The sequence below is a fragment of the Aristolochia californica genome, unplaced genomic scaffold, assembly GCF_029961685.1.
Source record: "Aristolochia californica isolate CCGP_79_NKW_82.1479 unplaced genomic scaffold, dmAriCali1.0.hap1 SCAF_6, whole genome shotgun sequence".
Classification (NCBI taxonomy): Eukaryota; Viridiplantae; Streptophyta; class Magnoliopsida; order Piperales; family Aristolochiaceae; genus Aristolochia; species Aristolochia californica.
The window spans coordinates 34,464,041-34,536,129 of record NW_027182257.1 but is presented as its reverse complement, the minus strand read 5'-3'; the positions used below and the strand labels follow the sequence as shown (position 1 = coordinate 34,536,129).

Here is a 72,089-nt window from a genome sequence, read left to right as displayed (position 1 = left end):
AATGAGGTGTCCTCAAAAAAATTTACATCCTGAGATGCAAGTAATCTTCAAAGAGTAGGATTGTAACAGACATAACGTTTTTGGGTGCGAGAGTAACCCAAGAAAATGCACTTCATAAAACGAGGAGCAAGTTTACTTTTCTGAGGAGATATGATATGGACAAAGCATGCACAACCAAAAACTTTAACGGGAAGAGAAAATTGGTCTCCACTAGGAAATAATACAAAATATGGAGTCTTATGACTCAGTACTAATGAAGGTAACCTATTGATAAGAAAACAGGTTGTAAGTAGAGCATGAGGCCAATAAAAGTAAGGTACTTTCATGGAGTAGAGGAGGCCCCGAGCAACCTCAAGGAGATGACGGTTCTTTCTTTCAACAACACCATTCTATTTAGGAATATAGGCACAAAATATTTGATGGATAAGGCCATGACCTCACAGAAGGATTGAAACGCACTAGACAAATATTCTTCAGCATTGTCAGACCTAAGTATTTGAATTTTCTTGTCAAACTGAGTGAACACCATAGCATGAAAGGCTTTAAAGATAGTAATCATTTCAGATCTTTCTTTAAAAAGATATAACCAAGTAACCCGGGTAAAATTATCAACAAAAGTAACAAAGTATTTAACATGAGAAATATTAGAGACACACAAGGGTCCCCATACATCAGAATGTACTAAAGAAAAAAGAGTTAGGCTAGTAATTTTAGGCTGAGGAGAATATGTACTCCTTTGGTGTTTGCTTAATTGACAAACCTTTCAATTGAAAGTAGATAAATTTAACGACGGAAGTAAAAGGCGAAGGGATGGTGTAGACGGATGACCAAGCCGGTTATCCCAAAGTTGTGCCTAGGATGTAGAGGATGAAAGTGCAGCTAACGGAGGCATGTCAAAGAAATACAAACACCCTTTTTCATGGCTGCCACCAATCACCCGCTTCATAATTAGATAAAAAAATACACAAGAAGAGGATGAGAAAGTGATAGAGCAAATTAGATGTTTTGTGAGTTGGCTTACCGAGAGTAAGTTTAAAGGGAATTGAGGAATATATAGGACATCTTGAAGTGGGATAGAAGGTGTAATAGAAGATGATCCTTTGCCATGTACTTTGTTTAGTGTGTCATTAGCAATAGTAACAAATTATTGGGAATACATGAAGATAACGAATTGAGCATGTGTTTGTAACCTGAGAGATATTCGGAGGCCTTGGATTCTATTATCCAAGATGAAGAGGAGCAAGAGGGAGAAAGCATACCTGAAGCAATAGTAGTAGCAGCTGTAGGTAAAGGTGGAAGGGAAGATTCCAAAATTGACTTCATTTTCTGAAATGTGTCATAGTCTTCAGCAGTGAGAGTCATCTTCCTGGATTGTGAGTCTGCCTTATCTTCCCATTTATCAATTTTAATAGAGGCTAGGGTAGTTGTGGCCCAATCTGGTTTGCCATATAGCTTCCAACAACTTTCCACAAGATGGTTCTGACCACCACAATAGGTGCATATGCAGGGCTCTATGAGTGAGTGGGTAGGACTGGTTCTACCACCTCTTGTTCGACCTCCTCTAATATTCTATCGTGTCCTCGATTGGAGGATGATGTGCCTCTATTACCGGAGTACATAGCCGATGGAGCATCATTATGTGAAGTAAGAGATGGATCAGGGATTCACAACAATGTGGTACTGATTTTATCAAAGGATGGAAGTGGGGAGGAGCTAAGAAGTTGAGTCTTAGCAACTTCAAGGTATGGCTTGATATTCGTCAAGTAAATTACTGCCGTTTAAGCTTCCCGTTGCCTCTCTCGAACGAAAATATCGGTAGAGTATGGTTGAGCAATCTTCTGCTTTTGAAGGAGATCCCACAACCGAGCCAAAAACTCATGAATATTATCCCCATGTTTAGTATTTAGCAAGTTATACAAGACATCAAATATCTTTTGCAAAAAGGTTGTGCTAGAATACAACTTAGCACATATGTCCCAAATGACTTTGGTTGTTTCCAAGTGGACAACATTGTTAGCTACACGTTCTTCCATACTATTAATACGCCAACTAATGACCAAATTATCATTCTTAACCCACTTGAAGTAAGATAGATTTTCTTCATCAATCAGTGGAGAAGGTTTGTTTAAGTGACCGAGAAGGTCATGAGTAATAAGAACCCTTCATACCGATTGAGACCAACTAAGAGAGGCTCCTTAAGGGAATAGTAGTAATTCCGAGTTTGTCACTCTTACTACTTAAATTTCTATCATCCATCTTGAAGTAAAACAAATGCTTAAACCACACTCAAGATAAATTATAGAAGCTCCAAGTATAAGAGTGAGTAAAATCAAAGTGGGAAGGCACTTTAAATCATGTATAGGCTGCCAAATAAGTCAATCTGAATGTCCCAAATAGGCCAAATAAAAGAAGATCTTCTCAACAACAAAACAAATCCACTAATTCAAACTTGAATGATCCGTGTACTAAATCAATCACTTGCAAATTGAGATATAGAATCTTTTCCACAAGATCAGGCTCTAAATCATCAAAAAAAATGTGCCTATGTCCAGTGGAGTCACCATCTAGAAATGAATAAAATCCTCTTATATCCTTAAAAAAATCTCAAGAGGATAGAGTGAAAACTTATGCCTTAACCCAAAATTCAAAAATCGTAGCTAACCACTTTAAGAACCACAATTTTCTTTTTTTGAGATCCTTTGTAGAAAATAGGGTCTCTTATAGATCTCAACTCATAGGGACAATCCAACTTTCAAATAACTAAGTGTTGGAGTTCAAGAGAGTAGAGAGGGCAATAGAATAGTAGAGGGTCTCTTATAGATCTCAACTCATATGAAGATCATCTTGTCTTGATGTAACCCAGAGATCAAACCCTCAACATATAGCAAGGAAAATGTGTAAATAATAACCAAAAATGACTTATCTCTTCATGGTTGGACTCCTTCCTTCATGAGTAATTTCATGGATAGATCTTCATAAATATTTTTTTGTATACTTTATCAAAGGGGATCCTAAACTCTATGCTCTAATACCATGTAGAATTTAGGATCCCATGATAAGAACTTCAACTAAACTAAGATGAAGGAGGAGAAGAGAGAGAGAAGAGATCGATCACTAAGGGAGAGAGCTTGAATGCTCTACCTCTTAGCCAAGGCCTCTATTTATAGCTTTTCCAATGCCCTTTTATGGCTATAACATTATAAAAGAAGAGACATAAAAAGGACAACTTCATGCAATCTTTATGAAAAGTCTTCTTATTTACCCATATGCCACCTCTTAGACGTGTGGACTTTCTTTTCTTGGACGTGTGTGCTTGAGCTCAATCTTCTAACACTTTTCTTGGAATTGTGGGCTTGAGCCCACTCTTCTAACATTCCTCATATCGACCTGCTCGACCAAGAGATCGAGCATTTTGTTGTCTTCTTCGAAGGTCCAAATGTCATATGATCGATCATTTTGTTGTCTTCTTCCAACCATTTATAATCTAAATCCGAGATGGTCCTCATGAAAAAAAAAACTTTATCAAACAACCTTTACCCGTCATAGTAACTAGGGACACTTTGAAACACAAAAAACACTGGAAAAAAAAATACCATGTGATGGATATTTATAACACACGAATCTCCTCACACATGGCAAGATCATTTCATAGCACATCAAAATTATTCAACAACATTCAATAACAGTTAAAAATTAATCAAACTAATTCCATTGCAGATGACTAGAACAGTACAAAAACACACTCATCAAGTCTAAATTCACTCAACACCCCTAGTAGAACCCCATATGACTTTGCAGTCACTACGAATCACACCTCGTCAGTGATGGGGGTCGGGTTTCATTGGCTAATGGACATCCATGTAGGCGACTCAACCTAGTTTGAACTGGACTCAACCCACCCTCCATTAGCCCCTAAACCTTGAACCCTAATTCAAGAAAGTACACCACCCTAAACCCTAAACCTAACTTCTATTAACCCTAACCCTAATTCCAGAAAGTAAACTAAACCCTAAACCTTAAATACCATAAACCCAAAATTATACCCGATAAAGACAAAATTGAACCCTAAATACCATAACCCTAAATCCAAAAATTACGTAGTAACTAAACAATAAATTCAAATACCACACACATAAATTAAAATTAAATCAAATACAATAGTAAATTAATTGAAAAAAATTAGGGTTTAACATTCTGAAATTTGAGGAAAACTGAAGCCGAATGGGGAAATAAAGGGAAATTGAAGTTGAATCTAAGAAATTGATGCCAAAATGGTGAAAATCAAAGGAAATCGGAGGCATTTTTAGGGGAAAAGAGAGCAGCAGGAGGGAGAAGGGAGAGAGAGAAGAGAGGGAACCCGAAAGGGAGAAGAGAGGGAGGCCAAAAGGGAGAAGGGAGAGGGAGGCCGAGAGGGAGAGCGAGTGCGAGAGAGAGAGAGAGAGAGAGAGAGGGAGACCGAGAGGAGGAGAGCAGAGAGAGGGAGAAGGGAGAGGGAGGCCAAGAGGGAGAAGAGAGACGAGAAGGGAGAATTGAGAGGGAGGCCGCGAGGGAGAAGGGAGTGCAAGAGAGAGAAGGAGACGAAGAAGCCTAGAGGGAGAAGAGAGTGAGAGAGAATAAAAAATTCAGGAGGAAGAGACGCATCCTGACTACTTCAAGTGGATGACTCAAAAACTACTGTAGATTCCTGATTCCACCGCTTTAGCCTTGGGCAGCTTCATCCCAATTACATGCTTCATTCACTTGAAGTCGGCGCTGGTGCACCACTAACGGGTTCAAGTGAATAATCTAAATAATCAGGATGAACTTCATCTCCTAATTCCTGTTGACTAGCCCCCCTATTCCTTCATCACCTGGTGGAGTTCAATAATCTATTCCTCATGTGTTTTTGCTTGAGTCATCATTGCGTAACTTTGTTAAAAGTGACCATTGTGAATAATCTGCTCCTCATGTGAAGCATTCTTTGAGGGAGATGAACATTTATGCTCAAAATACTTGACCATTGTAAATGCCAATATTGGTCCAGGTGGCATCTCAAGAGGGAGGGGGTGGTGAATTGAGATACCAAATCCAATTTACGTGTTTTTAATGCAATTACAAATAAATAGATCGGGAAAAAAAAAAGACATGCACATGACCAAAAAAGGGTAACCATTTTTGTTATTGATGTTCCCATAGTGGTAATCATCACCTAGGGATCCTTGGTCGGGAAAAATTTAGTATATTGCTCTAGTAGCAAAAGTACAAAGAGATTTTCTCTCTTTAACCCAATTATACTATCCAAAATCTCTTCACAAGAGATTTCACAAATTAAATTCAGTCTCTAGTAGCACTCCCTTTATACATTCAAGGCTCTGGAGTGCCAATAGTTCTAGCTTTCATGGTACTAGAGAACCTCTAACAAATAAAGTGAAAATATAAAAGAGAAAAATGAAACTTACAACTTTGTTTTAGAGAGATAGTCTTCTCCTAGTGAGATCCAAACACCCAAATCTTTAAGCATGTCGAATGAAATATGTGGACCTTAATGGAACTAGGAATCTTAATAAATTTGCATATAATATGGAAGATATGCAAATTTTGGCCTTTTTTCTCATGTAATGGGTAAAATTAGAAATTAAAGTATAAAAACATTTTATCAAAGTCTTGGTATGCCACTATAAGTCAATTTCATTATTCTCTATGAGTTAGGGAGTTACATACAAGTTTCCTTGCCAAAATAACCATTATTTGACCATTTTTAAAAAGTTACACAAAGAGTTGATTAATCAATGGAAAAGTATGATCGTTAAATTCAACCCCAATGGCTAGATTTATAATCGATCATGCTTAAGGGTTGATCGATCAATGCTAGAGGTTGATCTATCATGCTGCTATGGTTAATCAATCATGCTTTATACACTAGTTTGGTAGGATTATTATAAATCTATTATACTTTATATGAGTTTATCGATCAAGTTGTTTTCAAGTGTGTTCAATTAAGTTATATGCATGATTTTGGTCATTTCAAGGGATTTAAAGTTTCTAAAACATTTATAGGCATCATAAAAATATGGTTTCAAAAGATGTTACATGTTCTAATGTTTTTTCTTGAATTCAAATATCAGTCTGATACAAAAACATGAGATTTGAGTTTCAAGTGAAGTTTATATTTGGTGGAAACTTATGTTATAATTTCTAAACATTTATATACATGTATATGATGATGCCGAGTATGGTTTTGAAAAATGAATATCTTAATGCTCCGATGAATATTTGTTGTTGAGAATCAGAATTTTGCTGCTTATACACTTATATACCTAGATTTCTTGAGATTTTTTATTTGACTTTAACACTTGGTCTTCAAATACTCAAGCGTCCACGTAATGTAAGTTATTCTTCACATAAACAATCACTAATCAGTTTTCCTTCAGGTCTTCACTTGGCAACTTGATTGATCATTCTTTTGTCCTATGCTTTTTCCATATATCTCATAATTTTTGTGATGGTAGGCATGTGTCTAAAATACACTAACAACACTATAGATTTTAGGATTTCATACTATTAAGATCTTCAACTAGAGTATTGGAGAGAAGAAGGGAAAAGGAGAAGAGAAGAGGAAAAGAGGAGAATAGAAGGAGGAGAGAAGTGAGGATGACTGAGAGAGAAAAAGAGAGGTGGTCATGTAGAGGAGAGAAGAGAGGAAAGAATTAGGGTTGTGGAAGATATCCAAACCCTTCATCTTAGCCTTGATTTATAGATGTCAAGAGTACATGAATTACAAGTACACTCTTCACCCTAGAGAGAGTGAAGAGATAAAAAACATAAGATATTTACAATAATAAGACCTAAGCATGTCTATGTCTTTCAAAAAACCCTCAAGTTGGTGGTGAAAAAAGATCGTATATCCCCAGCTTAGTACATGCAATCGAGAGAATTTTGGAGTTGGTTGACTTTGTGAACATACCAGTAAGTTGTCTATGAGTTGAGACATGTTTAAGACTAATGATTCTTGCTTGCAACTTTTCTCTCACAAAGTGACAGTCCACCTCGATATGCTTAGTTATCTCATGAAAAACTGGGTTGGAGGCAATGGGGATTGCTACTTGATTATCATAATAGAGTTCTATAGGGCCTTCTTTGTGGAATCCAAATTCTGATAGAACAGATTTAATCCATAAGAGCCCACTTACCGCATGTGTCATGGTTCTATATTATGCATCTGCACTAGACCTTGCAACCACATTTTATTTTTTACTCCTCCATATAACAAGGTTGCCTCTAACTAGAGTACAATATCATGAATTAGATTTTCTATCATTTGGTGATCCAACCCAATCCACATCGGCAAAGCTTTCAATATTGAGGTGACCATGTCACTTATATAAGAGTCCATGTCCCGGGTCATTTTTCAAGTACATGAAAATCCTCTCCAATGCCTGCCAATGAAACATCCGAGGATTTATACATATACTGACTGACCACAATGACTGCAAAAGAAATATTTGGTCTAGTCACTATGAGATAGATAAGCTTGGCAACTAGCCTCTGGTACTTGCCCACATCAACTTCTACTCCCAGGCCAACACATAGTTTTGTATGTCTCCATAGGTGTGTCAGCAGGGCGGCATCCCATTATTTTTGTTTCTTCAAAAAAATCAAGCTATGATAAGATAATACCATGTTTGGACTGAAGAACCCTAAGAAATTACTTAAGGAATCCCAAATATTTTGTCTTGAATTGATTGCATATCTTGTTTTTTATTTGATTGATACTACCGGTATTACTACATGTCAAAATAATATCATCCACATATACAACAAGTAGTACGACTCCTTTCTCAGTATGCTTGACAAATACAGAATGGTCTATAGAGCACCTTATGAACCCAAATCGAAACATTCCTTGACTAAATTTGTCAAACAAGGCCCGCGGAGATTTCTTAATACCATATAATAATTTTTTAAGGTACCACACCAACTCCCCACAACCATATATCCAAGGTGGTTGTTGCATATAAATTTCCTCCTTAATATTGCCATTGAGGATGACATTCTTTACATCCAACTGAAAGATAGGCCATCGAGAATTAGCAGCAACAAATAATAAGAGACACACCAAGTTGAGCTTGGCAACCAAAGAAAAAGTTTCCTTATAATTAATCTACATTGGATTAGTTTTTAACCACAAGGCGGGCTTTAAGATGGCCCATTGTGCCATCCATATTTTGTTGGATAGTGAAGACCCGTTACTACCCACTAGCTTTTTTCCCAGATGGTAGGGAAACAAGGCACCTCATTTTATTATCATAAAGGGTTGTCATCACTTCGTCCATGGCTTCTTTCTATCTTGGATTCTGTAGGGCCTCCCCAAAAGACTTGAGGAATAACAATAAAAGAAATAGAGGCAAGAAATTGATAGCAAGATGGTGATAACGGATGGGTGGATAAAAAAATAGTGGGGTGAGATTTAGAAGGTTGGATGCATGCCTTAAGATCTTTCCGAAGAGTAATGGGTTGGGTATCAAATGGAGGACGAAAAATAGGGGGTGGAGAAGGAGAGCTTACCTCAAAGGGATCTAGAGACTCCACAGGTGTAGTGTCTGGAAATGCTTCAGGGGGCGGGGCTGGTACATCAATACGGCCATGTGTTGCTAAGTCATCAATCGACATAATAGGTATGGAAAACTTAGTTGCTGCAAAAAAAACTAGGTGGGGCACCGATGGACAGATAAAAGGGTTGCTCCTCGAAGAATGTGACATCACTAGACACAAACAGCTTTCGAAGAGATGGATTGTAACACACATATTCTTTATGAGTACCCCAAAAAAATATTTAATTATATCGAGGTCCATTTTAGTAGTATTGGGGGAAGTATCATGAACAAAACAGGTACGCCCAAAAACTCTCAAAGAAAGAGAGAATAGCTTATCACCAGGGGAAAAATGAGAGTATGGAGTCTGATTACCAAGCACTGAAGAAGGTAACATGTTAATAAGGAAATAAGTTGTGAGGATGACATGGGGCCAGTAGAAATGAGGCACATGCATATGATGTAGCAGAGCATGAGCAACCTCAAGAAGGTGTCTATTTTTTCTTTCAGTCACACCATTTTGTCGTGGTGTGTAGACACAAGATGTTCGGTGAATGATGCTTCTTTCCTGGCAGAAGGATTAGAAGTTTGTAGATAGATATTCCTTGGCATTATTGGAGCGAATGATCTTTAAGGTAGTGTTAAACTGAGTATACACCATGGCACAAAAAGACTTAAAGATGTGTAAGACTTTTGATCTCTCTTTTAATAAAAACAACCATGTAGTCCGAGGGAAATAATCCACAAATATAATGAAATACTTTGGAATGGAAACATTTGTCATGTTCATAGGGCCCCAAATATCATTATGAACTAAATAAAATGGGGCAACACTTTTGATTTCATCGCGAGGAGAAAAAGTATTGCATTGGTGTTTACTTACTTGACAATCTTCACAATTGAGAGAAGAAATGGACTATAATGTGGGAATAATTTGTTTGAGAGACTGAAGAAATGGATGTCCTAACCTATTGTACCACTGAAGTGCCCTATGATGAGCACTAGTTGTGGCTATTAGTGCTGGTGAATCAAGATAATAGAGCGCCCCTCTTTCATGGGCTCCACCTATAACCTGCTTTGTCTTCAAATCCTGAATAACACAAGAAGTAGGATAAAAGGTGATGGAATAGTTTAAAAAATTTGTTAGGTAGACAAGGAGATATAGAACTCAGGACGGTACCTTTATGTGTCAAGTGCTCTGAGGCCTAAAGTCAAAGATCCATGATGGAGAAGTAGCAACAATAGGAGAAATTTGTTTGGAGGTGGTGTGGTTGTTTGTATAAGTCATCAAATGCTTTATCTTTTGAAGTAGAGCAAACTCTTTTGTAGAGGTAGTCTTCTTACCTCTGGTATTCTTAAGACCCATCATAGTGTTGATTTTGTGAACAAATGGAACCCCCCTTTGTTTTAGAAAAAGTGTATACCAAGCAGACAACAAGTAGTAATGATCCAAGGTAATCAATCTAAGGATTTTCTTCTTCAACACAAATATCTCAATTAAAGGGACATAATATCAATTGTGGTAATGAACCAAGGCCCAAATGCTACTTATGCAACAACAAGGGTAACTAGAAGTATCAACAGATAATGAGACACAATAGTTGCTTTGATAATGAGCCAATCAAGCCGAGTCATTGGTACCGAGTCAAGACCATATACAAGCCGACCAAAATGAGTTAAGTGAGCGACAATAAAACCAGTAATACATGAGATCAGGTTCCCATGGAATTCTGATGAACATTGAAGTGTTAATTGATGATGCCACATCAAGATACTAAGGTTAAGCAATATTCTTAAGAATCACAACTACTGACTTAGTTTTAGACTTCGGATGTAAGCCAGACAGTAAGCCACCAACTGGAGACATCCAAAATCAGCAATGAAAAACGAAAAAATTTGTTGCTTAAAGAGATATGCTCTAGTGAGGGGACATAAGAGGTAATGTACTGACACGATTTGACTCGGGAGACGGTTACAAGATGTTCAAAAAATTGTGTCCAATATGTTTGTCAATTAGAGTCTTTTTCCATAGATACCAGTTTAATTTGAGCAACACTATAAATCAAGGAGAAGATCAGTTTAGAAATCCATTATCACACTTTCAAACTACCCATTTGTTATCAATAATTGAAACCAACATGATTTTACCATTGGTTTAACAATCTCCCACATTTTTTTATGATGACAAAATCCATAGCTTGAAGTTTATATATATTAAAAGTACATGTTAATAATTTTTTGGAATGGTATGATATTGCCAAAATTCATATCTTTATGCATGTTCCATACTTCATCAGCCATATGAAATAAAGTTGTAAAAATGTTCTAGCATTTCATATTAAGGACTTAACTCTCTAAATATAGGCTCCCCCTAGAGTCTTACATGCATGGTATTTACTTCCCCTTGATTTGTGCATGCATGGGGTTTTGTTCTAATGCATGGTATTTACTCCCTCTTAATCTATGTTATACCTTTTCTCCCTTTTTTGTCTGTTGACCATAGGTTGATTCCCATGTTGCTTTTGATGATAACAAAAGTATGATCATTTGTAAAACCAAGTAATTTAGATACGTCACCTTCAAGAATGAATACATCTCAAGGTCTAAAGCTTCAAAATGATCACGCCTACTCAAGACCTCAAGCATCAATGAAGAATGTCTCTTGAAGAAGCACCCACAAGGAAGAGGACAACAAAAAGACTAGAGTTCTATTGAAAGTCATAGACAAGCTTAGGTGGCATTATTGTAAATATTTTATATTCATTGTCCTTCCTCCCTCTCACTAAGGTGAAGGATATACTTGTAATTTATGTACTCTTGATATCTATAAATAAAGGTTAAGGGGGAGGGTATGTATATCTTCCACAATCCTTATTTTCCCCTCTCTTCTCTCTTCTACATGTTCATCTCTCTCTCTCTCTCTCTCTCTCTCTCTCTCTCTCTCTCTCTCTCTCTCTCATCTGTTCTCACCTCTCACTGCATTCTCCTCACTTTACTTCTTCTTCTCTTCTCCTTCCTTCTTCTTACCTAGACTCTATAAGTTGAAGATCTCAGTATTATGGAATCCTAAAATCAACATGGTATCAGAACCACGATTTTAGAATTCCAGAATTTTTTTTGGATCATGATTTATGAAGAAAATTATTCGGCATGAAGGAGCTGCATGATAGAGAGAAGGATTTTTTTCTCTTGTTTTTGAATTCGGTGATTGGAAAAGGAGAGTTGTCCTTTTGGTATGCTTCATTCTAGTAGTGAAAATCTATGCAGACTCGAATGTGCCCGTTCTTCTTCCTTACAAGATCAATGTTGGAGATCCACTTGGGATACTTGATTTCCCTGATGAAGCCAGCTTTGATTAGCTTGTTAACTTCCTCCTCAATTTGAGAGGGTAGCGTTAGATAGAAGCTTCGTTGAGCGTGTTTGACAGGCAGACGAGATATTCAAACTATCTTTGTTTTAATGGGCTCGAGGCCTAGCATTTCTAAGTAAGTCCAGGCAAAGATATCATTGAATTCCTAGAGTTACTTTATATATTATATATTTGTTTCATTCAACGGTCGGAATATTGATGCGGAGAAAGGTCAGACAAGGATTGTTAGAGCTTCCAAGGTTGATCCATTCGAACAATGCAATGATATCTTCTCTTCATCCCTACTTGTTAGCAATATTCCATCATCTCTTCTTGTCAACAACAATCCATTATCTTTGGTTGATAATCTTTGCTTCTCATCATCCCACTTCGGCTACTCGGTGACAATCATTGCTAGCAAGCAGCTTATCTCCTCTGATTACTCAATGACTTGTGATATGGTGTGATCCCATCAATACTCGCTGCAAGCATATTTATTTAATTCCAAAGCTATCAGAATCATCTTCTTGGACTCATGCTAATACTGGCACTAGCCACGTTGACATCTTCCTTAATTTTAGAAGTTTTTTGCTACTTGGATTTATCTTGTTGGCTTCTTGAAAACGTGACTTCTGAACCAACTAGTTATAGCTATATATTGCTAGTCGGATTATTTTTTTTGGTTATGTTTCCGGTATAAGAAACCAGATTGGTGTCATCGTATCATCAGATTTAAAAATAGCACCAATCATGTGGAAATTTATTTTGTATCTCTCTGATTTATCTCTACGTGGTTTAGTTCTGGAAGCTTGGCCTATTGCAGACTGGAAAGCTGTAGTTGGAATAACTATTCTCCTGGAACGTCTCTTTTGGTATCCCTCCTGCCTTCTACCCTTATTCATGTGATCTCTGATTGATTCTGTGAGATTAATTTGGCAATCCAAATCGTCTAAAGATCTAGCTTACTATTGCCAACTCAAACTCGTATCTAAATCATCTAAAGATTGGTAAAGTCATATGCCTAAACTCGGTCACAATGTAAGAGAGTATTCCTAAACTCCCTTCTTTGACTACAATAGTGAATATGAATCTGCAGGGCATAAATTGCATGTAGACATGTTTAGGAACATCATAAACATTCCTTAAAACATGTTAAAGCACTTAGATAAAATCATTCCCATGATTTGAAATTTAACTTAGTTGAACTGGCACTGGAATGATTGATCAGACTTTGCCAATAATCGATCATCAGAAGTGTGCAAGCCAAGATTATAAAGCATGATCGATTAATCATAATCGATTAGTCATTTCATGCTATAAAGCATGATCAATTATCCCATTTGAATTGATAGATCAATAATGCCCAAGCAAGCAAATTTTGCATGGAATGATTGATCATCCCACCTGATTGATAGATCAAACAAAATCTTGCCATTTAGGGACATAAAGTATGATCAATCACCATAGGAAATGCACTGATCCATCATACTTGTATTGCACGAGCTAAAAAAATTTTTGATTGATTGATCATCCCTTGGCAATGATCAATCAACTTAACTTTTCTGGTCCAATGGTAACATATTGATCGATCAGCTTATTGATCAATAAGTCGCTATCTGATAGAAAAAAGTCATTATGATCTATTGATCGATCAATCACTTTATAGTGATCAGTAAATCAAAGTACTGACTTTTAAAAACGAGAAAAAAAATAGCTAATTTGGCTTGGGGAAGTTATAAATATCCCACTAAACCATGTATTGAGAACTCAATGAGTACTTATTGGCAAATATTTTGAGTTTTTATTCTCTATCTTGAAAATCTCTCAAAAAGTGCTTTAAAGTAAAATAGTGAGTTTTACCCCTGAAAATTTCATAACTTTTTCCTTCTTTCCTTGCACTCATAGTAGTTAAACTCCTACAATTAGTCCACATTATGCTGCTAAAGAAGTGAAATCTTGGATTTCTAAATGAGAAGGATTTTTTTTCCAAGTAAGGATGTTTATTTTCCTTTTTTTTTATTATTTGTGAAATTTCATTTGGAACCTTAAAGCAACATAACCGCTAGAGCTCTTGGCCTAGATATAATGGCCCACACAACTCTCCCCATAAAATGAAAAAAAAATGTTGCTTTTTATGTACAAGAAACCCATTTAATAAGTTATTTGAGATACATAAGCGTTCTTTCACAATTTTAATCAAATGTGTATTTGAGTATAAATATTGTAATTCTCTCAATGACTCCAAGAGGAGTAAAATCACCATTCTAATTAAATTGAATACTACTTTATAATCAACTAAATCAACATGCAAGAATCGAATATTTGACCAAAAAAATTATTCCATTTCGTAATATAATATACTCCAATTGCGCTTAATTTGATATATAAGAAAATGGGTCACATGTGGTCACATCCAATCAGCAACAGTTATGGGAGAATAAAATATTAATTCATGCAAACCTGATTTAATCCACAATAGTGTGTGAGTCAAAATTTTGATACACAATTCGCAATCGATCATGTGTAGATCACGTGGTACCCATGATAATACTCCCAATCGTAACAGAGGGGGGGTTAGTCCAAAATGAACCAGAATGAATTATTTCCGCGTTACTTAGTTCATTAGATTAAGGTGTTAGTGTGGAATGAATTCCACTTCTTTCGAATCATGTCACTTCATTCACTCAGGCAAAAAAGGAGAATCCAGATTCGGAGCTTTTTTCCGAATCATTCACATGAAGCGCAAGCGGGGACGCGCTTTTTCTGCCCCCTCACCAGCGAAAAATTCCTCCCGCTTGGTTTTCCTCCCCCAATTTTTTTTCTCTTCTCCCTCTCGATCTCTGTCGTAGAGCATGGGAGGTCGAGCCTCCCGGCCTCTCTTCTCTCTCGACCTCCCTCTCTTCTCCCTCTCTTCTCCCTCTCAGCGTACCGTCGTCGTTGCCAGCTGGCCCGTCGTTGAGGAAGACGACGCGCGCTGTGAGGAAGACGATGGTTTAATTTTTCCTGAGTTAGGAAAAATTAAACCATCATCATAAAAATAATAATTTATATTTTTTATTTATTCAATATATTCATTTTATAATTAATCTATTAAATTAGTGATTTAATAGTCATCATTAAAATATTATTAAAATAAATATTTGATAAATTGTTTTGGTTTAATTATCCCATTGCTATAATTAATTAAACAAATAGTTTTAAATTTTGTGACAATATATTACTAATTAGTAATACATAAAAATATATATTATGTTATTGATAAATATATATATATATATATATATATTTATTATTGTATTATATTAGTGGTTTTTAATGTTAAAATATATCTTATGTTATTGAAAAATAATTTATTTATTTATTATATTCGCATATGTTATTTTTAGCTTTATTTATTTATTTTTAATAATTTATTCTAGTGACACATAATTATTGTATTAATTTATTATTTCTAATCACTAATCACTAATCACTCACTTATCATTTATTTTAATTTGCATTTAGAGGAGGCAAAATTAATTAAAAAAATGGTATTTAGCTTACTTCCACATTTTTACCTTTCACGCGTACTCCTCCTGCTAGGGGTGGCATCGAGCCGAGCTGAACCCGAACCTGCCTATGTTCGAGCCGAGCTTAATTTAAATATTTCAACCTCGAGCTCGAGCCGAGCCCAATCTCGAGCCTAAAATTGTTATCGAGCTCGAGCCAAATAATTTTAATTGAGTTCGAGTTGAGCTTCGAGTCGAGCTTGAGCTTCAACATACATTTAAAACTTTTCAAAAAAATATATATCAAATAAATTGTATATAAAATTATGCATACATTTTACATAAAATTGGGCATAACCAATGTATATAATACTTGTATCAGATTGGGCATGAGGGTCAATATGAATTCCCATCTGATTTCCACTTTTGCAAAAGATATATAGGGTCACTTTGTCCCGTGCCCCTTGGAAAATCTATTCTAGGTAGAAAGAAATTAATTCTTAGAAGAAAGTATTATCTCTCTAGAAACGTACCCTCGAAAAATAGGGGTGTTTTTGTAGAAGCCTTCACTTTTAATTTCTTAGAAAAATACTGTTTCGGAAAATCATTCATGCTGGCAGGTTCTTTTCACCAACTGAACAAAAAAAGGAGGGCATTAGACATTCATCTCTGATGTTGCTTTAAGTCCACATTGTTAAGTTGTATCTGTGACTTTCAAGTAGGACTTTAATACGATTTTAAAGTGAAAATTCGATGAAAACCTATAATCCAAAAAAAGAAAAAAAAAATCTCCAGGTAGGGGGAGTTTGAACTTTGGTGACCACTGGCCACATCCACCGGTTAAAAGTAACTATGAAAAGTTTCTATTAATATGAACCTATAGTTCAAAAGTCCAAATCCAATCACCAACCAACTATAGGTTCATATTAATATGAATCAAGATTACTGTATACATAAGCAAGCAAATATCCTCGAATGAGGTAAGAGTCACATATTAATAACAAGAGGTAGGTAAGCTGAAGTTGCATTTTTAATGACTGCAAGGAACATATTAATTTATATAATCTAGTCAAGGCTTGAGCTAGGCATGATTTACGAAATGGAAAATAGAGGTCGGAAATGCATCATAAAACCATAAAGACCATTAGATGAATGTTTCTATAGTAAACCAACAACTGGAAACTACAACTTGTGAATACGAGACAAGCATGAGAGATATCCTGTTGGTCAAGGTTGTAAAAACTAATATAACAATCCGAAGTAATTCCTAATTCAATAAATCTCATTGGACAGGTGCTGGATTTGTTTGGCTAGCCGTCTAACATTGGTGCATCACCATCAATCTAGCTCCTATCTGTAATGCTCTAAAGTTTCTCCCATCAAATGGCATATAAGTTGACTAACCCACCAAGATTTGACATGGTGGCCTCTTAACCTTCGCATAGGATCATAAAGAACCCAATTATCTAAACATTTTTTACCTTAATTTCTGAAATATGTAGTCCAGGTCCAACTTCATAGACTTCACAAGACGTACATTTTTTGCTATTTCACCAGAAACAACTGCATAACACAGTTCTGAGTAGTCGTTAAAATGTGAGAGCACTGCATTGCTATCTTGAAGCCTCCCCAAGCTGCACAATAGGAATCGGGTAAATAGAACAAACAAAAGATCAAGATCTTTTAGAATAAAAGGTTCAAAAGATAAAAAAGATCAAATAGAAACCACTGTGATATGTAGCTTCAATAACAATATCACAAAGTCCCTACTCTAACACAGACATCAATGAACTCAAAAGAGGATTGTATTTAGAAAGTACTCATGAAAACCAAGACAATGCAAAGTGTACAAGTGATAAAGGTCTTAAGAGGTTCAAAAACCAAAATTGACAAGATATGCTAAATTAAAGGTCTTAGAGTTAATATTGTTCCAATTTTTAATATCTGCCAATTTTTTAGAGAAAACATATGCACCACAGCAAGCAAAAGTTATAGAAAACGACAAACATCTCAGAAGCTTCTTTATGATCTAACTTCCAGAGAGAGGGTTTAACTACAAAATTCTAAGCTCTCAACACTGCACAAGCAACATCACTGGAATCAACATACATCTAAACCAAAATTGAAGGTTTTACTAACCCCTTGAATTCCCTCTTCACAAAAAGGTAATAAGAGAGACAAAAATTATTGATAGTTTTTTCTTCAATATTTATAGGTTTTACAATAAAAAACTTTTCGATAGAGTTTACTAACAATTGATCGAAATTTTGGAATTGTCTATTTTTTTGTTCAACCTAACATCAGTCGCCAGGTTTCCCAACAATATGCTAGAATAGGCTAAGACGTTCTCAACGGCTTATTATAACTTGTGTTAAATCGGACAAAAAACCCACTTAGCCAAAACGAAATCAATTGACTTTGATTTGAAAGAATCCAAACCATGATATTTTTCATTTATTCTAACGATGCAGTTCAGGCCTAAGAGTCCAAGCAGAGACACACAGTTTCAAAAAGAAAAAAAATGAAAGTCTCCTTTGCCCGCCTCTAAATTGCAACGGTGAAAGAAAGATAAGGCGATGGAAAAAAATCAGGAGAGATAGAGAGAGAGGCGAACATGAGGTTTTGAAATTGTTTGATGGACTCAATGTCGTCTGCATCGATCAAAGATTTGAATTGTCGAGAGACCTCCACTGAAGCTCCTTTAAGAGATTCTTCATGCGATTCCATTCTTGAGTTTCAGGCTTTCAACTTCGTGCAATATAGGCCGGATCCTACCATAAGCCCTAAAGAATATGAGCAAGATGGTTCGTCACAACCATCCGCGTATTCGTAGCTTTTGGTGTTGTAAAAATACGATTCATCTTTATTGGATTCCCTCAAACTGCTCATCACCATCTGAACACAAAAAGGGTCGTCGAAAGAAATCAGTAATCAATCTTTCTAATTTCGTGGAAGGAAGACAAGGGAATGGATTAAAACTTGGAGAGAAAGGGGGTATTTTTTAATTACTTACATCGTAAGCTTCGTTGATCCGATGAAACTGAACACCGCAGTTGTTCCCCTTGCATACATTTGGATGATATTGAAAAAAATTGTGAGAGTAACAACTTTTGTAGGGTTAGGTTGGCAACGAAAATAAATAGAAGATTAAATAAAAATCTTACCTCTTTCCGTCGGACCGTGGCTTTCGTCTCGTCAGCGAGGAAGAACTTCGAATGAAGAAATCGAAGAGGAAGAAGATAAAAGAGAAAGAAATCGCAGAGGAAGAAATCGTAGACGAAGAAATCGAAGAGTCTGAGACAGAGAAGAGTGAGGAATCAAAGAGGGAGAGGGAGAATGATGGCAGAGACGGAATGGAAGAGAGTCTTGTGATGCGACTCTCTTCTGGTCCCGAGACTCGAGAAATCCCAAAGCCCCCGATTCTCAAATCCTGTCACTCGTTTAAATTAATGAGTTGGCTCGCGAGCCGAACCTGGATTCGGTCGAGCTTAATTATACGAGTCAATCCCGGATATCGAGTTATAGGGATGCCAAATTGAACCAAGCCAGTACCGAGCCAAGCTCGAGCCACTCGCGAGCCGGCTTGGTTCGAAGCCACCCCTCCGGCAAGAGCAGCCCCGTCGATTGTCTCGGTTAGTTCCATGGGAGAGGACTGGATCCCTCGTCGCCAGTCTCACAGAACCACTGGCTAAGACATGAGAGGGTAGCGTGAATTTTTAATTTACAGCCGAAATCCTGGATTTTTCCCTTTGCCTCCCGATTGCCGTTTCAACAAAGCCGCCGTTCCTTCTCAATTCCGCCACTCCCCTTAGTCCTCACTCCTCACATGCTCCTGTCCTAATTTGCCACCAAGAGCCTTCCGTTCACAGATCAGCCGTGGCATTTGGGTTCCCTTAGCTACTGACGGTGGAAAGCCGACTTCTCCCTGCAAAAGCCTTACATTCACCGATCTGATCGCCTTCCTCTCTCTCGCCCGGGAATGGCTTCTTCGGAAGCCGATTCCCGCCTCATTCCCGTTATCATCCCTGCCTTGGAGAAAATCGTAAAGAATGCGTCATGGCGGAAACACTCCAAGCTTGCTCACGAGTGTAAAGCTCTTATAGACCGCCTCTCCTCGGCCTCGCCTCCCTCCCCCACCTCCCCCGATTCCTCCGACTCCATTCCCGGGCCCCTCCACGACGGCCCTCTTCAGCACTCACTCGCCGAGTCCGAGATCGTTCTCAATCCCCTCATCTCCGCCTGCTCTTCCGGTTTCCTCAAGATCGCTGATCCCGCCTTGGACTGCATCCAGAAGCTTGTCGCTCATGCTTGTGTTCGTGGTGAGGCGGACCCTTCTGGTGGCCCCGATTCCAAGCTCCTCTCTCGCCTAATTGAGTCCGTTTGTAAGTGCCACGACCTCGGGGACGATGTCGTCGAGCTTATGGTGCTCAGGACCCTCTTATCCGCTGTTACTTCCACTTCTCTCCGTATTCACGGCGACTGCCTCTTGCAGATCGTGCGCACTTGCTACGATGTGTATTTGGGGAGTAAGAATGTGGTTAATCAGACCACGGCCAAGGCTTCTTTGATCCAAATGCTGGTTATCGTTTTCCGTAGAATGGAGGCTGATTCGTCCACTGTGCCCGTCCAGCCAATTGTGGTTGCGGAGCTGATGGAGCCTATGGAGAAATCCGGGACCGACGTGAACATGACCCAGTTTGTGCAGGGTTTTATTACCAAGATCATACAGGATATTGACGTTGTCCTAAATCCAACGACGCCGTCTTCTAAGTCTGCTGCTGGTGTCCATGACGGCGCATTTGAAACGACAACGGTGGAGACCACGAATCCAGCTGATTTATTGGATTCTACGGATAAAGATATGTTGGATGCTAAGTATTGGGAGATTAGTATGTATAAGACTGCTTTGGAAGGGAGGAAAGGGGAATTGACCGAGGGGGATATGGATAGGGATGATGATTTCGAGGTTCAGATTGGTAATAAGCTGAGAAGGGATGCCTTTCTAGTGTTTAGAGCACTCTGTAAGCTCTCCATGAAGACTCCTCCGAAGGAGGCATTGGCAGATCCCTCATTAATGAGGGGAAAGATTGTTGCTTTGGAGCTTCTCAAAATTCTGCTGGAGAATGCAGGCGCCATCTTTAGGACAAGCGAAAGGTATGTGTTATTTCTTTTATTGTGTCGGTGATTCAATTAGAACTTGAAATGTGTAAGTTTTGACTTCTTGCTATTTATTTGATCTCTTGAAGTTGGTTCAATGGTTGTTTTTCGATGCCATAGCAGTGCTCAAGAATGCTAAAATAATTGATATGGGGATGATCAGCTAACAATGGATGTGGATCTGCCATGTTCTAGTAATCAATAGTTTGTTTATCAAGTATCACGTGGTGTCTAATATTCTCTCTCTGTCTCTCTCTTGCCTCCCTTTCCTTCTCTTTCTGTGTTTGGTACTTGGGCTGAAAAAGTGAACTATAATTATATGTTTCTGAAAAGGAGGAATAAAACCCATGTAAAATCGAGACAAACAACAAAAGAATGAGTAGAAATGACACTCTTTGTATGAGAAAATAACTGGTGAAGAGAGACTGCATCAGAACTCCTTTAGCTAGAGAATTTGCTAGTTTGTTAGCTTTTCTCTGCAATTCTGCTTGATGTCTGTAAGTTACAGGTTTTTATACATTTGATTGACCCGCTGATCTTACTGGCGGACTGCCATCTACTACAGTAAGCAATGATAATGTTTTGTAAAACCTATGAACAGCTCCTTCATTTAGTTGACTATATCATACATTGAAAAATTCATAAAGAGACACTTATTTATTTTTTGTCAATAATGAGAGCCTCCAGTTATGCAATGTAATCAGTTCTCTGATGGCAGCACTTGATGCTGGTTGAATGATTACATGCATTTATGCATTGGCTTATCCCACTGATCTTGTTGCCTGAACTTCTTTCTTTTGCTGTAAGCAAAGACAGTTGACTAAAACATAAGGAGCAGCTCCTTCATTTAGTTGACTATATCTTACATAGAAAAAGTCCTAAAGTTACAATTAGTAATCCAGATCATGCAGTGTTCTCTGATGATTAACAGTACTTGAGGCTGGTAGGAAGATCAAATGGAGATAAAACTTGCCATTGGAGCTGGGTTCAGAGTCGAATTGCATTGTCTACTTTTGATTTTCTTTTGATTGTTGTTTACTTTAATAAAAATAGTCTGTCATTGATTAGACTATCGAAATTTTCTTGATCTTCTTGTATTTGTAAACTTTTTAATTATGTCCTACTTACTGCTTAAGTTGCTTTATATACTTGGTAATGTGGAGCTCCATTTGATGAACTCACTGCTCTTTTGAACAGGTTTTTAGGTGCTATTAAGCAGTATCTATGTCTGTCTCTTCTGAAGAACAGTGCTTCAACTCTTATGATTGTTTTCCAGCTTTCTTGCTCCATTTTTATTAGTCTGGTTTCAAGATTTAGAGCTGGATTGAAGGCAGAGATAGGAGTCTTCTTTCCCATGATTGTTCTCAGAGTACTGGAAAATGTGGCCCAGCCTAATTTTCAACAGAAAATGATTCTGCTGCGATTTTTGGACAAGCTTTGTGTTGATTCACAGATCTTGGTGGATATTTTCATCAACTATGATTGTGATGTTCATTCATCAAATATATTTGAGAGGTATCAGTGGCTGTTCTGTATAAGATGTCAAAAGGCTTCTGTATATTCATTATTCAGTTTCATAGATCAATTTACTTGACCTGATTAGTTTGTCGGATGAGTGTTATTGATACCATAATTATTGTTTTTTTTTCAGTTACTCTTTTTCAGCCATGCCTAAAATCTTTGTAAAGAAGAAATCAACTGCTAGTTCGTACCAATTATGTGTGTAAACTGATTAGCTTGTGGTCATCTGGCCAGTCAATTATGTGGGCATCACTATTATTTTCCAATGACCTATGGTTTGGTCAAGGAGTCATGTCACTATAACCATGGCCAACAGCATTTTAGATCCTTCAAGTTGAATTGACCTTACAAATGGTCATATTTTAGAAGATCAATTTAGGTTTTCCTCAAAGGACTCTGCCATAGTTGTCTTAGGTCAGCTGTGATATTATCTGTGTCCAAACACCATATGACTGTTATGATTTTGGACATTTTGATTGGCCTTTAAAAATTCTCATAATAATTTTTTTTTTTATGAAATAGAGAAAGCACTTTTTTTTTTAATGTATTTTTGTGACAGGATGGTAAATGGTTTGCTAAAAACTGCTCAAGGTGTACCACCTGGTGTAACAACTACCTTATTGCCACCTCAAGAGGTTACAATGAAACTTGAAGCCATGAAATGCTTAGTGGCAATTTTGAGGTCTATGGGAGATTGGATGAACAGGCAATTACGGATTCCAGACAACCAGTCTCCAAGGAAATCAGAAGTTTCTGAGAGTGAGGTTGAGTCTGGAAATGGTCTTCTGGCAAATGGTGAAGCAGAGGAATCCCGTGAGGCAGCGGATTCCCATTCTGCGGCTTCAAATGAGGTGTCTGAAGCAGCAGCCTTAGAGCAGCGTAGGGCTTACAAGCTTGAACTTCAGGTAGATAAATATCCCCTCAATATTTCTTTTCAGAAGTTCTTAAATTGAATCACATGAGGCAGATAGAGGCACATTCACAAACTTTGTCTTTGTATGAGCTGATCTTAGCAGCAATATTTGCGTCTTGTATGTGGAATCTAATCTTGAGGGTAATTGCAGGAAGGTATTTCACTTTTCAATCGTAAACCAAAAAGGGGTATTGAATTCCTTATTAATGCAAAGAAAGTGGGAGAATCGCCAGAAGAGATTGCTGCTTTCCTTAAAAATGAGTCTTGGTTAAACAAGACTCTCATTGGTGATTATTTAGGGGAGAGAGACGACTTGCCTTTGAAAGTGATGCATGCATATGTCGACTCATTTGACTTCCAAGGTTTGGAATTTGATGAAGCTATTAGAGCATTCCTCCAAGGCTTTAGGCTACCTGGTGAGGCACAGAAGATTGATCGTATTATGGAAAAGCTTGCAGAGCGTTACTGTAAATGCAATCCAAAAGTTTTCACAAGTGCAGATACTGCCTATGTCCTGGCATACTCAGTAATATTGCTGAACACTGATGCCCACAATCCTATGGTTAAGAATAAGGTTTGCCATTTGTAAACTTAAAGTTTTCTTTTAGAATAATAAAACTTTATTATTTCATTAATAGTTTGTTGTACTTATATCAGTATTGAAAGTTTTGTATAATGCTTTGGTTGTTCCAGATGAAGGTGGAGGATTTTATAAAAAACAATCGTGGCATTGATGATGGAAAAGATTTGCCTGAAGAGTACTTGAGATCATTGTATGAACGTATATCAAAGAATGAGATTAAAATGAAGGAAGAAGATTTGTCTGCCTCTCATAAGCGGTTTACAAATTCAAATAGAATATTAGGTTTGGATAGTATTTTAAACCTTGTGATTCGCAGAGGGGATGATAGACCTATGGAAACCAGTGATGATCTCATCAAGCATATGCAAGAGCAATTCAAGGAAAAAGCTCGCAAATCTGAGTGAGGACTTCCTACTTTGCACACATTTGTAGACACTATAACCTTAGTCCTGAAATCTTGTGTCAGGTTTGTCTCTTATTGATCTTAAGATGTCTTTGTAAGTGTAGGTCAGTTTATTATGCAGCACAAGATGTAGTAATTTTAAAATTCATGATTGAAGTGTGCTGGGCTCCTATGTTGGCTGCCTTTAGTGTTCCGCTTGACCAGAGTGATGAGGAAGAAGTAATATCCCAGTGTCTTCTGGGTTTTCGTCATGCAATCCATGTTACTGCTGTAATGTCCATGAAGACTCACAGAGATGCTTTTGTTACCTCACTTGCAAAGTTCACCTCCCTCCATTCAGCTGCAGATATCAAGCAGAAGAATATTGATGCTATCAAGGTGTGTCCTTGTTTCTGTATTTTTTTTTTTTTTTGCTTATGATCTATGGCAATGAGATTTTGAATTTTCATCAGGTGAACATCTCTTCCTTTTATCATGTATTCATGATCTCCCTTAGTTCTGTACTCTCTCTTCTATATATTTATAAATATGATGGGAAGGAGGTTGGACTCAAGTCCAACCAACATTGGCTGCATCCAAGTTTTCTTTCCTTATAAAAGTTTACTTCATTATATTTACTGCCATTCTCCATTTTATCATTAAATATGGATAAAAATAAGAAAAAAATCTCAAATGAAATCAAAATGTATGCATAAATAAATGTAAAATAATGAGTCAATTTTGTAGTCATTAAATTCAAATTTAATAGTAAAATTTAATTTAGATGCATCTAAGTTTAGATGGACTTAGGTTTGTGCTCCTTTTTTATGTCTCTCTCTCTCTCTCTCTCTCTCTCTCTCTCGAGATATATATGTGTGTGTGTATATATATATATATGTATTTATATATATGTATGTATGTATTTATATATATGTATGTATGTATTTATATATATGTCAAAAAGGAGTATGTTTTCATGCCTATATTAGCTAGGGGTCCCTTTTTTTTATTCTAGTAATCATATTTAGATCCAGTTACTTAAATTTCTTTTCTTTCTATTTTTTATTTTTTTCTTATCCTTTATCTTCATTATCATGTCTAGTTCAGGACTATTTCTTTCACTTTTGAGTGATAAATTAGAAACAATGGCATTGCTATAAATCTGATGTGGTAAATAACAATCTTGTAAATACTTGGACTTCTTTTGAAGAGGAAAAGTGGTGTATTCAGCCAACTGAGTCCAGCCTGCTTTACCTATATATAAAATGTATAACTGTATTCAAATATAAAAAATATATTTACGTCTGTCAATCAATCTATGGAATGCCAAAATTTTAAGTAGGGAGGGAGAGACAAAGCCTCAGGCTTCTGAAGGAAGAGGGAAAAATGCTCCCCACTTTTACAGAGTGATGGGACATCCCATCCTTAGCTGAAGAATACGTCATGCTATTGGCTGCATGCAAGGCATGCTGCTCATACAACCTGACTTGAGGAGCACTACTCTTAAGGATCTTGTCATAAAAGAATATTTGAGCCTTAAAGGTGGAGGAGAATTTGATGCAAAAATAATTTGGTATGGTTCCTTTAAGAAAAAGTTGGTTTCTGGTCTTGTTACCATTCAGACAAAAGTAAACATGTAAATGAATGACCAATAATAATTTGCCGTGATTTGAACTTTTATCAATGAGTAATGGCTCTTCCAGGTTGGCATAATGACAGTGTGTACCTGGAGCTGGAGCCTTGTGGTGCTTCTGAAGAAGCCATAGAAAGTTATACAAGAATGATGGAACACCCAAAGTGCCTCAGAAAGTCAGATTTTTTTTTTTTTTTTGACAAGTCCTAAAGAGTATTTTGGTCAGTTGAACTAAAAAATTAGTATTTTCTAATTACCTCATCTGGCCAAAATACTTTGTAGGACTAATTTTGAGTTCATTGTGAGGAACTGAAATTAGTGAGGAACTGGAAGGCAAATTTCGATATTCAAAAATGAAAAAACTACAAAATAAATGAGCAATAAGAAATAAGGTCATGAAGTGCAAGTATGAAGTTAGGCATGAGCTTCCTTTTCCTTTTTTAATTGTAATTTCTCTAATCACTCCGGTTCTACTCTTCTTGCCTTTTCTGGCCCTATTGGCATATGTGACTTTGCTGAACCTGAATCTCTTTATTTTGATCATGAGGTTCTTTTTCATGGCGTCTCTATGCCCCGCCAAAGATAAAATTTTTCGTTTGGAGTGTTTACCATGGAAAGATACTCACGACAGACGTGCTCAGAAGAAGAGGTCATCCAAAAATTGACCCTCTCTGCCCTCTATGCAACTCTGAGGTCCAATCAGTCGATCACATTTTGCTTCATTGCTTTTTTTCTTGGAGGGTATGGACTTCCATCCTCAGTAAGACGGGATTACATTTCTGTATGTCAGTGGATCTGATTTCTTTTAGTAAGATGCTCATTGGTACTCCCCTCCATGGGCTTGGAAAGCTTCTGATATCCGCATGCACTGGTTTTATTCCGTGGGGACTTTGTAATGAACGTAATCGGAGGCGTATTGATGCTAGAAGTAACTCTGCGACTAGAGTGGCGGATTGTGTGACTGGTCAGATCTCTACTTGGCTCTTTACAAAGAAACCTTTCTCCTCCTTTGCTACTTCATCCATCCGCGAAATTTGGAACATTATTGCAAAAATGCTGTGTGGGACTAAGACCCCGGTCGTGCAAGAATGGACCCCCCCAGAGCTTGGTTTCCTTAAGTTAAATTTTGATGGTTCCTCTTAGGGTAATCCCGGAAAGGCTGGTTTTGGGGGTTTTATCTTAGATTCCTCAGGCAATCAATGTTTATCATATGCTGGTCCGCTTCGCATTGTTGACTCAACGACGACAGAGATTCAAGGTCTTCTCAATGGGCTTCGCATTTACCGTGACCAGTATAGTGGTCTTCTTCACATTGATGGGGACTCGAAGGTGGTAATTGGTTGGTGTGAAAAGGCGTCCCCCCCCTCCCATGGCGCCATTGGGATTCCTTATGGGAAATCCTTGAAATTTCTTCTCAATTTTCTTGTATTTGGTCTCACATTTCGAGATCTGCTAACTCGGTGGCAGATGTGCTTGCCAAGTCAGGAGCTTCCTTACAATCTCTTGTTGTTAGGGAATTGCTCCCCGTCCCTCTATAATTTTTTTTTTTTTTTTTAATAACATCCTTTTTAAAAAAAATAAAAAATTCTCTACTCCTCTAATAGTTGAAGTGACTCTGCCATCGTTATTAGCTGGATGAAAGGAAGTCCCATCCTCCTAGGCAGGTCACTTTCACGATGAGATTCGAGGCTTTTGTTAATGAATCTGATGTTTTACCTAAGGAGGGTTTGTCTTGCCCATCTTTAGGGTTCCTTTCTCCTCAGTGGCTGAGGTCCCATTTGGGTCTCCTCTTTGTATTTGTTTCTTTCGTCAAGCCATTCATTATTTTTTTTACAAGATAAGGTAACAAAAACAGAAACAAGAGGGGTGACGGCAAAACTACCCATTCTTAAGGAAACAACAAAAAATAAAAAGGCATGGTGTGCCAACACCGGCTGCTCACTAGCATCCTCACCAAAGGAAAATGTAGTAGATTTAGTCGGTGGTAGAGCATGATTTTGAGATGTTTCTTCTTTAGCTTAATCAAAGAATTGCTGCAATCTTCATTGAGGATTTAAATACTTTTCCATCCACCTAACTATCTCCTTCAACTATCTAAGGCTGATTAAAGTGGTCTTTAGAGAGCCTCTATCCTTGAAGCATAGCCTGAATTTCAGCTTCCAAAGAATCTTTGTGCTCAAGAAGTCTAGGAAGTTCAATAAAATCTGACCATCTTGGTCCCTCTGAACATCTCCAATTAGGAGTGGGTGTAAGTTGGGTTCGGGGCAGGTTTTCTATGAACTTGATAGGTAACCCATCCCTATGAAAACCTGTGATGGGGTTGAGAATTCAACCTTGTCCCTTGTTTAGGAGTAGGCATCGGTCTGGTTTTCAAAAATCCGTCCCGTCCCTGCCTTGATACCCTACTGTCCAACCCCGTTCTTGTCTTCTTAACCCATCCCTATGTTGGCTCTTGACTCATTCAATTGTTAGCACAACCTTATAAATACTACAAGATACAAAATATACAATAGATAAAAATGGGGTTGGGAAAGATCCTCCTTTCGGCTTGCCTTTCCTTCATTACTTGGGAGATGTGCCGAGAGAGAAACTAAAGGCACTTTGATGGTCACAACATTCCTAATGATCACTTGTAGGAAGACATCACCTCTTTGATCCTTTCATGGATGAACACCTAAAAAGAATTTTGCTTGCTCAATGGTGGTCTAATAAAAAGAAATGGAGACTAGTTGTCAGTCTTTCCCTTCCTCATCACTAAAAGTCAACCATCTCCTAGCTTTGTTAAATCAACTTTGATGGTTGTGCTCTTGTGTGTCCCTGGCTTGCTGGCATTGGGAGACTTTTCTTCACAGACGATAGTGCACCTTTTGCTGCCTACTCTGGGCCCATTGGTACCTTAAGACTCTGCCACGGCTGAACTCTTCATTTTGTGCTAGGACCTCCTTTTCAAATCATCAACAAGCGGTCAGTATTGAGTGGGATTCTAGTGTGGAGCCATTGGCAACCTTTTCACGAGATCATGGACATTATTTCTTAGTTATCTTGTAATTGGTCGCATGTTTTGAGATCAACTAGCTCAACTGGTGAATCTCTTGCTATGTAGGGGGTGACCCTTCAATCCCTCATTATGAAGGGCTCCCCTCTTAGTATTTTGTTCCACTGCCTTTGCTTGGAATCCTCACTTTTCATAAAAAAACTTAAAATAATTCTATGGAACAATGAAGTTTTTTATTTTCCCAAACACCCTTGTTGAAGTGAGGAATCTCTTTTTTTTTTTTTGGAAAAGAATATAGATGTGTTTTTTAATAATAAAGCATAATTTCATATAAACCCTTGCAAGTCGGTGTTGGGGAAACCCGTCCCCGCCTCAATTCCTGTGAGATTTTTCCCTTCGCGAATGGTGTGAGGGGTCGATTCCATACTCGCTTGAATCAGGGCAGGTCAGATCGAGTTAGTTTGGGTTTGCCAAACCTAGGTTACCAAAGGAACTCCTATCAAAGTTTAATTTAAGGGACCCAACATCTGGTGGTCACCAATTAACAACCTTTGGAGGCTAGACTGCCAATAGATTTCCAATTGTTGTCTGATCAAAGCATTGGGCAGCTCATTCAAGTCCTTAGAAAGCTTGTACCAGAAATGGAATAGATGCCAATTCAATAATGCCTCTCACAGATTTGGACTTATTTGAGGAGGAGAAATCATTTGGAGCTTCTTTTTATTATTTTTATTTTTAAAAAATGATGATTTGACAAGGGCCGAGGAGGGGGGTGATCATAACAACTGAGGGATTGATCATCTACCTATTCCTTAATCAAGTTGCCAGTGAGACCTTTAGAACATCTGTTTACATAGTCCATTTACAAACAACATTAGATGCTAGGTTACAATTCTCATAAAAATCTTTTCAGGGCTCCGAGGAGGCCAAAGAGACTTCATGGACCTTATTTACTGCCTTGGAATCTCCCTCCACCTCCAACGGCATAGAGAAGTGACAATATAAATCTTTAAACCCTGCAAGACTGTCTTTGAGCTGAGTTGGAGTCATTAGTGACCCAAGGGACCAAATAAGAAAGGACAATGGACCATCAGATCTTCTAAAAATGCTGCTAGAGCTGGATGGTCCAGGATTGCCTCTGGAACAATCATTGCAACTTAGCCTAATATTGCCATGCGGCAGGGGGAGCCATAGAACAGATTAAGCTATGGAATCAGTTGACATGCTGGTTACAAAATGACAGTTGCTTCTGATCAGTCCCCAAGGAATTTCCTTTAAGTCAGATTTGGTGCTTGTGCAGACCACCAACTGCTGCATGGGTTCTTCAATCAATTTCAGGCTACAAAAGGACTTCTCCCTGAAGTGTCTCCTATTTCTCTTATTCCAAATGATCCAAGGAATGCAAGCTAAGGAAGCGTTTCCTGAGCATTTTATCCAACTGGGTCAAACTGCAAGACACCATATACTGCATCAATTCCTCAAAAGAATGGGGAAAAGTCACCTGGAGATTGAATTGAGAAAGGATGTGGCTCCAAATACATTTGGCAATGCTACAATGAATCAGCATATCATCGATGGTTTCAACAGCCATACCACAGAGTGCAGAGACTGGAATCACTGTGACTTTCCACCTTCTGAGATTGTTAAACGTGAATGTTCTTCCCTAGTAGCCTTCCATGCAAAGAGCTTTACTTTGGGGGGCCAAAGCTCCTTAAGGCTTTAGGCAGGGTTAGCATGGTGGATAGCTGTGCTGTTTTGAGTTAAAAAGTATCCACTCTTAACATCATAGATTCCTGAGGTAGTGGAGGCCCAAATTAGGGTGTAACTTATTGTTGGCCTTAAATGTGCCTATACAATATGGATAGCAGGGAGCAGAGATTACTTGTCTTTGAGGTAACGTCTGAATTGGAGGTTCTAGCTAACTACTTCTCCAGAGTTTCTGGTTTGTCTCTCAGCAACCTCAGCCATCTCAGTGACAAACTGATTGGGGAATCTGGCAATAGTAAAGAGTCTTGTAAATTCCTGGCAGAGGGGCTGGTTACCAATCCACAAGTCAATCCAGAATTTAGTGGCATTCCCGTTGCTAGCATAAATTCTGATTTTTGCTCCGCACCAGAAGAGAAAGGGGAGCAAACTTGTGCCAAATAGGAGAAACTTTTCTGCCTGGGATCTCATCCAGCCATCTAACATTTTCCACCTTACACAGGTTTGTAAGAGTGACTTTTCTCCGGATTGAAGCATCCTGCTTGGTGAATTCAGAAGCCCATTTTATCATGAAAGCTTGATTAATTTCCTGAACCTCGTAATTCCAAGGCCACTAACATCTTTTAGCAAGCAAATATCATCCCAACCAACTGGATGAAATTGTATGGCGTTTCTTTGAAATTTTAGACCTCCTCTCCTGTTTGTTCCTGGAATCTGCTAAAAGCATCCTGCTTGGTGAATTCAGAAGCCCATTTTATCATGAAAGCTTGATTAATGTCCTGAACCTCGTAATTCCAAGGCCACTAACATCTTTTAGCAAGCAAATATCATCCCAACCAACTGGATGAAATTGTATGGCCGTTTCTTTGAAATTTTAGACCTCCTCTCCTGTTTGTTCCTGGAATCACATTCCTAAATCTGCTAATTGTATGGTTGATTCCTTGACTAGAGAGGGAGTCGCCCTCCAATCCTTTGTTGTTAGGAGCTCCTCTCTTAAGCCTTGCTTGTTCTATAGTTCTTAATATAATGCGCTTTTCTTAAAAAAAACTGACTAGATGAAATTTAAAGCACTCTGTGATCCCTTTCCAGAGAGTTACACTTGAGATTTTCAATCCAATCAGCAACACTTGTAGTGCAGTGAAGATACCTCTATGCAAGGAGGCCAACTGGGGAGGACTTAAGGATGGTAAGTCTTCCTGATTTGAGAGATTGTTCTCTTTCCAAGTGGATACTCTGTTCTCCATTTCTGCACTACATGATCCGGGAAGGGGTGAGACACTTTGCCAGTGAGCAGAGGAAAATCCAAGTAGGTTGATGGCAGCTTGCCATCATAGCACCCATGAAAGGATGGTCTCTGCTTCATTCCTCATGATCCATCCACATTGAGGTTGAAGACACTCTATTTGCCTCGAATGATGTTCTGCTCCGAGAAGATCTCGCAGATGTTTAGAAGAGCCTTAATCTTCCTAAGCTGCCCCCCCTTGCTTTGCTTTGCTGAAAGTGTCATCAATGAATTGGAATGGAAGAACATCCATGCCCATCTGCCTATTGGTTTGATCTAGCACACCCCTCAGGCATCAAGAAAGAGAGCTGCGAGGCATTCTTCAATCACGTTGAAAAGAAGAGGGGATAGATGGTCCCCCTAGTGTAGTCCTCTTGTGCCCGTGAAGAAATTATTGTTATTCTGTTCTCTATTTTCTCCACTGCACGCTTCTTATAAAACTTACTAGAAATTTTTGTGAATTTTGGCAGAAGCTGCAAGTTAGAAGGGTTGTTGAAAGTTGCAAAATTTGCACTATCACATGGGAGTTTCCTAGTGTAGACAGTTCTAGATAGAAGCCCATTACTTGGTCAGTGGAGTCCTATTCAAGCAAGTTTTTTTATTAGATAGCTTTATTTAGAGGAAAGTAATGTACTTGAGCAGGACATCTTGATCGACCTAAGTGGCAATAAGAATAAAGTAAGTTGTTATGATGTTTTAATTTCTTGTATTAGGAAGTTGAGTTATGCAGGCCCAATTAGAGTAAAACTTGTAATCCTTCTTTTAACTTAGATCGATTTTAGCCCCAATCGCTGATGGACATTGGAACGACCAATCTTTTTTTTTTGAATTGTGGAAGACCATCAATTTGAATCAGCTATGTTATTTTATTCTTTGAAATGTATTTAGTGATTAAAAATAAATTTCTTAAGAGTTTTATGTTATCCTTGAATGAACTATTTAAGTGTCCCATGCAATTTTGAAAAACTACACCTTTCCTGGCCCTGTGATAGTGGAGGATCAGGCACATTTATGATGAGATTATTGGAATTTGTAAGGCTCTTCAAGTTTTATGGCAGCACACACTGGGTGCTGCAAATAGCTCTGCAGGTAGACTTGCAAAGGATGGGGTATCCTGCCAATTTTTACTTTTGGGGAACCTACTGTAGGTAGACTTGCAAAGGATGGGGTATCCTGCCAATTTTTACTTGATGGTTGAAATCTGTTTTTTCCTCTATTTGAGAATGTTGATGACTTTATTTCATTACCGAGATGAATGCAATACAAATACGAAAACAAGGGGGATTGCCTCAAAATTACAAGGGAAGGGAGGACCCAACAGGCAAAATGCTGATGGGAGTTCTTGCTCTGTTTTTTAGCTTCTCATATGTCTTTGTTATTCATTAATTGTTAACGAAAATCCATTAGTCCAAAAAAAAAATGAGATTATAACATATCTAAGTTTGCATTCAAATCAAAACTAGATGGTTGCACTTGCAGTTGTTTTATTTTTTTATTTAGTTATTTTTAAAATTTTAATTAGATTTTCTTCTTTAGTTTTCGGTAGAAATCAAGCTTCTGTTCTCTGCTTACTTGCTCCTTGTTTTTCATACTTTGAGTTGTATTTTTGTCCTTTTTAGATCAGTTGATTGGATATATAATTACAGCTCAAACTTTAAGAAATGATCATTCTATACTCAGTCCTTGATCAAGGCTCTGATCACTCAAACTAATTGTGGACCTTAAAAGCACCATTGGCTACGGTATTTTGATTAGCGCCTTAGTTTATACTTTAGGGTTAAACTAAACACGTTGGATGACACACTTATCTATATTCAATTTTCTTTTAGTGGCTACATTTGCTTAAACAAACTACTTTTCTGTGGACAAGTGGAAATAAGCTGTTTTTTTAGCTAGTCTTATTGTGACATAAGCCATCAAATGAGAAAACACATGCAGGTGAGGAAGAATTTTTTTTTCCTTGTAACTAAAGACATTTGTCCGACCAGGACTTTGATTCATATGAGTCCCTTTTGAGTATTTTTCTTTTCTTGCTTTGTGTACTTTCAATTTCAATATTCCATTAGTGCTCAACATGGATGGTTTTCATTTTGTTTTGCAGGCAATTCTTAAAATTGCTGATGAAGATGGGAATTATCTACAAGAAGCCTGGGAGCACATTCTAACATGTGTCTCAAGATTCGAACATTTGCATCTCTTAGGAGAGGGAGCCCCACCAGATGCTACTTTCTTTGCAATTAATCAAAATGACCTCGACAAATCTAAGTCTAAATCTACTATGCTTCCTGTATTGAAGAAAAAGGGACCTGGCCGGATTCAATATGCAGCTTCAGCTGCCAGAAGAGGTTCCTATGATAGTGCTGGAGTTGGAGGTCATGCTTCTGGAGTGGTCACTTCTGAACAGATGACAAATTTGGTATCTAATTTAAACATGTTAGAACAAGTTGGAAGCTCTGAGATGAATCGTATATTTACACAAAGCCAGAAGTTGAATAGTGAAGCAATAGTAGATTTTGTTAAGGCCCTCTGCAAGGTCTCAATGGAGGAATTACGCTCTAAATCAGATCCACGGGTATTCAGCCTTACGAAGATCGTGGAGATTGCGTGAGAAATCATCTGTCTTCAGATGTTTAACTTTTCCTTTCTTTTTCCCCTTTCCACAAAAGTTAACCATATAAATTTGTGATTTTCAGGCATTATAACATGAATCGCATTAGGCTTGTGTGGTCCAGCATCTGGCATGTTCTCTCCATTTTTTTTGTAACCATTGGCTGCTCTGAGAACCTCTCAATAGCTATATTTGCTATGGATTCCCTGCGCCAGTTGGCAATGAAGTTTCTGGACAGAGAAGAATTAGCCAATTACAATTTTCAGAATGAGTTTATGAAGCCCTTTGTGGTTGTAATACGTAAGAGTTGTGCTGTTGAAATCAGAGAATTAATCATCAGATGTGTTTCACAAATGGTTTTGGCTCGTGTTAATAATGTCAAGTCCGGGTGGAAAAGCATGTTCATGGTAATTTCCTCTATAAATCTATTGAACTATTTTTATTGGTTAAACAATTTTAAGGAAAGTATAGCACTTACTCCTGTGTTTTGGTGTACCAGTCCATTCATGTGCACATCAGATCACAGATGTAACATATATAGTATATATGTATGTTTTGTTTATTTATTTTTTGAGAAAGAGTACATACACAGAAAGAAAACTTGACACTTGTCTTACTAATTTTTATCTGTTAAAATTATTTTTCTGAAAGTAATTATTATACTATATAACTGGTATTAATGGAAGCAGTGTTGCTTCTATAGGTGCATGTTTTTTTTCAATATATCATTCTAGGCTCTGTCCTTTTCAGGTTCTAATTATGGTTTCTTTTCAGGTCTTTACTACTGCAGCTTATGATGATCATAAGAATATTGTTCTTTTGGCTTTTGAGATAATTGAGAAGATAGTACGAGACTATTTTCCATATATAACTGAGACAGAAACAACCACATTTACAGACTGTGTAAACTGCCTCATTGCTTTTACTAATACTAGATTCAACAAGGATATCAGTCTCAATGCTATAGGTTTTCTTCGGTTCTGTGCGGTGAAGCTTGCAGAAGGTGATCTGGGCTCTGCAGCCAGGAACAAGGACAAAGATGGGAAACAAGAGGTTTCACAGCTTGCAGATAAAGAGGATCATCTATATTTCTGGTTTCCGTTATTAGCAGGTAATGAATTTTTTACCAGGTTTCCAGCGGATTAAATAATCAGAAGTTCTTATTTCTTCTTTATACATGCTTCTTCAAGGAGTGAAACATTACAATCAGTTTGTATTGCTGTGCAGTGCAAACAATTTTTTTTTCTTGTATGGATAAATCTGTGAAAAGGTTTCCAGTAGGACAACTCCTGAGAGAAGTAAAATAAGTTTAATATACGAGCTCAAGACTCAAAACAAAAGTAAATATGTGGGTTACAAAGAATGAAACAACTATGGTCAACGGGGAAAACAGGATCTCTGCAGGGTGATGCCTGGTGACTATCCTCTTGCCAATGCATCTGTGAAATTGATATCTCTAGGAGATTGTAGCCATGAAATAGATAATGTTCTACAAGGTCTTCTATCTCATTTAAAAGTACATGAAAAAAATGCCCTTGGGGATTTTTGTTCCCCTTGCTCCAATTGACAACAACCACCTAGTCTTCCTCAACATTGAGGGGACAGGAAAATCTGCTAGTGTATAACTGAAGACCCTGGAGGAGGTCGACTACTGTGGACTCTTAGTGACCAAAAGAGCAGGCACAAGAAGAGGAAGATAACCCGGAGAATCATTTACAACACACCGGCCTAGGATTGCCAGTGAGCTTCCATCAAAGTTTTTCTCAAAAAAGAAAAAAAGCTTCCTTCGAAGTTAAACTTAAGCCTTCCATCCAAATGGGTTATCCAAGGAGTGTGGGTTGGCGATAATATAATCTGCTGAGTTGCTAACCACTTTCCAGTTCCTAATACATGCTAGGTGGGTTGCCTCCTTTAACTTGCTGGCCCTAAACAATATGCAATGCATCATGCAAACAAGATTCTTTTTTTTTTTTTTTTTTTTGGAGGTGGTGAAATTCTTATGAAGCATTAATCATCTACACTGATATAAAATGGTAGATTTAAATCTAGAATGAGGCTATGTGCAAAAGTCACCTAAGACTGATGTACTAAACATACACATAGGTTACAGACTAAAATATATATGTTTATTTTTGTTTTACTGAAACAAAATTTGGTCTTTTGGCAATTCATTAAGGGTTAGTAATACACATTGGTTGTAAGATAATTTATTTATTTATTTTTGAAAAGGATTTGTAAGAGTATTCATCTTTCATGTTGGCTTGGTAACAGTCTCGTTTCTCATGTCCTGCAGGATTGTCAGAACTTAGCTTTGATCCGAGACCAGAAATTAGGAAAAGTGCTTTGCAGGTGCTCTTTGAAACATTGCGTAATCATGGCCATCTTTTCTCATTGCCTTTGTGGGAACAAGTCTTTGATTCTGTCCTTTTCCCCATATTTGACTATGTTCGGCATGCTATAGACCCTTCTGGAGGGACACTGCCAGATCAGGCTCTAGGAGTTGATGTAAATGAAGATCAAGATGCATGGCTCTATGAAACATGCACTCTTGCACTCCAATTGGTCGTAGACCTCTTTATTAAATTTTATGAAACAGTCAATCCTCTCTTGAAAAAAGTGCTGATTTTGCTCATAAGCTTCATCAAAAGGCCTCATCAAAGTCTTGCTGGGATTGGTATCGCCGCTTTTGTTCGTCTAATGACTAATTCTGGGAATCTGTTGTCAGAGGAAAAGTGGCAAGAGGTGGTCTTGTCTTTAAAGGAAGCTGCTAAAGCCACAGCCCCAGATTTCTCACCTATCATGAATGAACTTGACCAAGAGATTGCCGGTAGAGGCTCTGAGGAGCTGTTTGACAAACCTATTGGTAGTGATTTAAGTAGGCCAGTTGTCCTTGATGATGATATGGAGAGCCTGAGAGCCCAAAGCCTTCATTTTGCAATCACTGATGCCAAGTGCCGAGCTGCTGTTCAACTTCTGTTGATTCAGGTATGAGGCAAACTGACTATCATTTTTGTAGTCTTTTCAGGTATGAGGCAAACTGACTATCATTTTTGTAGTCTTTCTTCTTTTTTTTCTGCCAACATTTGAATTGATCTTGTGGATTGGCTCTGGGCTAAATGGCTACATTTTTCCTGAAAACTGGAGGACTCAGTGAAGTTGACCCAGATTGACCATAAACTTGACCAGTTGGAAAGTTCTGGTTCAGATAATTACTTTAGATATTTGAAGCGTCATGTTAAATACGTAACATTTGCAGGAGATTTGAAGTGCTGGTCTCTATTTTGCAGAGCTATAACTCTAACCAGTATAACCAATTGTTCTTTAGCATTCTAAGTTAATTTTTTTGTCGATAAAGATGTATTTAAATTAGCAAGAGAAAAATTACAAAGGTGGAGGGAGCAGATCCCTAACCACAAACAATTGCAGGGTTGCTTCCTGCTTGACAAACACATCTGCTGCCGAATTTGCGGATCTCGGAATGTGAGACCAAATGCAAAAAATAAGGAGGCAATTTCTAGAATCTCCCGAAAGATGTCCCAGTGGCGCTATGGGGGAGGGGATGCACACTCACACCAACCAATGACCACCTTCGAGTCCCCTTCAATGTGAAGGGGATCACTGCACTTGTCTCTGAAAACACGGAGCCTGTTGAGGAGGCCATGCTCAGTTGACGTAGAATCGGAGATGCCTAAAGGGCCGGCATACGAGAAATGTTGATTACCGAAAGAATCTGAAATAACACCTTCGAAGCCAGCAATCCCAGGATTACTAAGAGAAGATCCATCAAAGTTCAACTTAAGGTAACCGGGTTCAGGAGGGGTCCATTCCTGCATGACTTGGACCTTTGTCCCAATGTGCATCATTGCCAAGTTTCTCCACTTTTCACGGATAGAGGTACCCCCAAAGGAGGAGAAGGACTTCTTAGTCAGAAGCCAAGAGGAGATATGGCATGCCACTCGGTCCACCACTTGTACCGTTGATTTACTTTTTGCATCGAAATGCCTTCGGTTGCGTTCATTCCAAAGCCCCCATGGGATGAAACTAGCACATGTGGAAATCATCACTTCTCTGAGACCAAGAAGAGGAGTACCAATGAGCGACTTGCTGAAAGAGATCAGATCAGCCGTCATACAGAATTGTAGCTCCAACATACAAAGAATTGAAGTCCACACTGTTACGGTCCCGGATCTGACACGGAGATTCGTAGGGAAGAAGAAGAGAAAGACGAAAATCAAGCCGAAGGGAAGCTTGATAACCCTAGGTTCTTTGAGGAGAACGCACACTCTTGTTTACGCTAAATCAATGCTTACCTCTTCTCATTACTCTTACCCCTTAAATAGGGTTCACCCTTACAAGGTTTAAGATAAAATATTACAAAAATGCCCTTATGGCCTATTAATTTTTTAACTGAAATAAAATAAAGTAAATTAAATAAAAACAATTAATTAGACTCTTAATAATGTTATTGTGTGCATAACATTATGCCCCCCCTTGGGAGAAAGAACTTGTCCTTAAGCTCAAAGGTAGGGTCTGTTTGCCCGTGCTGACGTCTCCACCTGTTCTCAAGTAGCATCCGCAGTATCTGTGTCAGCCCTCTAGACGACAAAACTGGAGCATTCTACCAGAGAAGAAAAAAAATATTTATTTTGCGCTACATTGCTAGCATCACTTGCTGTAGCATACCCCAATACAGATAAGAAACCGAATAACAAGTTGAACTATCACCTACTCCAAACTGGCAACTTTTGCTTTGATATGAACAACCCTTGTGTGATCTGCCCCAACGATCGCCTCATTGGCAAAATGCAGCATGTCCCCGGTAACCTGAGTAATTGGATTGAGTTGATTCCTAATTACGGCTGGCTGCCCAAGTTCAGCCAGTGGTTCTTCACTTGTCTGTGCATACATGGCTGCTATGGCTCCACAAAAATTCCAACACAAGGCAGAGATGAGGTTTTTCTTCTTGTCCCTGGCAACCACGGTCACTATTAAATTTCTACTCAAGAGAAATATGGTCTGTATGACCGTCCAGACTCCACAGACCACTATCGACATCCTTCAACTGTGCAGCAGTGGAGAGGACTGCTCGACTGAGAACAGGCACCCAGCAGGCATTGTTTGCAGTATATGGAAACAGTCCTTGTGCAGTAAATTGCCCAACACTACCCAGATTATTTATTTGGACAGCATACAAAAAATCTGCAGCACCTCCCATATCAATTGGCACTATTGCAAACCAGCACCCAACACTAGGATGAATCCCTCTGAGCATGCCAACACAGATCTTGCAGGCTACATTACCCCCAACAAAAGGTGGATAGCTGCATACCCCATGTGCTTTTTCATTCTTCACTGCCACTGTTTTCAGCACTGGTTGCTGGCTGTCGAGCAACCATTTTTGTTGCACTGCCACAGTTTTCAGCACTGGTTGCTGGCTGTCGAGCAACCATTTTTGTTGCACTGCCACAGTTTTCAGCACTGGTTGCTGGCTGTCTAACAGCAATGTTTGCTGCAGTGCCACAACAGCACTGTGGCCTTGGCTGTCTGGCAGCACTGTGTTCTGCACTGGCACAGCTGACCTCATTTGGTGGAAGAAGCCATGAGTGTAAGCACAAGCTGTCCCTCTTGATAAGTGCAAACGTTCCTCAGCACCATCCTTCAGGTGGTTGATATTCCCACGCAAAACTGCAGCACTTATATGCTGTCCAGACTCCGCCCAGAATTTAATTTTTTTCCCTTCAACAACCATAAAGATCATTCCCCACAGCATTACATTCAAATTAGCTACATCCTGCCGGGGAGTATCTGTTGTGCCCCCAGCAACAGATAATTGTGCTCCATAGGTCACTGCTGCTACTCGTAGAACTAACAGCACTGTTTTCAGCAGTGACACTGTTGGCAGCACTGGTTGCTGCAGTGCCACAGCAGCAGCTCAAAAAATTTTGTGGAAGAACTCATGTGCTGCAAAACCAGCAGCTTCCTCCTGTCTCCTCTCCCGAATCCTTCCATCTAAGTCAGAAGCTCCAACATTTGCATCTTGTAGGAGTCCTTTACATACAGCATCTATCAAAGTTGAATATGTAGCAACAGAGGGAAGAACATTAATTTTCTCTGAATCAAACAGCCTCAATGCTTGCACCAGACATCCCTCATGGCACAAACCATTAATCACTGCATTATAAATAACTATATTGGGATGGACACCCTTGGCTCTCATCCTCTCACAGAGAACTAAAGCCTCTTTAAGACATCCTTCTTTACAGAGCCCATCAACCACAACAGAGTAGATCACAACATCCAAAACCATTCCTATTTCTGCTGCTTCCAAGACAAGCTCATGAGCAAGTTGAGCTCTCCCTTGCCTGGTAAGTGCATACAAGATTGCTGTCAGGGTGCTTAAACTTCCCTCACCCTTATAATTTAGAAACTGAAGAGCTCCATTTATGTTCTGTTTGCACATGCCTCTTCTCCTCATAACAAAGTAAACATCAGAAGCTGCATAATGACAACCTTTCTTGCAAAAAAAAACTAATAGCATCATTATACAACCAACCAAGTTTCTCAGAATCTAATTGTTCAATCCAGTGAAGCAACTCGAAGAGACCCACTTCACCACCTTCATTAAACGTGGCATCCATCAATTTCATATAAATAAAATCATGCAGTGGCAACCCATTTTTTTTGAGTTCAAAAAATAGGGCAGCTGCCATTTCCACCATAATTTCTCTGCAGAGCACTCCAATGATGAAGTTAGAACCAGCAGCACCAGAAAATCCCAGCGAAGTCTTTTGGTACTCATCAAATATCTCCTCTGGATTAGTGCCACCCCGGCTATCTACTGGAGCCCTTTTCTGCACTGTAGTAGCAGCAGCCAGTAGACAATTCATCCTACTGTCCAACCCAGCCACAGAAAAATGATGCATCCCCCATAGAATTATCTCAACCCTTCCCTGAATATCCAACAAAATTTCATCTCCAGAATTCTCACCTGGTTGAAGAATTTTGACAAACAGTGGTCGAACAGCATACATATCATCCAAAAAATTAAACACAAAGTTATGAGATAGACTGTTACTGCTGGAAAAATGACCAGGAGCATACACACTGTTACTGTGTTCATCCACAACAATAGAATTCGTGCCATGCAGCTGGGCGCTGCCAGCGACAGCAACCCCATCATGTTTAACACCTTCCACTGGGTACCAGCATCCTTGCCTGTGCTGAGCATACCATTTTATCAGAAAAACAGAGAACCGAGAGTTTCCAGCAGTAATACTCCTATCAACCATTCTTTCAAAAACCTTCTCTACTGATTTTATGAAATGTGCTGGAGTGTCAATCAAGTCCCTTCCAATTTCGTCCCTTCCAACCTTACCTTTTCCCGACGGCGAACAACAGCCAGTTGAAAATTCCTGAAAGATTGAATGAAAATTCACCCTTACAATTATTTTCCCTATCTTCCCGAAAGATTGAATGAATTTAATAGGTCGTAGAGACTTACCCCAAAATTTGTGGAAATTGGGTTCCCGTTGTTCTGCCGATAGGTAGATTGAGAGTGAGAGTTGTTGTCCGAAAGCCAAATCCCACCGGAATTTTGTTTGACGGAGCCTCCCCTTTTTCCGGTGGCGAACAACAACCCTTAGAGGCTTCGCCGCTTGGAGATTTTTCGAGACAGATGGCTCTTGGATTTTTTGCGTCTCCTGTTCTGGGAGACGTTTTGTCCCGTGAGAAGGGGGTTGTGGATGTCGAACCCAAATCAGCCCTTCCCGTGAAAGTCGTATCTTGGAAACATTTCCTGGTTGGAAGAGTTGCCGGAAATTTTTCCTTCTCCTGTTTGGGAAGGATTTTTGCTTGCCGTGAGCAGGGGTGGTTTGATTTCGGATTTTTTGGGTCCCATTGCCATGCTCAGGATTTTTGTGCATGACTTATGCTCGGAGATTTTCATGGTCCTCGATTTCGAATTTGAGGTCGCACCCAAATCGTCCACAGCGACTTCGGATGGTGAACAACAAGACGTCGTGGACGAGGATTTCCTTGCTTGGGATTTTTTTTTAATTTTTCTGGCCCTTGGCCTTTCTTCCTGTCCGAGACAGCGTCTGCTGCCTTTCGTTCTGTGAATTTTCGTGCTCGGTAATTTTAGGTCGTATGACCTTCTTTTCTGCGGCAACGAGATGCCTCTCCATTGCCGACCAGTCCTCAGACATTTTCATGGAAGACTCACGCATTCCATCATGCAATGCTAAAGCCTCTGTGTACAAATCTTGATGCATCTTACATATTGTTGTGCGCAATTCCTGGAGTATGGCCAATATTTCCTCTTGGGTTGAAGAATGATCATTGTGTTCCCGTTCTAATACCAAATATTAAGTACCTAGCCAATACTACCCAAAAGACCGGCCTGGTAGGTAGCGGAAAACCAAATACTTAACCCCAGGACCGTTTTTTTGCGCAACACAGGTGTCTAGGTCACCCCCTCTATGTCGCTCTCTTCGGGATTCGAACTCGCAACAACGGTATAACTCTGATACCAAATGTTACGGTCCCGGATCTGACACGGCGATTCGTTAGGAGGAAGAAGAGAAAGACGAAAATCAAGCCGAAAGGAAGCTTGATAACCCTAGGTTCTTTGTGGAGAACGCACACCCTTGTTTACGCTAAATCAATGCTTACCTTCTCATTACTCTTACCCCTTAAATAGGGTTCACCCTTACAAGGTTTAAGATAAAATATTACAAAAAAGCCCCTATAGATAAAATATTACAAAAATGCCTCTATGGCCTAATAATTCTTTAACTGAAATAAAATAAAGTAAATTAAAGAAAAACAATTAATTAGACTCTGAATAATGTTATTCCGTGCATAACCCACCTTCCACGAGAAAGAGCATTGTAGCAGAATGTGATTTGTGGGTTGAGCCTCAGTGTTGCAAAAAGGGCACAAAGGGTCGATAGAGGGGTGACCTCTTCTTCTAAGCACGTCTGTCGTGAGACTTTGAGAAGCGCTCCATATGAAGAATTTTATCTTTGGAGGTGCACACAGACGCCATACAAAGTAGATCTCATGCTCATTTTGAGTCGAAACCCAACCATTGATGTATCTGTATGCAAATGATACAGAGAAAGTACCTCTTTTGTTCGTCGGCCACCAGATGAGCTTGTCCGCCTTCGAAGGTTGAATTCAAAACATCCATCGAGTGGCTGGCTTCCAAAGCCTCTATGTCGGAAAGACCCCTTCTGGGGTGTAGGCTCAGACCTCCTCCCTCATAAGCATTAAATACTGATATCTCTCTTTGTGCAGAGAGCATAAAAAGATTTTTGAAAGAGTTCTGTTGTGGTTTCTGCCCCATCCACAAATCATCCCAAAACTTGACGAATCTGCCATTTCGAACAAAGAATCTACTGGCTGAGGAGAATTTTGGAAAAAGTAAGTATAGTGCTCTCCAAATTGAAGATAGGCATCTCCGATTACCACCAGAAATCCACTAAGGAATCACAACCAAGTTTTACTAGTACCATTTCCTTCCAAAGATAGGAAGAAAGAGTATTGAACTTCCATAACTATATAAGGAGCAGCGCTTGGTTCATTTCCTTAGATTTCCGAATCCCCAGGCCACCCATATTCTTTGGCAAACAGACTTCATCCCATTTGACCAGATGATATTTAAAGGCATTGCTCGATCCCCTCCATAGAAATTTTCTTTTGAGTTTATCCATGGTTTTACATATGGATGTAGGACAAGGCATAAAAGATAGTGCATAGTTTGGGATGCCCGCGATGCAAGACTTGTGGAGGATGAGCCTCCCAGCTTTACTGAGTAAATACCCCTTCCAAGTTGCAAGCTGGGATTCAATCTTTTCAACCACCGGATTCCAAAGACTTTTGGATATGCGGCCATTGAATAAGGGAAGACCGAGATAGGTTGCTGGGGGGCTAGTTGTTGTGCAGCCAAAAATACTTGCCATCTCCGTTGGGAGTTCAGGACTGACGTTAAAACCCATGAGAGAGGTTTTTCCCCCCAATTAACTTTCTGCCCAGATGCTAATTCGAAAAGCCCCAAGACCGCTTTAATCCTTCTAGCTCCATCAATATTTCCGATTCCAAATATGATGGTATCATCCGTGTACTGGAGGATGGGGATATTAAAAACCTATTGGATACTAGTAGGAGGGAGCCATCCAAGATTAACAACCGAGTAAAACATTGAGGAGAGGTATTCAGCCATCATGTTGAATAAGAGCGGTGATAGCTGATCACCTTGTATGATTCCTCTAGTCCCTTTGAAATATCCACAGACCAAGCCATTGAGGATGAGAGAGTAAGAGGCCGAGCTTACACAACTTCTAATCCAATATCTCCATTTTTTGCAAAACCCATTTTTTCCATTATCTCATCAAGCAGGATCCAATTTACTCTGTCGAAAGCTTTTTCAAGATTGAGCTTTGGGGCGATTCTTGGGTCCTTGTTACGACGGAAATGATCAATAAGCTCATGCGCTACCATGGTGGAATCTAAGATTTCTCTCCCCTTGAGGAAAACGCCTTGTCCTCTATGAATGACGGTTGGGAGAAGAACCTTTAAGCGGTAAGCCAAAATTCTAGCAATGATCTTATAGGCACTTGTAACAAGATTGATTGGCATGAAGTCTTCTGGTGTCTCAACACTAGCTTTCTTTGGAACCAAAGTAATAAAAGATGTGTCGATACTGTGAAAGGTGATGTCATTTCTGAAGAAGCTGTGGATCATTGCTATGATATCCTCTTTGAGCTGAGGCCAAAACTTTTTTAGAAAATCTCCATTGAAGCCATCAGGGCCCAAGGCTCTATCACTTTCCATGCCTAAGACGGCATGCTCGATTTCTCTTGTAGAAAAAGAAAGCTCTAATAAAGAGGCAGCTATTGGAGAGAGACGAGAGAAACTGATGTGTTGAAACATTGGGCGGTTTGGACATTCCTTCGAATATAGATCTGTGAAAAACTTGACCAACACATTAGTAATTGAGGTCCGACACGACGTTACCTCATTATTGATGCATAATGAGGTAATTCGGTTGGATCTCCGTTTTGCCGTTGCTACGACATGAAAGAATTTTGTATTTGCATCTCCCTCCTTCAGCCATTTAAATCTGGCTCTCTGTTTCCAGCGGATCTTCTCTTGATGCAAGATGGTATTGAGATTAGAATTAAGAGAAAATTGGGAAGAAAACTCCGCAAGAGTTAAATACCTTTGTTCTTCTACCATGTCCAGGTCTGCGATCTAAGAAAGGAGGGAAGCCTTCTCGGCTCCCAGAGAGGTACGACAACTTGTGGCCTATTCCTTGATCTTTCTTTAAGAATTGTAGCTTTAGAGGGAGGGCCCACTCCCTTCTACCCAATCTTGGACCCTCAGTCCACCATCCATCAATAAGAGCATCAAAATTTTTCTCAATTAACCATGAGTTTTTGAAACAGAAAGGGGAGGGTCCCCATTTCTTGAAAGAGGTGGTCAACATGATAGGCCAATGATCCGACCACACTTTATTGAGAACACGATCAATGACATTCCCGAAAAGCTGCAATCAGTTTGGATATGCCAAAAAGGGTCAAATTTTGAGAGAATAGGTTGCTGCTGGTCATTAGACCATGTAAATTTGTTTCCGGAAAGGGATATCTCATCCAGCCCACATCCACTAATGAAATCCGAGAAACCTCGTATTGAGGCAGATATGCAGGTTTCCGATGGCTTCTTCTCATTGCAGTATTGAATAACATTAAAATCACCCTCAAATAGCCAGGGGTGTCTCCATGACTGATGAAGTCACTAAGCTCTTCCCAGAAGAGGCCGCGGTCCCTATATCTGGTCGGGCCATACACTCCACCCACGCACCATATTCTGCCGAAAGAAAGATCCTAGAGCTGGATACCCAATGAGCAACGACCCTCAGACACATCGAGAGAGTCAAAATTTGCCGAGTCCCAAGTGACAAGGATGCCTCCGGAGTGACCAGTAGCATTAACCGCCACCCACTTTATAGAAGGACACGACCAAAGCTCCTTGGCAATGACATCTATCATCTCTTGACATTTTCTCTTGGAAGATTACAATGGATGGCTTAAATTGAGAGAAGGAGCTAGAAATCATGCCACGCTTCTGAACTTCCCCAATACCTCTAACATTCCAAGATAGCAAAATCATTTGTTACCTTGTTTTTGGACTCCCGACGTGGTGCTGTTCCCAGGCAGTTAACCCCTATATACAACCCTTATAAGATGCGCCAAATTCATCATTTGTTGCCATGTCTCGTCATTATACTTATGACGTTGAACTTGGAATTCTTCGGCTAGACGAGCAGATCTATCATTTGGGCAGGGGGGGGGGGGGGGGGGGGTGCTGTCATGTCTCTCAGGGATTTGAGGATTGGCCAAGCTAGAATCATCTCGAGGGATAGCATTTTCCTGGCGCCTTCTTCTTCTTTGGTAAGTAGCTATGACAGGGGGAGTGCTGGGTTTAGCTGTGGTTTAGAATCAGGATTTTCAGACTCCATGTGCGGGTAAAGAGCTGAGGTAGGTGGCGATGGCCTTTCTATTATCAGATTAGGGCATCTTGCTCAACAAGGGTATGAAGGAGGCTGGAATCCGCATGAGCAGTTTCTCGCAGTTGGGGATTCCATTCCTCAAAAGATGCAGAGCTAGGGAAGAAGACTCCGTCAACAAATTTTTTGTTTATTTCCTCTGTGCGTTCTCCAATGAGATGTAACACAATAATAATGTAACCCGAAAGATGCAGAGCAGGGGAAGAAGACTCCGTCTCCTAAATTTTCTCGCTATATTATGTTGTTTGGCAGTAGAGAATCATTGAGAGAAAATAAAATAAGAGAGAAATTCACTCTTAGTTAATAAATTTTCTCTCACAAATGAAATTTGGGAAGAAAAGAAAAGAAAATGAAACTCGAGAAAATTTTTATCATCAAAATTTTAAAATATTACTAATTTTCTTTTCTTTTTCATTTTCCACATGTATCCAAACAAGAAAAATTACATTTTTTTTCCATTTTCTCTCTCATTTTCCATGGGCATCCAAGCAAGAGAAAAGAAACCACTTTTCTTTTCTCTTTCTCTTTTCTTTTCTCTCCACTTTCTGTATTCCAAAAACAGCCTTGGGTAAAAGCAAGACATGGATTTTAAGAAAAGAGACAGATTTCCTTCTGATTTCAATGAAAGGAGAGAAGTATGCTAAGAAATGGGTTTCATTAAGAGTTTTTGTTGTTTTTTATTTATTTTGGGTTCATCTTGATTTCTAACTGCTTAGTTTTCAATATAAGCTAAGTTTTTAAACATAAAATTGAAATTGGCGTATGTCATTGCTTTCCTTCTATATTTCTAAAACTTTCCCTCAAGTTGGAGAGTATTGTCAAGGACTCCCACTTTGGAACAAGTAGAGATGAGAAAACTTCTAAGTTTTATTGAATGTCTATGATTTGATGCTTGTTGAGGAGATCCCTTTATTCATGAATTTGGCCATCTACAAATTGATACTTTTTTGTGCACCTCATTGCTCTCCTGCAGAACAACAGTACATACATGCTGAAAAGTACAATTGCCAGGTAGGGTGGTAAAAACTGGAAAATAGAAGTTAGAAATCAACATAAAACATAAAAGATTACTTGAAGCCCCAATTAGTAATAAAAATACTAAATTAGAGCAAAAACAAGTTCTTTCTAGGATCTCACCTGGAATCCATTTGAGGTGTATAAGTATCACTCCAGGAACCCTAAAATGAGGGAGATCAAATCAATGATCTTAGAACAAAGGATTTGATCAAATCCAAAGTAGAAGGGAGTTTTACCTATTTGTTTCTCATGGCAATGAGAAATAGGCATCCATTTTCAAGGGAGAGAGAAGTACAAAAGGAGATGTTGAATTTCTGGAAAAGAGAAAAACTTTACCGACTTGTTGTAATTTGAGTGCATTGAGCCTCTATTTATAATGGAGGAAACATGTAGAATCTAATTATAATTAAACTACCTTTATCCCAGTTACATCCAAAGTGAAATACTAAAAGATAAATCCTAAAACAATTGTACAACTGAACATAAATAAAAGACTAACATAACTAAAACACTTTTAACTGAGACTCTTTTGTGAGACCTCCTGTGAGACTCTTGTAAGACTCCATGATATTAATTCTGGCTTTGTTAGATTTTTTACTATGAGAGTCATGTAAGACTCTTTCATATCTGCTCTTCACTAGGAGATTTTATGTTATGATAAATAAACTCATCTCAAAAGATAAAAGGACAAAAGAAACTCAAAGGGTAGAAAGGTGTCGATAGTGAGTTGTTGGTTGGTGATCTTCTCCCTGGCCAATGCATCAGCTATGCTATGGCTTTCCTAGGTAAGTTTTTACTTATCTAATTAAAACATATCAAGATGCAGCTTGATAGGCTTCTATTTAAGTAACGATTTATAGTTGAGTCCCCTTTTGTAATGAAAGTGGTGAAGAATTTTCCTGCAAAGTGTTGAAGGCTTTGGAGAACAGCTCTCTCAACTTTGCCACCATTGCTTCATTTTGACTAAAGGGAACAGAATAGGCACTAAGGATTAAACTTTAGAGTGTTTGATGACACTACCCTGCCAGCAGACTTAGGGTTGCCCTATGAGTTCCCACCAAAGTGTAGTTTCAGCTGTCCCTTAAGAGGGGTTCATACAGTGAGTGCAGGTATAGTGAGATTGAGCGAGTCAATGATCACCTTTTCAATTTCTTTTGAAGAGCAAGCTGTGAAGGTGGAAGGTCTCATGGAAAGAACTAGCTAGAAGAGAACACAGTACATCGTCTTTGATGACATGACCAATAGACTTTTTCTTACCCACAAACTTTACTTGTTTCATTCTTTCCATACATTCCAAATGATGGCAGCAGTATATATCATCCAAAGTAATTTCCAATTTTGCCCAAAGGGACTGAGTTCACTTGATCAAGCAGAACTTGAAAGGATCAGAAGCAAAATTGAAGACCAAATTTTATGATAAAGGCACTCCAAATTTATCCAGTCTCAAGGTGCCTATAACATAGTTGACATGTTTGGTCTTCAGTTACATTTCTTCTCTTACGATTAATGTACTGTGAGAATCTTGACTTTTGTTGCATACCACTTGCAAAGATATTCTAGGCATTGACTGTCAAAGTCTTTTGCTAAAGGTCATAGCCACAATAAGTGTATTGGGAGGTGACCATGTATGACCCAGAAGTGTCATGCTTCTAGATCATAATTGTTCTTTCCCGATCCTCTAATGTAATTTTCTACAAGGTTAGGTTATGAGCCTCAGAAGCTTCAACATCAATGGTATCAGAGCCAAGGATTAGCTTTGGTTCTTTTTGTTTAGGTTTACATACTCCCAAAATAGTTACGACCCAAAATCGGTCACATCCCAAACAACATTTGTAAATTACAAATGCATCAAAGACCAAAATCGGTCAGTCAGAAGGAACTTAATGATCCTTCGTATGACACAGTATTAAAAACTGGACAGACTCATGTTTGTCCAATAATAGGCTATTCACACGGATAGCATGATAAACATAATCCAATATTAAATAATATAATGGATTTAGTCGGTGATATCCTTCACAGTTTCTTCATGAAAAGTTGCTGTGAGAAATACACTACAAAATATGTTGCATTCCTTTGCCTAGGAATAGAAAGTGACGTACATGAACAAGTTAAAAAGCTCAAGAGGAATAAAAACCCATCTTGAGATATTAAAAGGAGGATATACTCAACCTACAGTAAAACTCCTTACAAGACCTACAAAGTTTTGTAGATCATGAAATTGAACACTCCAGGATATTAGAACCTAACCGAGAGATGAAAACTAAATTGGTTAATAACAAACCAAGTAGAAAAGAATTACAGGAAGTTATTTGTAAAATAGTTTCAGTAAAAAATAAAAAAAGTGTCGATAAAGATCGTCTTATACGAGACATCTGCGCTTTAACTCAAAATAATGAATTAAGAGAACTTGTTGTTCAACATACTTCTCCATTCATAACCTTGTATCAATTGGAACGTCTTCTTCAGATTTTGTTCCAAAAATTAGAAGAGATAGCGTCTCAACTAAAATTCCTAAATGTCTGAGCAAATAGGAATAGAATGTACTTCTCTTCAAAATAGTGTTCATGTACATCATGAAACACAAGGAGAATACGAAGAACATCCTAACCTTATGCAAGATGGACAAAAGTGGACAATCAGTATCCCTCGAATAGCTGAAGTCTACAATAAAGACTAGATTGAATTCCAAAAGAAATCCTACGTCTTCAAGAAAGAACTATCTGTAGAAATACAGGATATCGACTCTGATACCTTCTGCTACAGATTATTAAGTGAATTAGACTTAGCCAAGCTAAAACGATTCAAATGTGTCCATTATGGACTAGTTTGTATAGGATTAGACCCCTTGATATGAATCAACCAAAATTTACTCTTCATTGTAGCTATTGTAGATAACTCAGTGAAGAATAATTTTGAAAAAGCCCTACTTGGAGGAGTTAGAGCAAACTTAGGATTAGGCCCAGTTTCCTTGACAACCTGGCCCAACCTACAAATAGATTTAGACGACAAGTATATTCAGGATACCTTGTCCCTAAAAATCTACACAGACAACTGGTCGAAAAATGACATTCAACCAAGAAGAAGAGTAATGCGCATACTCATATGCGTAGTTGCAAGAGGAATCAATACTGGAAAGGTTCCAATTAAAGATTCAAAGAAAATCATGGAACTATCCAAAAATATTGGATATTTTGAAAATTTGACCATAGAAGAACTCGACCCAAGAGAGTTAACATGGCCAACAGAATGGGTAGTCCAACCTATGGCTCCCAGACACTTCCCCTCTCCCGAAAAACCATAAAGGAGATAGAAGGAAAACTAGTGATTAACAACGCTAGGCCCAGTTTTTCCCTCGAACAGGATAGGCCCTCTACTTCTTCCAGTAGAGCCTCCACCAGTTCCTGATTCGAAGGAATAGGCAACCCAAGGCCCAATGCCTATGTTCCACTTTACATCGATGATGACACATAGCCCATATAAAGCCTTAGGACCATCAATAGGAAACAGTGACATAGTCACTTATTCCAACCAAACCTAGAGTCTTCTGTTAAGACCCTTACAAGGTTAAAAAATGCTGTTGACAATCTACAACAAAAGTAATTTTCCTCTATGATGAACATAGACAAAGAAATAATAAAATGTCAAACGATCCTAGAAAATATTCTAGAAAAAATTGACCATGGAAACAGTCCTGTTTTCTTTAAATAATTAACATAACTAAAACAAAGTTTAGAAAATCTAAACAAAGACAAAATGCAAGAACTTCTATAAGAAGTCTTAGCATTAAAAGAACATTTAGGTTCTTCTTCTAGTCCATCAAGGTATAAAACTCGTTTTACACCTTCGACACCAAAATGATCTATAGGTGGAAACTATTAGATCGTTTAGAATTTTGTAGAGAAGAATTAGCTCTCGCGCTACAACAAAGAGATACTCTTCTTCCCGAAGATAACACAATCCCAAGTAATGTATCATTATTGGTGGATGAGATTCAATGATCGAGCTTACAAAATAAGATGCAAGATCAAAAGAATCAAAAGAAAGCTAAATGCCATAGCTTTATAAAATGATCTATAGAGAACGTCTATTAGATCGACTAAGAATGGCACGAGCGGAAAGATTCGTGCTCTGCAAAACAGAGATAATCTCAGACCAGCAAATGATAGTATTGCAGCCTACATTGAGTATCATTCTGAATGGATGAGATTGAATAACAGAGCATGGACCCTATAGTGCATAATCTGGAAATTACAAAGAAAACTAAAAGACATAGTTCTCTAAAATGAATGAGTTTTTCTACTTAACTGATATGGAAATTTCATTACCATTAGGCCTTCCTGACATTACTGGATGGCTTAAAAACCTAGTGTATATTGCACCATGCATAACACCTAGAAGAAAAGATCCAGAACCAACAGCCTTTAGGATCGCCTCCAAGGCATCATCCTCTACTGATGATGAGGTCTATGCAGAATACAATACTTTTGGTCGCCAACCGATTTATTATGTTCAAGAGGAAAAACCTTCCTCAAGCAAACAAAAAGAGCAACATGATAGTGAACACGAGGCATGGGACTCTGACGAAGTTGCTACAAAAAATACAAAAAAAAAAGACTATTCTACTAAAGACAAAAAGGCAGATGATCTTGGTAGAAGATTTCGAATGCTACGTGGCCCCAACCACCATGAAGTAGAAACCTCTAGGGTACGAGATACCGTTATGGAAGATAATTTTCGTGATAGAACAACGGATAATTCTTGCAAAAGAGAAAGTTACTGCCACTCAAAAGATATTGTTAGGAGGACAAAGGTATTCGACAAAATATACTAATGTCGATCCATCACATGCTACTAAAGGACACCAGTCTATTGAGAGCATAAACCCTTTTGGATTTTATCTCAACCTGGATTGCCCCAAGGATGGAGAAAAAGTTTTTAAAGAATGGGAAAGAAGCATGAGCAATGCTGCCAATATGCATGAATCTTGGGACAAAGATTCAGCATTTAACTTCTTTACCCATGCTTTACAAGGTAACGTAGCTCATTGGTGGGACAACCTTCCCAATGACCAAAAATCAGCTACATCAACATCTATAGCCTCAATACTAAAAGGATTAGTGGCTAAGATCTCAAAAGAATTTCTAGGAATACTTCCTACCCTAGAAGCTCACAATGAGAATACTAAACAAAGAAAACGTTTAGAGATTCTTAAAAAACTAAACAAGTTACAAATCTATAACATCTATTTTTATGAGAAGTATTATTGCAAATTTGCAAGTTACTTCTATGCAGTACAAAAAGAAGATTAGAAACCTTATCTGCTCATCTTTTATTCAAAATTGCCAGAACCTTTTGCAACTGTTGCTGAAAAAGACTATATTGCAAAATATTGGCACCACAACCCAGAGTTTCCAGCTTTGACCATGGACGTTTTCCTCCATATGGATACTCTAGGAAGAAGACAGGTTTGTACAAGACATGTTGGCAAACCTCTGTGAAGCACAACGACTACAAAATAAAAGTAGTGAAACAAACAAACATACATTATGGTTTTCTAACCAGAACAAAAATGTAGGAGCTTATGGTTGCCACAACCAGAAGCAAAAAAAATATCCTAAGAAATTTCATAAGAAAAAATTTAGGGTACCAAAAAGTTCAAAATCTAGGTATACTCCTAAAAAGAGATACTTTAGGAAAAGAACAAACTCTGGCCCCACTACATCTAGTAAAGGGTCAAATGCATATTGCCCAAAGGGGAAACCCCCCAGCAAATATAAATGTTGGATATGCCAGAAAGAAGGACACTTCACTTGCAATTGTCCTAATGATAAGAAAAAAGGGCAGTACAATACCTATATGGTGTTAGCTGAAGACAAAGGACTGGAAATCATTCATCATGAGGAAATTCAGTCAGATGATGAAGTATATGAACTTCATCTCGAGACAGAATCTTCCACTTCGGAAAACTCAGAAAATATGTCGGATTTATCAGGGACATTCTCCGAAACCCTGACTTGTAGTTGAACTTGGAAAATCACTGTTTTCCACGTATTGCAACTATTAACCTTTCCTTATTAGGAAGATAGTAGTCATCCATTTTTGTGGCTTCATTAACCTTTTTATAGTTAATGACCATTCTTGCTTTGCCACGTTTTATCTCTGGATGATTCCTAACAAGGAATGCAGGAGATGTATGTGGAGAATAACTTGCTCTAATTAGACCTTGGGCTAGCAAGTCATTTATCTGTGTTGAGAATTCTTCAACATCAGATGGAGTGTAAACCATAGGTTTTTCACGAATCTTTTTTTTAGGATCAAGAAGTTCAAGGTCTGCATATGATTTTTGTTTATTCCACCATTCTAAGAATTTCTCAGAACAAGTGGATCCCAGAAGTTGTTGAATCTGAATCGCAGGATTCTGCGAGGTATTTTTTTTTTCTTTCAAAAAATGAGAAAAAAGATTTCATTAAGAGAAACTCCCTAAGGAGATAAAAATGAATAATAAGGTAAAATTCCGATGAATGAGAAAGAAGAATAAAGTCTGAGGCAAAGAAGTTCCGACAACAAGATGTTGCTGTTGGAAGATAAGCTCAAGCCCACACGACCAAATAAGGCCCACATATCTAAGATTATTATAAGATGGGCCACACGACCAAGGAAGGACCACAAGATGGGCCCAATACCATAAGAAGTAGGACCCACAATGATTACCATGAGCTGACATCCTTATCACATCAGTTGGAAGATCAAGAAGGACTCACAAAAGTATCTTTATCTTAGGGTCACGACCAAGAAGAATTTTAGTTTGAGTTATGTTTGTCTTTTATCAATATTGATTTATTTAATTATGCTAGGACTTATCTTTAAGTGTTAGAGTTTGGGTGTAATTGGGACAAGGGTAGTTTTATTGTAATTGGACTCTACTACCTTCCTTTATTATAAATAGAGGTTCATGTACTCTTCCATAAATTCAACAGTTGCCTAGTGACTCTTTCACTAGGGAGTCTCAGAAACCATTTGCACACCTGAGTATGTGAGACCAAGATATGAAAATGTTTCTAAAAATATCCTCAATTTCTTCTAAGAGAATAGAAATCTTCCTGGAGGAGTTTTCTTTTCAGAGGCCCAACTTATTACTATCAAAGAATCCCCCATAACTATCAAAGGATCAGAGTAATGTGCTGAATAGTCTCAAAGCTTGGAGGAGGGCTCTAAATTTTGCCAATATTGAATCACATAAACTAAAAGGACCAGAATAAGTAAGAAGGTATTACCTAAAGAGTCATGTATAGCTCTATCCCCACTATCAAAACCCAGATTTCTATGGGAATGAGCATCAAAATTTTGTTCAAGAGATCCAGAAGGAATGGGGAACCATAGGGTGAGGGTGGGGATTGATCGGAAGGAGAGGGGGAACATTCTTTTCCAGTTATATCTGATTAGAGAACTAGGTGGGTGAGATGTTTTGTGGAACTTATGGCTCAAAAGAAGAAGGTAAGACATGACAGCCTCAACGACTCCTCCAGTTGATTTTATCCCCCCGGAGGTGTTGACAGCATTGTATGATTTTTTGACCAATTGCAGGAGGTGTTGACAGAATTTATGATTTTTTTACCTATATGCCAAGACTCAAAACTACCCTGAATAGTGTTGGGAAGGAATATGCAGAACATTGCTTTCTCACCCAGGTGTCCACCTATAAAGAGGTGAGGGTCCCCTTTCTTGATGATAGTGGGGCTGTAGCCTATAAATATGCTTTCAGAGGCTGATGCTTGGGCACGGGGTGCAAAGGAGGAAGCCAAAGATTCTCAGCATATTGATACTTGCTTGAGATGATTTTTCAAAAAAGGGATTTCATTTCCCTTAAGATAATATATAGATTTGAGCCAAAGAGACTAATTTTTAGGTCTGATAAGATAAAAGAGCAATTCTGATTTCAAAACCAAGTTAATTGAGTTCCAGCAGTAAATAAACAGAGAACTAAGTGTCTGGTCTCACTTGATGGAGAGAAAGCAGCTTTTTTCAATGATTACCCGATAAAAGTGAAAGTATTCAAAGATAAATTGATATAGAAGATCAGAGGGAGAATCTTGAATGAAAAGTTGTAAATATAATTTTTGTGTGAAACAATGTACATGTAATTTTCAAGAGCTCTTATTCCTTTTAATTCCCTTTGTAGATAAAAATGCTTAAATCAGGCCATACATGCTCTCGTTACATGTAAAACAAAGTTATAAGAGATACAAAGAGAGAAAAATAGAGCCATCCAACTGGTGTTTCAGTGACCTATTTAACCTTCATAGTGAAACTTTCAGTGCAAACTTGGAGGGTCATAACACCCATAAAAAAATATTAGTTACGAATCTAGCATAATTTTGACTTCTAAAAGTAAGATTGTTACTTATAACCTGACTTTAGATGAAGAAGTTGCTAAATGTTTTTTAATTCAAGACTACTTTCTTAATATTAAACTTAAATTGACTTTCAACATTGTTATCCATCTGATTTTTTGGCACATTTGAATGATGCCATTTCAATTCTAATCTGTCATGGCAGGGTTTTGAGATCTTCTTTTTTGCTAAATTCTTGCAGGCTGTGATGGAGATTTACACTGCATATAGAAGTCAACTTTCTGCAAAAAACACAATTGTACTTTTGGAAGCTTTACATGCTGTAGCATCGCATGCACATAGCATAAATAGCAATATTAATCTGCGGTTGAAGCTTCAGGACCTTGGCTCCATCACTCAGATGCAGGATCCACCATTACTGCGTCTTGAGAACGAGTCATACCAGTTATGCCTTACGTTGTTACAGAATCTCATGCTGGATAGACCACTCAGCTATGATGAGGTCGCAGTGGAGGTCCATCTAATTAACCTGTGCAAAGAGATCTTACAAGTTTACCTTGAAGCAGCTAGACCTGAGACCACAGTAGGTGTTGAACCGAAGCCTCGGTGGTTGATCCCGCTTGGTTCTGCAAGACGAAGAGAACTGGCAGCTCGTGCCCCCCTTGTTGTTGCTACCCTCCAAGCCATTTGTGAATTGGAAGATTCCTCATTTGAGAAGAACCTAGCGATTTTCTTTCCACTGCTAGCTGGCCTTGTTAGTTGTGAGCATGGGTCTGGTGAAGTTCAGGTTGCTTTGAGTGACATGCTGGGGACGTCTGTCGGTTCCATGTTGCTTCAATCCTGTTGAGTAGAGATGGTCTTCAATTTTTTTCTTAGTGTATGATACATAATTTTTTTTTTCTTCTGTTTGTTCTTGTTAGTTATCATCGAGGATGTGTAGATTTCTAGTTGAAGAGTTACGGTTACTGAGTGGGTAATCAGTGTTACTTTTTGTTGTGTTGAAAGCTATAGCTCTAGGCTGGATATAAAGCTGAATTATTGTTGTATTTTTACATTATTCATTCTCAATTATCTCAGTTCATTCTTGTCATCTTACAAGAACAAGTGGATACTTTGATATTAAAGAGAAAACTGTAGGTGTTAACGTTGTACACTCAGACTCTGCTGTTTGTTGTTATCCTGATCAGTTTCAGCAACGAGCTCTGCGTCACCAGTAACATACTCGCTCGCACATAGCTTTTGTGCTTTGCCAGCTTCTTCAACCCAATCAATTCTGAAAACCATTGCGAGCAGAAGAACAGCACTAGTTATTGTCCCGGCCAAGAAGCCCAGCAGCAGACCTCCGAGCCCCAGCTTTTTCCAGCAAGCCAAAACCACGCCCAAGGGGAGGGCCAGCAAGTAGAAGCCACCAAGATTAGCATGGCCAAGCATGGCCTGCCTGTCCCGCGCACTATTCCTCCGCAGACTGCCAAAGGGAAATTGATCACCTCCACTAGAGCCATTAACAGCATCGTCTTCTTCACCCCTTTCACCATACCCTTCTGGCAGCGACCATTACTGCCCCACCCGTGAAACCCGCCAAAATGCTTACTCCCAGTGAGAGGTAGGCTGAGCCGCGTGCAACCCACGTCCTGTTTGCACCGAGTTCGTTTGAGACCCGAGTTGACACACTCGTGGCTAGTGACAGCATGACCGAGTAAAGCAAGTAATCGAAGTTGAGGACGATCGCTAGAACTGAGACTGCTCTCTTTGGGTCAGTCAAGTGTCCGGCGAGCAGAACCAAGATCTCATAGCACCACCACTCAAGGCAAGTGGTCAGGCAACAAGGACCTGATAGCTTCAGCAGCTGAGTCCAATCTTTCAGTCCCTGATCCCACCATCCTCCTTCGTTCCACCTCTTCATTCCTTCTCGCCTCTCCATCATCCACATGTAATTACCCAACAAAATCACGACGAAGAGATCGGTGATCCATACTGCCATGGCAACTCCCTCGAGCCCCTTGGCCTTGCAGAGCAAGATATTGATCGGAACATGAAACCCCAAAGCCAAAGCTGAGCTGAACATGATCGGGACTGTTATGCCTTGGGAGCTCAAGTAAGCCTTAAGCGGACAAAGGAACGAAGTGACAGCCAAGTCCGGGAGGAGATGCATTGCGTAAGATTTTGCGACTGCTGAGATGTCCTCTTGTTGGCCAAATTGCACGAGTATGTTGTCAACGTAGAACCACAGAAAAGAGATGGGCAGCGTGGCCAGGAGGAGGAGGGTGGTGGCCATGAGCACCGTCTTGTGCAGGAGCTTATAATTTCCGGCCCCATAAGCTTGGCCACAGATGGGTTCCATGGCTCCGCATAGACCGCTTAAAACAGAGAAACCCGTCACGTTAGCGAAGGTGAAAGCAAGCGTCCCTCCGGCTAGCTGAAGCTCGCCGAGCCTGCCCAAAAACGCCGTCGTGATCGCGATCTTTGCAAACCATGTCAAGTTCATCACCAGTAACGGCAGTGCGATAGGTCGTTGCTTCCTCAGCTCCGCCAGAAGAGCCTTTCTGGGATTTTTAGGCCATGCTTCAGCAAGACAGGATGATGATTCCTGAAAACTTTGAGGTATTTCTGCCGTCTTTTCTTGTGATACCGAGCTTGTGATAATCGTTTCTGCTAAGTTTGGCCGTGAGAGACAATGCCTGGGGAGCTTAATCTCCATAGTTGCGTGCATGAAATTCCTGAAAAGAACTCTCCTTAGGTAACGGCCAATGGCTCTAGCGAGGATTTATGCCTTGAAACAGGTAATACTTCGTCATTGATTGCAATTAACCAAAAGAGAAATTCTGCAAGAGGTATTTCTGTTTAGGAGTTCCATGTCCGAAGCATCATCCAGGTTCTGGCCAATCGACGACAAAATTATAGACGAAAGAGACATGCTTGGAAGATTAAAGGAGAGGAGGCAACGTTGTGGGGGATGGGCACTAAATCACGTATCCAAATATTTTAGAGAGAGCACTTACTTCCACTTTGCATCCCACTCTTAAAGCAACAAAATCTGTGTTAAGTGCGTCCTCGTGATCCCTTTTGCTTTCATTCTGCCTTTATGTTTCGCCTCCATGATTGATTCTTATCTGTTACTAGTAAAGAATGGCGATATTGATTTTTCATGCAAGAGACTAAAGCTACTGGAAAGAAGCTTTAATGATTGGGCTTTTTACCAAATTACCCATTTTAAAAAACTTATTTCGATAAATGACATCATTTTGAACTTATTTTGAAAAATACCTAACTTTGACCGGTCCATTGTACATGTGTATTGTCAAAGTTGATATGTAAACTTTGACTGATTACATGTCACCATGTTATCAGTACTACGTGAGTAGATAGACACATCGATTGCCACATCACCATTCCGACACATCATCTGCCAGGTAAGACGCTACGTCGCTATTCCGGCATGTCGTCTCGCGCCACATAAGCCCTCATCGCTTCTTATGTTTTTTCGTTCTATCTCTCCCCGGTCGATCTTTCTCCTCTCCTCTCCTCTCACCCCCTCTCATCTCGCTCTCTCGCCATGCCAGTTGCGGCCGCTCCCCACTGCTCCCCTGCTGTTGCCGCTTGGCCTCGACCCTCTCTTCGTCTCAACCACATCTCTCACTCTTCTTTTCCGTTCTCCTCTGTTCATCTTTTTGCCACCCCTTCCTCAAAACCGAAGCCTTTCATTTCATCTTCTCGCTGCCCCCTCTCTCAAAACCGAATCCTATAATTTCCTCTCAACGCCCCCTCTCTTAATACCCTATTATTTCACTTTCTCGCCTCCCCTTCTCTCAAAATTGAAGCCCTACTCACCTTGCAAACCCGAATTTGAATTTCAGAAGCCAATTTAGCAGGGTGAATTTTTAGGGTTTTTGTTAATTGAATCTAATTATTGTGTTTAATTATAATGTCGATTTGAATTTATGTGTTTAATTACTGTATTGATTTTTTGTGATTTAATGTTTAATTTCTGATTTTATGTTAATGAAATTTCTGTTAATTGCAGATAAATTAAAATTATTGTAAAGTTTAATTGAAACTTGATTGAATTTCCCCTCCGTATTTATTAATTTTATGTATTTTAATTTACGGATTCCTATGTCATTGAATGTTGTATTTTCTGAAGTTGCTAGTTTAATTTTAGTTTAATTTAGTTTAATTTTTTGATTTATGAAGTTACAGTTTATTCTATTGAGATAAGATTTATAGGATTTTTAGTTGCTAGTTGTTGTTAAATAAATTTGAAGTGTCATGGAATGATCATGCCATGTGGTGAGGAGATTTGAGTGTTATAAATATCCACCACATGGGTTTTTTTGTATTTGTTTATGTTTGCCCTAGTTACTAGGATGGATACAAAGTCATATTAAGAGTAGGTTGGGTAATGGAGAGTGGATTGAGTCCAGTTCAAACTAGGCTGAGTCGCCTGCATAGGCATCCATTAGCCAACGAAACCCAACCCCCATCATTGACGAGATACGGTTCGTAGTCACTGCGAAGTCATATGAGGCTTTACTAGAAGTGTTCGGTGAATTTGGACTTAGGTGTATTTTTGCATTGTTAGGACTAGTCATCTGCTATAGAATTAGTTCGATTAATTTTTAAATTTTTTAGAATGTTGTTGAATAATTTTGAAGTACTATAGAATGATTTTACCATGTGGTGAGGAGATTCGGGTGTTATATATAACCACCACAATGTATTTTTTTTGTCTATGTTTTGTTGAGTTTACATGTGTCCCTAGGGATGGGTAGAGAGTATGATTAAGAGTAGGTTGGGTATTGGAGGGTGGGTTGTGTCTAGTTCAAACTAGGCTGAGTCACCTACAAGGGCATCCATTAGCCAACAAAATTCGACCCGCATCACTAACGAGGTACGGTGTTATGGTCCCGGACCATTGATCTTGTGACTCAACGAAGGGAGAGGTCGTTTAGAGGATCAAAGGAAAACCAGGGCGTCCTGATTTTCCTGGGCGACTATGATGGTGAGAAGGTTATGGAAAACGAAATGGAAGAGAATGAGAAGACCAGGCTCGTCGAGGGGAGACTTGTACCATTGAGTTTGTCAGGGAGGATGCCGATCTTAGGGTTCAATGAAGGAGAGCGCCGATCCTGATTTTGGTTAAAATTTTGCTTATCCTTTCTTTCTGTCCGTGTGCCCTTTTTGAGCCTTACATCGCAAGAGAGTTTAATTGTAAATATTACAAGAATGCCATCATGGCTAAAATACTCCTAACACTATACTTAAACAAAGTAAAATAAACGTATTGAGTTATTAACTCCACCGCTTAACTCATCTGCGTCGCCTCTGGATGACTCGTCCCACTATCGAGTCCACAACGTCACTCCCCTCTTGGAGACAGAGCTTGTCCTCAAGTTCGAAGGTAGGGTAAGCTTGTTGGAAGATGTCCACATCCTCTCAAGTGACCTCTATGGCATCAGTGTTGGTCCATTGAACAAGGACCTCCCAACCATTCTAGGGTATGCTGGATTTTCTTTTTGATGGAGTCAAGCAGGACAGGTTGGGGATGACTGATGGCATGAAGTTGTGGTGATTCCTCTGAACGTCTTGAGAGAGCGTCAGCTGCTTTGTTCAAGGTACCCGCTTTATATTCCACCGTAAAGTCAAACCCTATTAATTTGCTAATCCAATGCTGTTGTGGGGATGTGGAAATCCTCTGGTCCAACAAAAATTTCAGGTTGTAGTGATATGTGTGGATAGTAAAAAATCTGCCCCACAAGTAAGGCCTCCTATGGCGAACCGCCTTTGCTAATCCAATGAGTTCTCGGTCGTACATTGGTAATTTGTGATGGTGGTATGCTAGTTGACGACTGAAATAGGCAATAGGGTGTTGTGATTGTTGAAGCACCACCCCAATACCACCTCCTAAAGCGTCACATGGCACTACAAATAAATCGTCAAAATCTAGTAGTTGTAGAACTGGAGCGGAGGCTAAAGCTTGCTAGAGTGCCTTGAATGATTGGTTGGTAGCGTCAATCCACCGAAATGCATTACGTCTGAGAATGAACTTGCGGTAATAGCCAGCTAAACCCAAAAATCCTCTGAGGGCTGAAATGTGGGTCGGTTGGGGCCAATTGGTGATTGCGTGAATTTTTTCCGGATCCACTGTCACCCCTGTTGTTGTGATTATGTGACTCAAATAGGCCACCTGAGGTCTTCCAAAAGAACACTTGGAACGTTTCAAGTACAAATGATGTGCTCGAAGAAGTTGGAAGACAATACGTAAGTGCTCTAAGTGCTCATTCATCAAGGCCTAGAAGGTGGATGACGCATTTGATAGACCGAAAGGTATTACTACAAATTCAAAGTGGCCATGGTGGGTGCGGAATGCTGTCTTGTCAATATCCGAAGGATAGATCCTGACTTGGTGATAACCCGACCTCAAATCCAATTTAGTGAAAAATTGAGCACCATGTAATTCAGCTAGTAACTCATCCATGACAGGTATTGGAAATTTGTCTTTGATTGTCTTGGCATTCAATTCTCTGTAGTCAATACAAAACCTCCAAGTGCTGTCTTGTTTATTCACCAGAAGAAGGGGAGAGGAGAAAGGGGACCTACTCGGTCGGATGAGGCCTTGTTCTAGCATAAGTTTGCATTGACGTTCAATTTCATCCTTTTGTAGGTGTGGGTACCGATAAGGATGAACTACTACTACCTCTGACCCAACCTTCAAATAGATCCGATGGTCACAATGTCTCAAGGGAGGCAGACCTGAAGGTTTTTGAAATATGTCGATAAATTCGGCCAAAAGTCGGTCTAAAGTGCTATCCAAAGTCTCTTGGAATGGAGTACGTGTACTTGTCTGGAGAGTCAGCCTGACTACCCTATAATCGAGCCTGATTCCTTCCACTCTCAAAGCTCATAGTGAGAGCCGCGAAAACCCACAAAATGGGACCCAAATTTTGGAGCCATTTGATTCCCAAAACCATGTCAAATCCTGCTAATGGGATGATAAAAAATTCTGCAGAAAAACAAGTATCATCAATAGAAAATATTATCGGTTTGCTGACTCTGTAGCTAGGTACCTTTTCCCTATTGGCAAACGAAACCGAAACAATTGATTGAGGCTGTATCTCAAGTTGTACATGCTGGGCTGCTGTGAGACTCAAAAAATTATGAGTACTCCCTGAATCCACCATACTTAGTAAGGGCTGACCTTGGACTAACGCACACACTTGCATAGTCTTGGTGGACTTAAGTCTGGTTATGGCATTCAACGAAATAGCAGGTTCATCCATCTCAACCGACTCCACTTCTGATACATCCTCTTCCGCATCCTCAACCTCCAACCAAAATAAGTTTTTACATTGATGACCGAAAGTGTACTGCTCATCACAATTATAACATAATCCTTTCGATCTTCTGTCTTCCATCTCGGCCTTGTTCAATTTTCGGATGAATTCTGGGTTGGAAGGACTGGGCTTAGGTGCTGGTGAAGTACCAGTAGCAACATTATTTCTCTACGGTTGGACTGGGGTGGTCACTCCAAAATTATTTTTTCCCCTTGCCAATTTGGCCCTCGTGCTTGAATCTTTTGCTTGGCTTCTAAGGCTTTGGCCAAATTCATTGCTCTTGTAGATTCGTAGGAGCAAGGAGTTCCACTTCTAATCGTAGTGATTTAGTCAAGCCTATTGTAAACAGGCCAACCTGTTTGTCAACCCTCACAACCATACTGGCTTGAGTCAATTTTTCTTGGAATAATTTTTGATATTGCTCGACATTTCCCGTTTGTCTTAACAACACTAAATCCCCCAATGGGTTGCTCTGGGCAGGTGGTCCAAACTGAATTGTACACAACTCTTTAAATTCTTCCCAATATAAACCCGGGTTCTCCAATTCCAATTGATGGCCCCATAGCTACGCATCATCGAGCATGTGGAAGGCGGCCAACCCCACCTTGTCTATTTCAGCTGTCCTTTGGTGAGATTTTTTTTTTCACACCTATAGAGCCAAATTAGAGGGTCCTCCGACCCATTAAAGATAGGAAAGTCCAGTTTTGAGTATCTCAGAACCGTCCCTCCTCCTGGACTGAAACCCCCTCCATGTGTTGGATGCTCTGTGTGTCCAGCATACTGTTCTCATTGTCTATTTGCAGGGCTTCTTCCCCCTTCCCTTGGGGGTGGATTTCTTCCCGCAAACAATTCATACATTCTGTTAGTCACAACTTCTAATTGTAAATTTACCTCGTGAGAAACTCGACTATCCAACAACGCAGCCAGTCGACCTTTGCTTTCTTCTTGCCTTGCATTTAGCAACTCTTCGAGCTTGGCTATTAATTCCTCATTGCTGGATGACTCCCCCATGCTTGCCTACTGTGATACCAAGTTGTTATGGTCCTGGACCATTGATCTTGTGACTCGGCGAAGGGAGATGTCGTTTAGAGGATCAGAGGCTAAACTAGGGCATCCTGATTTTCCTGGGCGACCTATGATGGCGAGAAGGTTATGGAAAACAGAAATGAGAAGACCAGGCTCGTCGAGGGGAGACCTGTACCCTTGGGTTCGTCAAGGAGAACGCCGATCCTGATTTTGGTTAAAATTCTGCTTATCTTTTCTTTCCGTTTGTGTGCTCTTTTTTGAGCCTTAGATCGCAAGAGAGTTTAATTGTAAAAATTACAAGAATGCCATCATGGCTAAAATACTCCTAACGCTATACTTAAACAAAGTAAAAATAAACCTATTGAGTTATTAACTCTTCTGCTTAACTCATCTGCGTTGCCTCTGGATGACTCGTCCCGCTATCGAGTCCACAACATATGGTTCGTAGTGACTGCAAAGTCAAATGGGGCTCTACCAGGGGTGTTCGGTGAATTTAGACTTAGGTGTGTTTTGCCATTGTTAGGACTAGTCATCTGTTATAGAATTAGTTTGATTAATTTTTAAATGTTGTAGAATGTTGTTGAATAATTTTGAAGTGCTATGGAATGATTTTGCCATGTGGTGAGGAGATTCGGGTGTTATAAATAACCACCACATGGTATTTTTTTTGTCTATGTTTTATTGAGTTTCCATGTGTCCCTAGGGATGGGTAGAGAGTCTGGTTAAGAGTTGGTTGGGTAATAGAGGGTGGGTTGTGTCCAGTTCAAACTAAGCTGAATCGCTTGCAGGGGCATCCATTAGCCAACAAAATCCGACCCCCATCATTGACGAGTGTTGAAACCAGTGCGCTAAAAGGCTTGAACCTTTTAGCGCAATGGTTTCAACATGGTATCAAAGCAGGTTGGTCCCGAGTTCGAGTCCCGCTCCCACCGTTGTCCCAGGTATTTCTACTGAATTTGTCCTGGGGTTTTCCAGGAATTTGTCCAGGGTTTTTCCGGTGAATTTGTTCACGGGTTTTCCCCGTACGGGGGAGTGTTGGAATATTTGTTTGTATCGACCGGGCCAGTCCTTGTATAAGATCCGTGGGGTTGCTTTCCTAAAAGGTTCGAGTCTTTTAGCGCAATGGTTTCAACAGTTAGTAACATGGTATCAGAGCAGGTTGGTCCCGAGTTCGACTCCCTCTCCCAACGAATTTTGTCCCAAGTATTTCTGGTGAATTTATCCCGGGTTTTTCTGGTGAATTTGTCCCGGGTTTTTCCGGTGAATTTGTCCACGGGTTTTCCCCGTATGGGGGAGTGTTGGAATTTGTGTTTGTATCGACCGGGCTAGTCCTTGTATAAGATCCGTGGGGTTGCTTTCCTAAAAGGTTCGAGCTTTTTAGCGCAATGGTTTCAACAACGAGGTACGGTTCATAGTGACTGCAAAGTCAAATGGGGCTCTACCAGGGGTGTTCGATGAATTTGGGCTTAGGTATGTTTTTCTATTGTTAGGACTTGTCATCTGCTATAGAATTAGTTCGATTAATTTTTAAATGTTGTAGAATGTTGTTGAATAATTTTGAAGTTCAATGGAATGATTTTGCCATGTGGTGTAGAGATTCGGGTGTTATAAATAACTACCACATGGTATTTTTTTTGTCTATGTTTAATTGAGTTTCCATGTGTCCCTAGGGATGGGTAGAGAGTCTGATTAAGAGTTGGTTGGGTAATGGAGGGTGGGCTATGTCCAATTCAAACTAGGTTGAGTCACCTGCAGGGGCGTCCATTAACCAAAGAAATCCGACCCCTATCACTGACGAGGTACGGATCTTAGTGACTGCGAAGTCATATGGGGCTCTACTAGGGGTGTTTGATGAATTATGATTTAGGTGTGTTTTTGCATTGTTAGGATACACACCATGGTCTCTCTTTTACGGCCTAATACTTTTTGTACATTACATGGATCACTTTTCTTTTCGTGGTTTTGGATTGAAAGTAGTTTTTTTTACAATATATGAAAGCTCTATAGCTAAGCCAGATATCTATTACTTTGTCTCTCAACCTGCTATAGTTTCATTTTATTTCTTTAGGAAGGCTCTAACCATGACCGAGGATTATATGTATGGATTTTTGAGGAGTTATTTGATTTTTCAAGCTCAGATAGCACTTCCACTTCGCAATTTTATTTTTATATCACTTTATTTGATCTCTACAATGAATAGGTTTTTTATCACTTATATCTATCTCTTTGCCAATATCGTTTCATTTATATTTTTTGTTTCATTTCAACATATAAAATACTTAGTTGAATGCATTAAGGTTTGTTTTTCCTCCTTTCATGTAGGTTCAAGATTTGATCCCCCCATTTGGAAATAATCAATCAAAAGCTCTCATGGGTCCTCCACATTCGTTTGTAGAACCTGTCTAGCAAGTAAGAGTTTGGTAGAAGACCGTTTCAATCAATTTGAAAATGACTCACTTGACCTCCTATATCAACAAAAGACAAGAACAGCCCTTGGGTCATCAACTCAAGCGAAAACTGGATGTGGATAATGACCTGGAGATAGATTCTGATGGGTGTTTAGTTATTCATGAGGATGTTAGACTTAAGCAGCGAGAGAGCACTTATTCAGGTCATGATACAGAAACTAGAAGCCAGACCAGTAATTATAGTTATTTGGCTACAAAGTCCTTGTCGGAAAGAAGGAAAAGGCAAAAAACATGAACTTTTATATTCTTTGACATTTTGATGTAAAATCATTTATTAATATATAACTTCCTTTTACATCCATCCTTGCTTATTATTGCAATATAAGGTAATAAAATGTGTATTGATAAATTTGATTTTTAAACTCTAAAATATTTTTTTTCAAATAATAAAACATTTTTTCAATTCATAAATATTTTAAATGGATAATAAAAAGTATTAAATAGGTAAGAATAAGATTTTTTTATTAATTAATATACTAATTTTATATTTTATTATTGCAAATATAAGGTAACAAAATATGTATCGATAGATTTGATTTTTAAACTCTACAGTAAATTTTTTTAATAATTGTTTCTATTAAAAATATTTCAAATCAATAATAAAATGTGTATCGATAAATTTGAAAAAAGAGTACTGATAAATTTGATTTTTAAATTTAAAACTAAAATTTTCAATTTTTTTAATAAAAAATAGTTTAAATCGATAATAAAAAGGTGTTAAATAGATAAGAGTAAGAATTTTTAATAACTTATTATTTTAAATATAAGGTATTAAAAATTGTACCGATACATTTATTTTTTAAACTCTAATATAAAATTTTAATATTTTTTCAATTAATAAATATTTTAAATATATAATAAAAGGTGTTATAATATTTTTAATTAATTAATATTTTTAATAATTAGTTATTTTATAAATAATCTGATAAAATTTTTACTGATAAATTGTATTTTTAAACTCTAAAATAATTTTTTTGTATATTTTTTTCAATTTATAAATATTTTAAATCGATAATAAATGGGTAAGAGTAAGATTTTTTCTATTTATAAATATTTTAAATCAATAATATTTTAGTAATATTTTTAATTAAGTAGTGTACTTATTTTATTTTTTAAAATATAAAGTAATAAAAAGTGTAACGATAAATTTTATTTTTAAACTATAATATAGAATTTTCATATATTTTTAATAATTTATTATTTAAATATAAGGTAATAAAAAGTGAATTCATAAAATTGATTTTTAAAATAAAAAAATTAATTTTTTTGTCATTTAATGACTTGGCATTTTATTTGATTGCTGATGGGTCAAAATGGTGATGTGGCAGTCGATGTGTCTATCTACTCACGCAGTGTTAATGATGTAATCAGTGTACACATGTACAGTAGATCGGTCAAATTTAGGTATTTTTCGAAATAAGTTCCAAGTGATGTCATTTATCGAAATAAGTTTTTAAAAATGGGTAATTTGGTATTCATGATTTTTCTGGTTACCGTAGACAGAGCATGATTAGATGACGAAACTACAGATGGATCCATCAAAGTCCTCATCTTGTTCAGTTACTGTTAAACTGTTGTGAGGTGTTAATGTTAGAGTATAATCTAATCTGTGCCCAGTATCTGTTGGCCCGAGCCTGGAGCCTAGGATTCCAAGACACCTCTCCAGCCAAGTTGCTTTTGTTTAGGGTTCCCATTCGAACGAAAAGAAATATGTTAAAGAAGACACAAACAAAACAAAAGAACTCAGAGAAGAGGGTATGAGTGGGAAAAATATAGGAAAAGAGAAAGGTAAAGCCGGCAGCTACGTGGGTTACTTTCTAAGTCATATCTCAGCATAAGATGAAACCATGGCTGTTCATTCATGTGAGAGTCATATGATTCAGTCTCATGCTGAGATGCGCCATCCAAAAAATGATCTCCGAGAATAATAAATCTAGAAATGTTCAGTTGATAACGCGAGGTCACTCATAATCAGACTTTACCGATTTGCTTAAGGTATCATGCGAGGAATCAAGTGATTTTGAGGCAATGACAGATTCTTATCTATCTCATGGCGATGCTCACAGCAAAGCAGGTTAGGGGCTTTCCTGTATTAAACGAATCATTTAAAAGTTTATTATCTCATTTATTCGTATCCATTTTTAAGTAGGTGGAGATGATAAAAGTTGATTTGATCTTGGTTTCGTCTCAAAATATTAGCTACTTGGGTAAAAGAATGCCCATTGCTCAAGCTAATAAGCTAATAATGAAACGTCGATCTACCTGGTTCAAGAATCTCGAGGAGAATTATTCTAGATAAGAACATCTTGAATTTAACAGTCTAAAAATTCTAAACTAAATACTTGGAAACTGTGGAACCATATTTGTATCGCTCAGGCCAATCCTTGTATAAGGTCCTGTTGTGCCTTTCACTAATGCCTCGAGGTTTTATCGCAACTGGTTTCAATATGGTATCAGAGCAGGTTGGTCCCGAGTTCGAATCCCGCTCCCCCCGGAAGGCCGTGAATTTGGCCACCGAATTTCGACGGGTATTCCTCGTGCGGGGGAGTGTGGAACCGTATTTGTATCACTCGGGTCAATCCTTGTATAAGGTCCTGTTGCGCCTCTCAATCGAAGCATCAATCCTTAAAAACGTAATACGAATCTTGGATCACTAGCGAGAGAAGAATTCGGATCATTAATGATGTTTACTTGAACAAAACAGATGTTCTCATTTAGGTCACATGAGTACGTCACATGCGTGTTTGAGCTAGAGAATGCCAAAAATCGTACATCCAACCAACTTAGGTGTTTCATACTTTGTACAGCGAAGAGTAATTTTCTAAGTAGGGCTATATTTAATTTTAAATTTAATATATGAGTTATTACATTTTTAATGGTAATTTTTAAATACGATCTTATTTAGTATTGTAATTTCAGCTATGGTTATCTAGGTAAAAAATTGTCACTTTTCACTTTGCTACTCTTTTTAGTTAAGGTTCTAAGCTCCCTTATTGTAAGGTGGAAGAGGGGGAAACCCAATTGACTTAGCAAGGCTTGCCGGTTAAACGGGTGATACCAGTAACCCAATTTGGCAGCTGATAGGGGTGGCATCTAGTCGAGCCAACCTCGAACTTGCATAGGTTTGAGCTTGACTTAACTTTAAAATTTCAAACTCGAACTTAGCGTCGAGCCTTAAATTGAACTCGAGTTTGAGCTCAAAAATTGTGAATGAGTTTATGCTCGAGTTCAAGTTGGGTTAGATCTCAACATACATCTAAAATTTAAAAAATAAAAAAATAAAAAATAAAAAATAAAGAGAATATTGTGATGAACTTAGTATAATTGAACTGTGGCTATCACATAAAAGTCTAAGATATTGGAATGCAGTATATTAATATATAATAACCAACTTAATAGACCTAAAAGAAAGATCAAACACTTCCATCAATAGTATTTATTCCATTGGCAAATAACAACATTAGATGATGAGAGACCCAAAAGGCAGAACAATCGATTATGTTTAAGGTTTGAGATAAATAAGAGTAACTATCAACCAACTAAAGAGGCAATTGACGAGAACAATTAGATTAAAGGGTATTTTCATAAAAAACATCTATACTAACGAGTTGGCTCACGAGCTAACTTGGAAAATCTTGAAATTGGCTTATTATACTTAAGGAGCCTTCTTTCGAGTTTAAACTCGAGTTGAACTCAAGTAAAAACTGAATTGAGCCAAGCTTTTTTTTAGCCGGGCGGCAATCCCCTCCCATCCTCATTGCAAGCTAGTTGGAGCAAATCCTAGCTCAAGATGGCACGCACAAAAATCCAAGCTCCAAAATCGTCTTCGTTGGGCTCCAATCAAGCCGTCTTCATTTCCCATAAGCTTTATAAGGCAAGGCACCATTGGCGACACAGTTGGTGAGCTTTGTATTGCAATATCTAAGCTTTGTATATTAGAGACAATGAATGAATCCAAAATGGCTGTTTAAAGAGTTGAAAGGTTTTGATAAAATGCCAACACAGTTCTAGAAATCCAAATGTTTCTCTCAAAACTGCCTGCTATAAATGGATTTATCAAGATATTGTTCATTTTAGTGAATCCTCTTGTTTTGAGAACAAGGGTTATTCTTCTCGTTGAACTAGCATTAAGACACAAATAAGTGATTCAAAAGCTCGCAACAACGGAGTCTAATGTCAAATACATTGTAGCTCTATTCAAAGAGGGTGCTGATTTTCATGACCATGGGTTACATTATGGAAAAAGAAGAAGAATACATGTTGGAGAATAAAAAGGAGGAAAAATGGGGTTCTGGACTTGTGTCCAAATCCTCCCTCTTAATTATTTATAACTGATAAAAGTATAATATTATAATTATACCATTCACTCTAGTAAGAGTAAAGAAGAGACAAAAAAAAAAAACATAAAATAATTACATTAATGGCATCCAAATTACATCATATATTCCAATACTCCCCCTCAAGCTACGAGGTAATGAAAGTGATCCCAGCTTGAAACAAATAATATAGATGTAGTAATAAGCTTCTCTATCATGATGTCCCAAGGATAATTACGACATCAGATACAGACTCTCAGTGGGTAGAAATGGGTGATAACTCGAAACCAACCTCAAATGATTTCGAATAAGTATAGTAATAATAATCGCTAAAGCAGGTAATACCTGTCATTTACAAGATAACGATACAAACCCAAGGGTACCAATAAAAAGTCTCAAAGGACTTAAACACACCCATATAAAGAAAAGGACCAACCAAAGCAACAATCCAACAAGGGTTGGTCAAAGAGGTAAGCGAAAGTCAAATAAAGTACGGTAGGAGAAAAACTGTCAAATAATAAGAGGGTAATGGGAATCAAAGGAAGATAACGTTGTTGGGGTCACCATGTGCTTTATTTTCCTACGAAATTCAAATCTTCATCAAAATAACCAATTTCGACAACAATCAGCAAATAATAAACCCAAGGCATGCAACTGAGGAATTATTCTTCAGTAATAATGTCTCAATCAAAGATACACAATAACAACAACGAGAATGGGTCAATGCCCAAATAAAACGTACCAAATGTGCAGTTGTATAGTAGTGGATAACCGGTAAATAATGAAAGTTCTTAAGAGTAATAAAGACACATGAAATAATCTGC

The 72,089-nt window shown here is 38.6% G+C and overlaps 1 protein-coding gene and 1 pseudogene across 1 annotated transcript; one reads left to right on the top strand and one right to left on the bottom strand.

Moving 5' to 3' along the window:
• The first annotated feature begins 19,177 nt into the window (after positions 1-19,177).
• Positions 19,178-57,296, top strand: LOC137935156 (brefeldin A-inhibited guanine nucleotide-exchange protein 2-like). The gene is made up of 11 exons (XM_068779827.1): positions 19,178-20,561; positions 21,762-22,079; positions 22,645-22,990; positions 23,150-23,572; positions 23,692-23,981; positions 24,089-24,362; positions 33,679-34,181; positions 34,271-34,592; positions 34,960-35,296; positions 36,479-37,170; positions 56,366-57,296. The coding sequence occupies exons 1-11, from the start codon at positions 19,387-19,389 to the stop codon at positions 56,969-56,971; spliced, it is 5,286 nt and encodes a 1,761-aa protein (XP_068635928.1). The 5' UTR covers positions 19,178-19,386; the 3' UTR covers positions 56,972-57,296.
• On the bottom strand, positions 57,265-58,822 carry LOC137935347 (protein DETOXIFICATION 56-like; annotated as a pseudogene).
• Between the last annotated feature and the right edge of the window lie 13,267 nt (positions 58,823-72,089).

Bases quoted from the DNA above. Each gene is read 5' to 3' on its own strand.
- LOC137935156 (XM_068779827.1), top strand. From the start codon at position 19,387: ATGGCTTCTTCGGAAGCCGATTCCCGCCTCATTCCCGTTATCATCCCT. The intron at 23,573-23,691 runs GTTTGCCATTTG...TGGTTGTTCCAG, and splicing joins ATCCTATGGTTAAGAATAAG to ATGAAGGTGGAGGATTTTAT. The intron at 34,182-34,270 runs GTGAGAAATCAT...TGTGATTTTCAG, and splicing joins ACGAAGATCGTGGAGATTGC to GCATTATAACATGAATCGCA.